The sequence below is a fragment of the Neltuma alba genome, unplaced genomic scaffold (assembly GCF_004799145.2).
Source record: "Neltuma alba isolate B1F8T4 unplaced genomic scaffold, ASM479914v2 tig00010280_pilon, whole genome shotgun sequence".
Classification (NCBI taxonomy): domain Eukaryota; kingdom Viridiplantae; phylum Streptophyta; class Magnoliopsida; order Fabales; family Fabaceae; genus Neltuma; species Neltuma alba.
The window spans coordinates 4,295-76,383 of record NW_021635203.1 but is presented as its reverse complement, the minus strand read 5'-3'; positions in this window follow the sequence as shown (position 1 = coordinate 76,383).

The window sequence follows — 72,089 nt, the reverse complement described above, 5'->3', positions numbered from 1 at the left end:
ATTATTGTAATTTCACTTGCTAGTATTATTAATGCAAACTTTTAACTGGTATAACAACAACATGACATGACAATTTGATAATAATGGTCTTTTGATATTGTGAAGAGGAATGTTAACATTTTCTATTAATTAGTTCAATATTGTAATAATATAGATCTATTTAATATTGTCTAGTTAATCAGAAACACAGTGACAAAAACATTATTTTACATGAGTTGCTTTTCAAATTAGTCATTTGAACATAGAAAATTAACTTCTAACGAATTGCTTATCAGAACTTGTTATTTATCTTACTAAACTTGTCATTCGTCAAAGAAATCTGGAAATTCTGTCATTTGAATACAGAAAATTAACTTCCTATGAATTGCTTATTGGAATTTGTTATTTGCCTTACTAAACTTGTCATTCACCAAAAAAATTTGAAAATTCTGTCATTTGAACGCAAAAAATTAAATTCCTATGAATTGCTTATCAAAACTTGTCATTTGTCTTACTAAACTTATCATTCACCAAAGAATTGTGAATAAGGAGGAGATAAGGTTAGATTTGGGATTTATACTTGCATGTTTAATGTGAATGATTTTTGAGTTACTATCTTGTTAGATTAGATAATGGTTATATTATTTTTGAGATTGATCAAGATGTTTTGAGACTATCTAATAAATATAGTCAATATATTCTAGCTACTAAGTGAAAACATCTTTGTTTCAAAAGAGTATATTCCCCCTCACACCTCATTAGCCCATGCTAGTGTGCGTGATTGGTAGGGATTTAGTTACTGAGATGTTATTTTACTCCCGTTGTTTTACTATTTTTAGGAAACAATTAGTTAGCATGATCTTAAAAGAAGACTCCTGAGGCTCAATAGCCATAACCGATAGTGTAGAGCTTTTAGACCTTACTTTATGCAATCTTTTCGTATATTGCCACGTATTAGAACTGCATTCATTTGGGACTTAGTCTACTCTCTTATATTCTTATATTGTTTGTCTTGATGAAAGTATTACATTTTCTATCTTTTGTTTATTTTATCTGGACACTAGCTTGGAGTGCTGATAGTGGGTCAGAGGCTCTTAGGCTACATGTGATTGAATTATTTATAAATCCACAATGCGATAATGGCAATTTTTGCCAGCTTAGTCATTGTTAATATCGTTTGAGATAGTCAAATCTGAAGTGCTATTATAATTTATCAATCAGGGACATATTGTTTTATAACCATGTTAGCTATGACTAATCTTTCCTAACATGGTTTAGGTGTGAACGTGCTATATGATAGTGTATGCTGATTACAAATGTAAGGTACTTCTTTTTCTAATAATGATAGCCTTAATTGAGGTTGAATGCCTTTCTATCATGGTTAGCCCCTTAAAATGTGATTGCTTCTAAATAACCATGATAGGGCATGTTTATTGGTTTATTCCTTACTATCATGGTAGTTCTAGTTGGGTAAGTTGTGACGTTACACAATAGTCTCATATGGAAAAATAATTGTTCGAGCATGCAGAGGTTCTAAAAACCTTATACTGCTCTAGAAAACTTTTTATTCAAAGATATTTTATTTTTGAGAAAGGTTTGGATTACATTTCCTGCGAAAACTCTTATAATCTCACATGAAAGAGTAATCGTTCGAGCCTATAGAGATTCTAAAAAGGGAAAACCATATTAAAGGTACCTATACTTTCTCTCAATTTTTAATTTGGTACCTATATGTTTTTTCCCTTTAATTAAACATTTAATTTTATCTTTTTAGGAACATTAGCTCTTATAACTTTGTTCTATTGATAGTTTTAATCTCTACATAAGGATTAATGATGTTAATAGAGGAAAAATAAAGATTTAGTTAAGAACAAAAAATACATAGGTACCAAATTGAAAATTGAAAAAAAGTATAAGTACCTCCAATATGGTTTTTTCTTCTAAAAATTTCATACGACTCTAGAAATTTATTTTATTTAAAAGGAAACATTACCACCTTATTTTTACTCATAAAAATTGGCTCAATGTTTCAAAAAAAAATTTGGGATAAAATTTAAAAGAATGTCAAAGCAATTTATCCAATGACTAAAGGACAAGAAACAATTGCTAGATCAACAAATTATGTAATGAATAAAAGTCAAAGTGTAGACATGTACCTCTCATGTCCTTAAACTTGCTCCAAAATATAAGGTGAAGAAGCCAAGTGGTAAAGCGAAGAGATAACAATTTAAAAAAAAAAAATTAAGGTGCCATTCACGTGACACAAGCTTAATACAGCCTGAGATTAAGTTGCAATGTCACGAAAAGGGGGGTGTTGTTTGGAAGATTAAAGAGAACATGAAGTAGAGTGCACGCTCATATTAATTAAGAAATAACAATCATCATAAGAAGAAGGAAATAAGCAAATTAAAAGCTTGAAATTTCTAATCCGTTTTGAATTGTTGCCCAGGTGGAAAATGAATGCCCCACCTTCGGCCATAGAAAAGAGGAAAATGAGTGCCTCTATCTCACTAGAAATGTTCCTTGGCAATGAAAACAAACATCAATGTCTTGCCAAATGAAAAAGTAGGATGATCTCTCTATGCCCTCCCTAACTCCCAAGAAAGGTGTTTTTGGATGATGAGAAAATAAAGAATTAGAATTATGGCTATCTATTTTTCTCTCTTGCCTCTTTTCTCCAAAAACCTCCCCCCTTTATCTAACCTTCGTGCTCCTATAAAATAGGTTCCAGCTAAGATTTTTCAATTATTTTTTAATTTTTAATTTTTAATTTTTTTTATATTTTTCAATTATGACTCATAATATAACTTCCTATTTAAGTATCAAATCATCATCAAATTGTGATTTTTATTTTTATTTTTTCACAATAATGACATCAAAAAATATTTCCAAACTGAGAAACTAATCATCTTAAATGAGGGATTTTAATTATTATTTTTAAATTTACTTTTTTCCTGTTTTAAAGAGTCCAACCTATGTTTCCTAATTTGGCAGTCCTTTAAATTTTTATCTTTTATTTTATTACCATTTATTATAGGGAGAATATTCTTATTTAATTTTTTTTTTGACACATGGTGAACTTCTCAAACTTAACTTCTAAGAAAGAGAAAGAATCAAGGAGAATTTTTCTTTTACTATTATCCTTTTATTTTTTTAATTAATTTTATTTACATTTAATATTTTGGAAAAATGGTGAAATTGCGAAATGGGTTCCTCAATAACAAAAATTGCCTCAGCAGACCCTGTCCTATATTACAAATATTAAATGATGGTGAAATGTTTAAAATGCCCCTGATAAGCAATCTATAGGAATTTAATTTTCTGCATTCAAATGATAGAATTTCCACAATTCTTTGGTGAATGACAGGTTTAGTAAGGCAAATAATAAGTTTTGATAAGCAATTCATTAGAAGTTAATTTTCTACGTTTAAATGACAGAATTTTCACAATTATTTGGAAAATGACAAGCTTAAGGCAAATAACAAATTCTGATAAGTAATTCATTCGAAGTTAAGTTTTTGTATTCAAATGACAAATTTCTACCAACTGACCCCATAGGGTAAGTCTTACTATATGACTGGCCACACTTACTAGCTCACCAGTTGAGTGATATGGACAAGCCAAAGTCCATAGAGCACTCAGTGGACCATAGGTTCCCTTTTGAAGAGCTAGTGGGGTGTTGTTGTCCCTCGAAGAACTAGTGGAACAAGAATAGAGGCCACCCATAGAGCTCCGTATGAGAGCCAATACCATGTGGTAAGTATGTGAATATCAGTAACTCCAATCATCTCCCTCTCCCCATTCGAACTAGATGCATGGAGTTCATTATAACACATTTATATACATAATCAATCAAATTCTAGAATAATATCTCATTGTCATAATCATTAATTTCTAACAACACAAATGATTTTAATCCTTTTCAAAATAGCATCCCCAAGATAATTTATACAAAACATAATATATTTATACAAAAATTGGTTATAAAACCACTCATCAACCTCATACCAAAGTATGTAACAGATAGAAATTTAGTTATTTGGTCTCTTAGCTATCAGTCAAATACAACCAAGGCCCAACCTTGAAAATGTCACAATAGGTTTTATATCTACAAATAAAAAATTAAAATTTTATCTCTATAGTATTAGAGTAAGCTACTCACAAAATCCTAGTCTTTAACTCCTCATCTAAAAGCTTCAACTTTTACTCAGAATTCTAACTCAAAAGGCCTTTTTCTAAGTTTTAGAGTGAGATTATGTATGATTTAGATTCAATTCCTAGATTTTTCTTAACTTAAATATCCTTTAATTATTAGGTTATATTATTAGAATCATCAAATTTATAACGTAGATAGAAAACCCCAATTTATAACTCATGTTCTATCTTTGAAGGATTTAAATAAATAGATTTAATACTAGTTAGGTTATTCTTATTACAAAAGTTAAATCATTGATCTAATTGTTGAATTTAATTTCCTATCTATCAATATTCTATTCTTTAAATTATAGCTTGGTCTAACGGTGAACGAATTTAAAAATACTAATTTACTATTTAGGACTTCATCTACCAAATCTAAAAAAAAAAAAAGTTGAAGATGTACCTAATAACTTGTAACTTAGAGATTGTACTAACGATCCAACCATTGAAATTGATGATTTGGATATCTCAAATGGGCTGACCAAATTTTAGTATGATCCAACGGTTAATGAACTTAAAACTAGTACTTTTCTAAGACTGTCTCAGATATGTGTGAAAATTGTTTCATTACTCCAAACTCCTTCCACCACCTCCTATATATAGGCTCCTTAAGCTCCTTCATTCTAGTAATTAGTCAATGTGAAACTTCTATACTATTCTATACTTATTCATTTCTATAATATCACACACACGATCATGATTAATTCAAAAAAATAATAATTGCCTATATTTAAATTTTCATTAACTTGATACTAAAAGATATTTATTTATAAATTTAATTAAATTCTAGGAATAAAAATGAGGATGTTACAATGTGAATCTCCGCAGAGAGTGCAGTCATTCCAAAATCTATTTCTAGAAATATTTTTGAAATAAAAATATGAGAATTACTTTCGTGTACTTAGAAATACAAACCCCACGATAGAAAAATATCATTTTTTAGGTAACTAACTATTTTCCTAAAAAGAATTAACCAAATGACATGTACTTTTGTCTCTGAATTACGTGGGTTTTGATTCTTCTAAACGGTATGTAGTTTCTAAAGTTTATCCTAGGTCCGGCTTTGTAAATTATTGTTTTTTTTCTTTTTATATCTCTCTTTTTGTAAATAAAAAGCTTTTATGTTACCAAAAAAAGCTTTTATTTCTTTTATTTATTTCTTTTCTATTGTTTTTGGTAATTAAAATATTTTTTTTAACATGCCATGTTATTTTTATGGTTATCTTAAGGTAATCGTTCTCTCGGACAGGTGCTATGAGATGCCTAACACCTTATTCACGTACAATCGACTCCTAATCCCTATTATGTTTTCATAGACCATGCTTTTTAGGTTTTTAAAATTTACTTTTTAAAATTTTGGTGGGACTCCCCTTCTCCTTTTCTTTTACGGAGAGATCAAGATTCGGGTGCACACTTTTTTTTTTTTTTTAACCATCATATATAGGTCTCTCTCTTATCTTAAATGTAAGGGTAAGTTAATAAATTTATTTTGATTTTAAACATAAGACATTATTCTCTTTTTTTTCCTTTATTTATTATATTTTTCCTAATTATTCTTAATGATTGTTTATTTTTAATAGGATAGTTTGCAAGATAATCAATTAAAGGAGTATTTTCAGAAAAATTAACACATTTTTACAAATAACCAACTTACTTAATCATTGAATTTATAGAGATTAAATAATTAACTCTTAACGAGAGGAAGTCAAATCAAATAAAGGTTTTGATGGATGATTAAAATCATGAAGTGTGGTTTATAATAATTTGTCGTCCTCTTGGCTCGTTGGTGGATCCAACTGATGAATAAAATAATAATAAAGTCTTTTAACAAATAATGATTTGTCGTCGATCTTCTTTGTTCGCGTGGTTTCTTTCCTGCTTGCTTTATTGCTTTGCATCTTTGTTGAGCAGTGAATTAATGGCTTCCTTTGTTGGCACAAAAAAGAGAGGGGGGGGGGTCACGGGCATAACGTAACAAGAGGACGAGACATGGATGAATGGTTAGAAAGAAGTATATGTTTGGTTTGGATAAGTCTCTCCCAAAAAGGGCTATGGCCTTGGCCCGCATCATAAACACATCTAATTGTTTTCACAAGTGGACAGGAATGAATCATACAAGAACTATATCGTTGCCCACAACTTCATACACTAGTGATTGGTAATCGGTGACGCAATGGAAGAAAACAAATGAGAATAAAAGGCGTACTGGGAGAACAGCTAAGCAGCAATAAATGCCTCTCAAAAACTTCCTGACATACTGGTATATGGCATGCTCACCACTGGGTTTTAGTGTATTAAAAACTCGACCAGATCAGTTAGGTTAGCTCGGAAAGCGGCAACCCGATAAGTTGTCCGGTCTGATTGACAGCAGTGCTTGGCAAAAATGGAACCCATGGATGAAATGAGGAGGTTTTTCAAAGTAAAAAACATGGATGAAAGAGGAAAAGGATTATTCCAAAGGAGTGCGCTATTCTTTGCCCTTCTTCAAGCAGGAGATAGAGGCCGGAAAGAAGAGGACCGAGTAGTGGAGCAGGGAGAAGAGTGAGATCGATGTTCAAATTGAAAAAAAGAATGAGAAAACAAAACAATAAAGAAGAATCTGACATTACTTGTAACACAATGTCTCTGTCACATCCCGGAAAATTTCATCTGGATATAGAAAATTAAAAATTAGGATAAGGGTCAATATAGGAACTAGACAGGGAGATAAAACAACTTTTGATGTGAAACTCCGATAAGGTCTGAGCTAGCATTTTTATAATTATCGGTTTAGGAAGGGCAAAACGGAAAAATTTGATAAAAATTCTAGAAAATTCCTGAAAAATAGAAAAAGTAAAAACTAGAGGGTTTGGAAATCCGGTTGAGGCCCAAAAGCGAAATTATGGTGAAGATTAATTGTTACAGAATTTCCCGTAAATAGAGGTTTTTCTAAAAAAATATTAGAAAATCATAAGAAAATAATTATTTTAATTAGTTAGAGGTCTCAATAAATTTGGAAAAATATGGATAAATCATCCAAATATTTATTTGAAATTATAAAACTAGTTTTAGGCCTTGAAAGTTCAGGAATTAATTTTAGAGAATTTATTTTCTCGTGGTGATACTGATAAAGGCCTAATCGGAGAAAATTCAAAATAAATATTTAGGGGTGGCAAAAAATTCTGAAAATTTTTAGATCATTTTATCATATTAAAAGGTGAATTATCATCAAGAAAAATGAATTTTTGGAGGTCTAGAAAAATTATAGAATGTTACTAGTGAATAGTAATCGATAAAGTTTCAAATTGGTTTGAGATTTTATTTTGGATTGTGGGCCATCTTTTTGGACCAACCCAAGCCATATGTGGGACCCACATTAAGCCCAATAAGGGCCCAATTTCGTTGCTTGCTCCCTACTCTAAGAATTAATTAAAATAAATGCAAAATTAAGTGATAAATGCTTGGAAAAATCTAGATTATGGCCACTTGCTCAAATCAGACCTCTTCTAGCATTTGATGACTGCCAAATAACTCCCATGAGGTGGAAAATTTTGGCCAAAATAGGGAGAGGGAAGGCAGATCAGATTTTTCTATATATACCCATTTGGAAAATACAAATAAATGTTGGAAAATTAGAAAAATAAGGGAAGACTCTGCCACTGTAACACCAGCTTCATTTGGCCGAAATTCTTAAGTGTTTTAGGCAAGGAATCATTCAACTTACATCAAGAAAACATTAAGGTATGCTTATGCCTTCCTATTTCTAAGTTTCAAGCTTAGTTAGTTGAGGCTTTTGGCTTGAAAATCTAAGGAAAATGCTGCCAAAATTTCACGGGACCATGTGAGATTTAAGAAAGGATAGAAACCCTAAATGCCAAGTGGAATAAGTAAGATTAAGTAGTGTATGGTTTGATTTTTGGAAGAAAATCCACCTAGGGTTATATATGTGTGATTCAACCTAACACTGTTCATGCAGGAACAAATTGTTTTGGCTTGATTTGATGATTCTAATGGGTTTAGAATGTGCTTTTGTGTGGGGATATGTTGTTGGAAAGTGTTTAAAATCATTAGAATTAAAAATAAAATTTTTAAAAATAAATACCCCCTATTCGGCCAGCTACTGTTCATGGGGAAGCAGTTGATTTTTGAAAATATGATTCCATATTTGAATTCCTCATGAAAAATTGTATAGGAATGAGCCATGAGGTTATTGATTCTAAAGGAGGAATCATTTTATTAAAAATCAAAGAAAAGGGGGAGGAAATGTAAGTTAAAGTTTAATGATTGTATTTAAGTTGTTTGGTTATTAATATAGCCTATATTTACGCTTGATTTAATAGGCTTTGTGAGGAGGAGACGAGGAGAATCATCATCCCTTGAAGTGATCAAACTGGACAAGTAGTAAAAGGTAACTTTGAATTATAATTTGATTGTATATCTTGCTTGTTTAAAGTGATTTGTTGTTTGCTTTGATTGAAGAACTTGTGTTGTGATTTTGGTTGGTTGAATAACCTTGGTTTAGGCTTTGGCCAAATTCATTGAATTGTGTTAATGTGGAAGTGTTGATGTTCCTCTCCTAGTGTGAGACTAAGCATGATTTTATGTGACTTGAGGATGTCTTGAAGTTCTATAACACATCACATTGGAACTTGCTTGATTTGCATGATAATTGTAATTCAAATGCTACTGAGATTTCATAGAAATCTCATTCCTCCTATGTTAACTTATGCACCAAATAGGGAATGATTCATCTAATGGCAAGGGCAAGAAAATGGTTTTGGGATGAAGGAGCAATATGGAACTCTTGATATTTTGAAAAGTTGTATAATGCTTTAATGAACTTTATATCAACTTGCAATGGATTTTGGATGGTAATATAATATAAATTATATCCTTATGACATGTCCTAATGTTGAAACATGGATGGTAGAATGCCTAAATGGTATGTAAAAAGAAAAATGGGAGATAAATTCAAGAAAATGGAATTAGGGGATAAAAATACCTTAAAAAAGGCTAAACTTGTGATGCATAAAATAATAAGCAATTGTTGGAATTTGGACCTGAGACTTTGCAGGAAAATTGATATCATTTTTAGCTTTAAATCAAGTGGTAAACCATTAAATTTAGAGTTTTGTGCTAAGAGTTTTGCTCTTCCAAAATTGGGCTAAAATCTTAGAAAATTAAAATTTGACCATATGAACAGTGCATCTTGTCGAATTTTCTGGTGTTTTTCTGAATGGAATTGAGCCCAATGAATATTTTTCTTCTATAGAAATCTTAGCAAGCTTCACGTGAAAATTAGAATCATCTCATTTTGATTTTTCTAAAATTAGTTATAAATTTTCAAATTTGGTCCAATTTCGGATGAACAATGTACGGATAAAATTAAATGTGAAATTTTGAAACCGAAAATTTTCATCCCGAAATATTGGGAAACATGTTATAATAGTTCTAATTGACATATCATAGGGTAATAAAAGAGGTGTTACAGTCTCAATGGTCCATGACCCTATGACACAAGACGTCCCAGCCATTACTCTTTTATTAATTACACATAGGCTTCTCGGAAGAATTAATTCTCATGGAAAAAATCTTAGGACTAAACTGATAAATCCTTAATACTATTTTAGTTCTCCGTGCAGGCGTTCCAATATGGATCTAGATTCCACATTTGAACGGATGAATGAACTTGCAGAAGTTATGGGGGAGAAGAATTTGAAAAGGTTTTTCTTTTCCTTTCTTTCCTCTTCTATTTCTAGAAGATTCGAGTATGATATCTGAAATATTTGATTTTCATTTGTTGATATGTATGTAGGCTATAGCAGTTTATGGGCATGAAATAGATCTTCAGACTCTTATCGTGGATATTCAACCAGATGATCGAGTTAATGAGATAACTATAAGAAAAATATCAGGTTATTTTTGTCCTGAGTTGTCTGGCTGGGACTTGGTGCAAAATGTTTTGATAGTCCTTTGTACCTTACAAATGAATCTACATATTTATTCATATCATTTTATTCTTTTACTTATATATTTGATTTTTTATGGAGCTGTAATTTGTATTCGTCAAAATGTAATACCTTATTACTCCCCAATATATATAATTTTAAGCACCGAACACTCCCCAATATTGCTTCCCTGACGAATTTGTGAGGAAAATTATAGAAGGCTTTCTAGAAACCAGGAAAGACTTCTAGCACCGAAAAAGCTTAATTAAACTCTATGTCATAGTTCATTTGTTGTCACGTGATAGCTTCTGAATAAAATATGAAGTTATGTCCATTTGACTCTTAATTAAACTGTGTGAGGAAAATTACGTTCGTTTAACGTATTAAGGCATAAGAAGTTAGAATATCCATTTGACAGTTACATTTTTTTTTTCTGGGATATACCCATAAAGTGGATCCTTACATGGCAATATCAATGCGTGCGGAAAAGAAAATGAGCAGGAACAATTGATACACACACATATATTTTGCCGAAAATGATATATCTGATGAATCTTGGAAGTGGATAGTCATCTGGTCAAAATTTCCTTTATAGTACTACCTTCAGTCTTAATTATAAAACCTCGTTTGTAACGAGGTCTTATAATTAGAACCGCAACCAGTTCCTTTTAAAAGTTTTAATTATATGATGTTTTGTTATTGTAGTTACTTCATAGAATATCACATGTAATTATAACATGTTACTGCATGTATTTGCTTTCTATTATCAAATATGAATTATACAGCAACCTTCCTTAAGTTCAAGGTGTTGAAAAATCCTTTCATCATGATGACTCTGAAAAATAATACCTTCGGTCTTAGTTATAAAGCTTTATTTATAGTCTACAAACTAGGCTTTATAATTAAGACTAAAGGTAGTAGCTACTTACCATCATAATGACTCTAACAAACTGCATCAGCGAATTTCTTGTTCTATTCTTTCATGCAAATTTCACATGTAAAATTTGGACATTAATATTATTTTAGTATCTGCATGTTTCGGGTATATTACACTTTGCTTTATTTCATTGGTCTTTAATCGTCAATTGAGACCACATTCGAGTTAAAACCCCCACAAGTCACAAAGGGGAGATCAAATATCTACATATTGAGCAAAATCATAAGCAGAGAAGATGCATCCTCATAATAAAATGAAATAAATGTTAAAATGACTCGATTCACAAAATCCAATACTATCAAATCATAGTTATGTACATATGACGCAGCAGTGATGTTTACTTATGATATATTTTGCAACTCTTAGGGGGTGTTTGGCTTTTTTACCAAACCATGGTTTGGCAAAAAATTTGCCAAACACCCCCATTTTTTTTAAAACCAAGGTTTTGGGCAAAACCTTGGTTTTGCCCAACAAAACCTTGGTTCCAGATAAGCAGGCAGGGCGTAGCTTCTGAGGAGGGACAATTATTGGCTACGGAGGGAACAAGCACGGGGGGGGTACTCATTCAGCACGCGGGGGGGTACTCATTCAGCTCAAGGGGTACAATTATTTGGCAAAATAAATCATTTTTTTAAAAACATATTTATTTATTTTATTAATATATACACACTAATTTCTTATTATTTATATTATTTATGCCATATTTATTATGTTGCCAAAATATATATTATTAATAAATTTATTACTTCAAATAAACATATATTATGAAATATATATTATATGTAATTATCATTTAAACTTATGTCCTTTTTAGTAATTTCTACATATCAAAAAGCACTTCTGACAATAATTATCCAAACACTCTCACTTTATCAGAATCACTTTTCCAGAAAATCTATTCTTTCAAAATCTATTCTCTCCAGAATCTATTCTCCAGAAGCTATTCTGTAAACCATGGTTTTGCCTCATCCAAACACCCTTTATGATCAGTGTTTAAAGAAAAGATTAGTTCGTACTATTGATCAACCTGGCAAATTGATTAAGCGACGTATAAATTATAAGTTGTTTATTACAGAAAAGAATATGTAATTTTTTCTTTCATCTTCTCGTGCAATGCACGGGATAATTCAAGATCAATTATGACATGGCTTAAAGATATCTATCAATATTACATCTAATGCTCAAGAACTATGGATCAATATTTTACATCCAATACTTAAGAATTATGGATTTACAAGTGTAACATCTTGTAAATTTTAACCCTGAAGATGAGAGAATTAAAATAGACCAAGGGCCAGTCCGTGTAGAGGGAACATAAATCTCAGGTTTTGAACTGAAACCTGGACAGTGTCTGAACTGATATTTTTGAAATATCAGTTAAAGAAAGAATTGATTGGGAAGTCAGGTTAGAAATTCCCAAAAATTCTCAAAAAATCATATAAAATAGAATTAAGAGTCAAGGAATAGTGTTTGAGGCCCCAGAGGAATTATTGAAAGGAAAATAAATAATATAGAATTTTCTATATTTTCAGAAATTTTTGGTTACATTGAGAAACAGTAAACAAAATTAATTATTTAAAGTATCTAGAGGCCTCAATAATTCTGAAAAAAAATTGACAAATTTCTTAAAGGATTATCATAATTTATAAAAAAATTTCTAACTTCAAATAATGAGAGGTTAGCTTTAATAGTATTTAAAGCAGAATTATCATAGATAAAGTGCCGATTTTTAAAAAAAACTAAAATTTAGAGAATTTCTGAGAGAATTAAATTATGAGAAAAATCATAAAACTTTCCTACACTGAGAGAAGACTAATTGTGCATTGAGATGAATTTTTTGAGATAGTAAAGTGGATAGGATATAGAAAAAATTTATTTGGCATTGTATCAGCACTTTGTGTAGTGTAAGGATACTCAAGGAAGTGAAAATTTTTGCAAAACTTTCCAGACCATTTGGGCCAAAAATCATGCATAAGGAGGCCCATATACAAGAAAAATATTTAAATGGAAAATGAAAATAAAATCAAGTTTCTAGAAGGTCATTAAGAAAAGTTAACCATCGTGATTAAGAAAGTTAACCAAAGTTAAGGTTAAACGATCTTAGCATGACATAAGCAAAGTGACATCATCACCTTGACATCACATAGACAAGTGGCAAGATCAAAAGCTTCCTAACTTAGGATTTATCCATGTGTGATGTAACAAAAAATGGAGGGTTGAAATTTAGCCACCTAACCCTTGTAATTTGTTGAAACTTCAAGGGTTAAGAGTTAATTGGAACACTATAGATACCCCCTCCCACCTCTCAATTTTCGATCAAGAAGAGAAGCCTAAGGGAGACCATTTTGTTGTTGTTATTTAGAGAGAGAACAAGAGATTATAGAGGGAGAAAGTCAACCTAAGTTCAAGAAATCACTGAGGTAAGCTTCTAAACCTTTTGTGAATTTATATGGGCTCTTTGGTGATGTTTTCTTGTTGATTGGATGACCATTTCCTAAGGGGAAATGCTGCCAAAATTTTTAAAAAAAAATTGAAGGAAATTGGCTGAAACATAGATTAAGCACTTAAAAAGGATAGGAATTGGTTGATTATACTTGAGTTTTGAAAAGAAAATCCAACCTCTTGATCTTAAGTAGTGTTTTTGCCAAGGAGAGAATTTGAGGTTAGAGTTGGATTCAATTCAATTTGATGCTTCCAATGTGTTTAATAATAAAATGGCGTGGGCAAACACTAAAAAAAAAAGTTTGGAAGCATTAAAATTAAAAATAAAAATTTTGGAATTAATTTCCTAGGTTTCGGCCAAGTGAAGTTCATTAAGGAGGAATTGGATTTTCATAAATCTAAGTTGATATTTAGATTCTACATAAAAAATTACATAAGAATGGTCCAAGAGAATTAAAGAATCAAAGCTAGAAATAATAACCCAAAAATCAAAGAAAAAGGGGATTAAGGGTTTTGGATGAAATAGTAATGCATGATACCCCATTGTGTTACCAATAGGTGTTGTATCAAAAGAGAAGAAGAATTGCCTAAAAGGAAGAGGTTGAAGGAAAAGGGAAAGTTTGAGAGAGGTAGCTAGCATTTATTTTTAATGTTAATTTGCATTGTGTTTATTGGTATGTGTATGTTATTTGCTATGCCATGATGTGGATGAGATTATTATGTGATGTTATGTTTAACTCCATGCATGAAATGCATTGGCTTATGCAATGTTGAGTATGTTGAATGAGAAACTATGTTGTTCCTTTTCATGGCATGTGCATCAAAGTTAAAGTATGTGATAGCTAGAAACATATAGCATGTGGTACCTTGTTTGTATGACATTTTGAATGTAATGCTATGCTACTAAGATTCCTATGAATCTTACCCCCATATTCTAACAATTCCCTAGGGGCTACTACATCCAAAGCAAAGGGCAAGGAGATGATCAATGTTTGAAGAAATAATTGATGTTATGAAATGTATATGGCTTTGATCCTTTCTTGGATTATGTTGATATTTGTAAATATTCTTTTTGGATGATACTATGCCACATTATGATGCAAGTATATGTCAAAGTATGCTAGTATAGTCAATTATGTGGTTGAATGATGGTATGCTAAGCTAGAGTTAAGCATGAAGAGGCAAAACCAAAAGGGGATAAAAGTCAACCTTTTAGGGACAACTTTGACCAACGTGATTTTGACTATTTGAGTGAGTTAGGTTATGAAATTTTCTATCAAATAAATCTCATTTTTCTCTTTAAAATGGGTGGTAACACACCTGAATTGGATATTTGTGTAAGAAATTATGCCTATCTAAAATTAGGCAAAATACTGAAAAATTAGAAAAATAACCAAATGAATAGTACTTTTTGAAAGTAAAGCTAGGCTCGAATCTGAAGATAATTCGTTCAGAAAATATTTTTCCTTAAAAGATAATCCAAAGACCTTCCAATGGAACCTAGAATCACTCAATTTTGATATTTCTAGAATTAATTATGATTTTTTAAAGTTTAGCCAAAATATGATTTGCTATGAGGGCTGAGCAAGCAACTCGGAACCTGGCAGCCCGCCCGCAATAGGTAGACATTGGGCCGTCTGGACCCGCCTAAAAGAGAAAATAAATGGGTGGGCTCAAATGGGCGGGTTCACAAATTAAATAGGCGGGCCACGAGCACAGGCACAAGCTGCCCATACCAGCCTATTTAAAAAGAAAAAAAGGACAGACCAGATCTGCCTTAGTTGGGGGCTTAGGGCAAACCAAATACAAGCCCGGCCACTTAGTGAAGGCTGTCCAATCTGTCTCAGACTCTCAATGTCTCTCGCCTCTCGATCTCCACTCTCCTGCTCTCCATTCCAAGTCCACCACTCTACTGGCTGCTACTCCTGCCTGCTCACCCTTACGGCCTCACCTAGACACCTACCCCACCTAATTGCTCACTCACGCCTCACCAGTCACCACACTCAGGTACTACACTGGCACTCACAATCATAGCACAGTCTCTTACACTCTCTCACAGAGTCGTCCCTCTCTCTCAGACCTCAGTCCAGCTCTGATCGCACAAACATCGTAACACGAAGCGCTATAGCCCCTCTCCCTCTCCCAGCTCAATCTTTCAATCTCTTGTGCAGCTCCTAACTTAATCTCTCAGTCTCTCACGCAGTTAGTCACACAGGGTCGCCTCTCTTAGCTCGATTTATGATTGTATGGTTTGTGATTGTAAGGACTATGGAGTATGCACTTTGATTAATTATGGTATGGAATATGGACTTTGATTAATTATGGTTAGGTTATTCTATATTTTGATTTTAATGTCTATTAATTTGAACATTCTAGATTGCCTTTTTCTTAAATGGATTCCCTGTAACTTGCATAAACCCGCCCTGTTAAACCAACTCATTTAACAACAGGCTTAAACGAGCTATATACAAGTACGGGCTAGCCCGTACCCATATAACCTTCAACGGGCGGGCCACGGGTTAGGGACTAGGCTACCCAACCCGCCCGTTACTCAGCCTTAGTTGCTATGAATAGTTACCCAAGAACAAAACTTTTCAAAGTTAATTTTTCATACTTTTGGCCATCAAATGTGATTCCATTTTCTTCTAATTAATTGGTTATTTGGTAAAAAGTGAAGGTGTTACAACAAGTGTGATGATTGTTCTTCCAAAAACCCATTTGGACTAAATAAAGTAATTTATTTGAAAGATTAACCATGATACAAAAGAAGAAACCTTAAAATTATAAAACCACTATCATGGTTAAAAGGAATAAACTTATGTCACGAGCAATGTCAATCATTAGCTTGGGCCTTGGACTTCCAAAGTCCAAAAATACCATTAAATCATTAGCCCAAATCAAACTCATATTTTTAAACAGACGAATTGACAAAGTATTTTAATATAAGCTATGGAGCCCATTAGTTAAAAGTCAACATTTTCAAAATAGCGTAATAGACAAAGTCTTAAAGACCTCTGGCCTTCTAACGGCCTCCCATATCAAATAGTAGTAATTAAAAGTATTAGTTTACAATATTAGAGTAGATGAGCCCTATGTAGCAATATATAATAAATCAGCACATAGAACAAAAGCAGGGAGGCTATACAAGCTATAACAGCATACTATACCTCTGGAGCCTTCCCTGATAGACCACCACCTAAACTATCACCTGAAGATAGTAAAAACCACGGTGTGAGACAAAAGTCTCAGTAACCAAGTTTCTCAATCGTCATACATACTAACATGTACTCATGAGATGTCAAGTGGGATAATTATTAATTCTAAAAAAATATAAATATATCAATAGAGATATAAAACATATATATTCAGATAATCTCAATCATCTAAACCTTCACTATGGGGGCTAACACACAAGCCACATATGTCTATCCCTCACTATAGGGGATCAATCAGACATATAAGCCTATCCTTCACTATAGGGGATGAATAAGAAGCCACAAAGGCCTATCCCTTACTATGGGGGACGAAGGAAGCCAACCAATATGCACCAATGGTGGCCTTATCATATGGTAGAACATGACTCAATTTAAAATCCAAATAACAACCAATCATTCAAAATATAATGAGAAATGTCTCAATTTTTTCTCAATATAATTCATAAGATATAAATCATATATTTTTCCAAACGGTTCAGTCACAATTCCAAAAGTCCCATAAGACAAATTTTCATAGCCCAAAAATTATAACATATCTCCTTAAATTTCAAATAACACATCATTATTTCAAAATATCAAAATACCCACAAACAACATATTAGCACATATAACAAGTGGAAAGTGGTTACCTCTCGCCAAAACAATTAAAAAAAATTACCACAAGGTCAATTCTTTGTTGAAGCAATAATTAATCTACACACTTAATATAACTACATATTAATATAAGCTAATTAATTAATTAATTAAGCTTATATATATTAGTTAAATTCATAATTTAATTTAATTTTTATTCTAAATTTCTCACAATTCTCATAACCCAAAATTCAGTATTTTAGAACTAATTTATTATTTACTTTAATAAAAAGAATTTTCTAAAATTTCTAAATATGGAATTATTATGTTCTAAATTCTAAAAATCTCATTTGAAATTTAAACCTCAAAACCTAACAATCAAAAATTCAATAGTACCTCAAATATTTATAAATGGTATAATTATCATATATATATATATATATTTCCATAAATGATAAATTTTTAGCTAAAATAATCATTTTAGAACCTTCAGCTATCCAATAAATAAAACTAAACTGATTAAAATCTCAATAATATGTCAAACAATTCAAATAAATTATTTAACTTAAATTTAGTTAGAAAAAAATGATATATGTCATATATAACAGATTTTTCAACTAAACAAATTACTTTAAACATTAAAAACTAACAAATGGGCAAATCTAAACTGATTAAAATTAACTACTCATTCATCTCTAAATTTCTATGATCATCTATTACCAAAACTCAATACTTACTCTATATATAAGTTTTAAAATTTTCTCTAATTACTAGAGTAATACTACTATTAGGAAGCTTAAAATATATAGGAAATATTCATGAAGAAAGTTTGATAAAAAGAAGTATATTTAGGTAGCTAAATGATCTCCAAAGCTTGTATTACTCTTCAAAATGCTAAAACTTCTCTGCTTCCTCTCGTTCTCTCTTTCTCTGATTCTCGTTCTCTCTCTTTCTCTCTGCACTCTCGATTTTTGCCTCATACTATCTCTTTTATTCTCCATTTTCTGACCACTTCTCTCCCATTTTTCTTCTTGCATTGAATCCTCCTCTCCAAATTTCTTATTCTTTAATGCCCAGCTTTTCCGCCGAATTCGATAGAAAAGTTGACGTCTTTTTTTTAAAAAAATAATAAAGTATTATTATTTTATTATGATAATAAAATATTTTTATTTATTTATTTATTTTTACTTTCTTTTTTTCTTTCACAAATCCTAAAATAAAATCTAGGATATTACAACTCTCCCTACCTATTTAGAATTTTATCCTCAAAATTCAAACAGCCACACATAAAAATTAAAAACAAAAGCAACTCAATGTGCTTACTAAGAAAACAAGTAAGGGTACTCGCAATGCATCTATTCCTTGGTCTTTTAAGTAGCGTTATTGGGACTTATGCCCTTGCAAAAGACCTTAATAAGACATATATGGTCATGTTTCTTAATTGTTTGTCCTTAACATCCAAAATTCACTATGGTTCCACTAGATAGGTGAAATTATCTCGTAACTCGACCTCTTCGGGCTCAATAACATGAGATGGATCCGAATGATACTTCTTTAATTGCGACACATGGAACACGTTGTGTAAACTAAAAGATGTGGCGGCAGCGTAATCCGATATGCAACAAGTCCAATTCGCTCTAAAATCTCATAAGGGCCCATGAATCAAGGTGTAAGCTTGTGGGCTTGATGGATATACTGACACCTGTAACAGGTGAAACCTTCAGAAATACATAATCACCCACTTTAATTTCTAAAGGTCTCCTTCGGTGATTCGCATAACTCTTCTGTCGACTTTGGGCCATCAGCAACCTCTGCTTAATTAGCTCAATCTTTCTAGTTGTGATGCCCACTAAATCTGGGCCAATAACTGTTCTTTCACTTAATTCAGTCCAACAAAGTAGAGATCTACACTTCCTCCTGTATAAAGCCTTATGGCGAATAGCCTTGAGATATCTAAGAAGTTAATTTCAATGCTTAGATTAATGAATTAAACTTTTGTAGTGAGAATAATTTAACTTGAATTAAATCTATTTTTTAAAATATTTGGATATAGAACTTAGGTTATAGATTGAGGGTTTTCTACCTAGGTTATGAATCAATTATAATTGATGATTCTAATGATATAAGTTAGTAATTTAAAGATGACGTAAGCTAAATAAACTTAGGAATTGAATTTATATTTTGGTATTCTTGTTCTTACTCCAAACCTTAGAAAAATTGTACAAGCTAGAATTTACTAACAATTTGAAAATCTCAGAGAGGGAGTTATGGGTTGAAATTTAATATATAACTTACCCATAAGATATTGTAGTAATGTATCTTTTTCATTTGTAGATTTGAAATTTGGTTTGATGACTCGCACTTCAGGGTCTTGATTTTTCACTCGTAAGCACTTATTAGACACTAGGTAACATGAATTCTTACTTGTTTCTCCTACTAGTTCCTCTATGAGGAGTTTTTAATTAAATTGAAACCTTTTTGGAAGTAATATGGAATAGGAAAACTACTTTGAAATTATGAAAAAATTTCTAGAAAATTGGAACTTGCTTGTAGGATTGGTTTGTGAAAAAAAGGAAAAAATTGCTACAACCTTAAGACTGGATAAAAGCCTGATCAATGATTGTTGGATGAAATTATGAAATTGTGGCGTATTGTGTAGTTCGCCACAACAGTAGGTTGTTTATTCACCATGGCAAAGTTTCCAAGCTATTGTTTTATTTGATTGTGTTTTGTTTGTTAGCATGAGTTTTTGGAATGATATGTTTATGCCTTGATTCACTACTACAATGAAGACTTTTTACTTCTACTTTGGATGACTTTTTACTTCTGTTTTGGGGGGACATGAAAAGAAGAGACATAAAAAGTACTCCACTTTTTACTTCTGTTTTGAACAGAGGAGAATAATGGTATTATTTACGTTTATTTTGAACAGAAGTAAAAAATCACTTTTTTACTTCTGCTTTTCCAAAATAGACGTAAATTTACTTCTGTTTTTCCCAAAACAAACATAAATTTACGTTGGTTTTGGAGAAAACAGGAGCAAATTTATGTCTGTTTTGATGTAAAATAGAAGTAAAAAATGTGATTATTTTACTTTTTTTTTAAAAACAGAAGTGAAAAGTTTTCCTATTTACTACTGTTTTCCTAAAACAGATGTGAATGTGCTCGTTTTTTTTTAAAAAAAATTCACTTCCTTAATACCACTTCCCCTACAACCATAATAGCCACAATAACCACTTTCCAACAAGTTGAAATAGTAAGAACCAGTCAATATTTTCAGCCAAGACATATCAAGATCATAATTTCATCAATATATTGACACATTAACTGACTAGTCAAAAAGAAGAACAAATTGCAAAAGTCAAAATTGATAACCTATTATCTCTACATAAACTTGATCAATCCCTAGACCACTATTCTTGAAGTAGTTGCTGTGCCAAAAGGTCTCGAATGAAGTCAATATCATCAATAGTATATGAGCAGTCATTATCAAAAATTTGTAAATTGACAAATGAACAAATTTAAACATATGAAGAAAATAAAATAAGGAACAATTCAATTTAAAAATTCAACAACTATTACAAAACTAAAATTATATTTACTTACCTCATCAAAATTTGTAGTACATCCACTCTTAATAATTTCAAACATGCAATGGATAATGTAATATCCACACTCTGTTGACCCTCATTGCTTAGCACACTGCAAATCACAAGGAAATGATAATCTAAATTCATATATAAAATAACTGCCATCAATGAAAGAACTTCAATTCAAAGTACTCATGTTGGGATAGACCCAAGTTGTTGGGCTATTTTTGCCAGAACGCTTCCCACGGGTTATATAATAAGTCTTTAAAACCCTATAAGCAAGTGAAAGTGCAAGTTAAATAATTTATAGTGAAAACAAAATTATTGATCTACATTAAGGTACTTATGTGTTGAAAACGCCCCTCATCTTAGTGCTTGGACGACGACCCAAGGGATCAAACCAGTAGATGACATTGTCGATGGGACAAGAAACACACAAACTCCAATGACGACTGCATCATGGAGTAAGATTTATACATTATTGGATATCACAATAATTCTTAGCAATTTAAGTATGTATAAATAAATATATTAAGCTACTTGCCCTTCAATAATTGGCGCCAAATAACAAGGTAATTTAGTGTCTCCAATCATATTGCCCGCATATCTGATTCTCCTATCTAGTGGGTTGTACTTCTTCTGGACACTTGCAAGGCATAAATGTTCATACAAATTTCTCTTATCCGTTGATGACATGCATTTGTTATGGAAGAAATTATCATTGAATTAAAATAAGGTAATTATTAGTATGTGCAAAGTAAGAAATTAGAAGTTTAAGTTAGAAATGAAAAATAAACTTACATGATTGCTAATTAAACCCATGCTATGTCCAACTCCTTCAAAGATAAGAACTCCCTAATATCTTTGTTGTCAAGTCCAAAGAAATATAATATTTTTTCACCCACAATCCCTACAGGCATCTTTATGTTGATCTTGTTAATTGTTTTATATTCCTCATATAATTGTGCCAAGCAGGAATATCTATTAACATCTTTCTGGTCCTAATGAAACATCAAATAAACATAATAAGTATTATGTTAAAAAAAATTCACACAATATAGCATGACATTTTCTTACTATCACAGGTATTATCTCCTCATCAACAAGGTATCTAGGCCAAAGAATGAAAGTTCCAATTGCCTGACCTAATTTCACAACTTCAGCAGTCGGGAATGGCACATCTATACCTGCCTCTTTCTCTCAAACAACTATAACTATAACCCTCACTTGGTCCTCTTGAATTTCTTGGTGATGGATGGTGCTCCCTTGATTGTAGAGGAGAGCGTCAGCAACAACAAGCATCCTTGGGACCTTTAAACGAAGACAACAAGGTTGTCTAACGTCTGGCGTGGGACTACTAGGATTATGCTCTCCCAATGCCCCTAGTGGGACTACTAGGATCATGCTCCCCCATGTCCTTATTGAAAAACCAAAATTAGATAAATAATTAAATTATAATGCAATGTATTAACATAAATAATATCAAGTACATTGCAATGAAATGAATGAAAGAAAATTACATTACTTAATCTGACTTTATGCATTGTCCCATATCCCTTCACAATGATCATCTCTTGCAGCATATTCATCATTATCTACCAATTCTACTTCACTTGGTCTAGGCGGATTTGAAGCAAAAGGTGGTGTCTTATCAAGATTCATGGTTAGATCACTATCCTTCTGCTTTTTACTTTGAAGGACAATAGACAATTTTTTATTTGTTGGATCAGTAATATAAAATACTTGTTTTGCCTAGCTTGCTAAAATAAAGGGCTCATCTGCATAACCAACCCTGCCAAGATCAACTAACGTAAATCTAAATTGTTGATCTATTTCAATACCATTGTTGTTGACCCATTTACATTTGAAAATAGGAATCTTGAAATTGGTGTAGTTTACCTCCCATATCTCTTCAATAACTCCATAATAAGCAATAGATGCCAATTTGGGGTTTTTATCTTTCGAACTCAAAAAATGCATCACTTCAGCAACCACTATTACCCCACTATTCTGCACAGTAGTTTTGTCATCTTGAGCTTTTATGTAGAAGGAATATCTATTTATGTCGTATCCACTCCAGGTGATGACTTCAAAATAAGGACCCCAAGCTAACCATTTTATTGTATTAGACACATTGGCCTCTCTTAAAACTTTTTCATTGAACCATGTTATAAATGTTTTATTATGCTCATTAGCTATCTACATATCATTTTTCTTTGGATACTTTTCTTTTAAACTTTTTTTGTGATCATCTAAATACGAATGTACTTCTTCTATATTATTCAATATGTATAAGTGCACTTGTAACACCTCTTCACGACCCATACTCTTTACCTTCAGCCCCCTTATTCCTTTACTTGTACTCTTTTCATGCTGAGATGGTGTCTTAGCTACAAATAGATATGTTTTGCAAAATTCCATAGCCTCTTCCGCTACATACCTTTCAACAATTGATGTTTCAAGTCGATAAGGATTCTTGGAATAGTCTTTTAAGACTTTCATGTATCTCTCAAGTGGATACATCCATGTTAGAAAAACAAGGCCACAAAGCCTTATCTCCTCACTAAATGAATGATAAAATGCACCATGATATCAAAAAAATACTTGAGGAAAGTGCATTTCTAGTTGAGATAAAATAACATAACCATCATTTTCCAATTCATCCAATTTCTCTATGTTAATGACTTTGCTACAAATAGCATTGAAGAAGATACATAATCTAGTTATAGTACTCCTCACATCATCTCTTATTGTGTCTCGAATAGCCATTGGTAATAGTTGTTGCATCAGTACATGATAATCATGAGACTTTATTCCCACTAACTTTAAATCGTGCATTGAGACAAGCCTTCTCATATTAGAAGAATACCCCTGGGGCACCTTAATGTCATGCAAACACTGACACAAGCTTGTTTTTTTGACTTTAGACAATGTGTTGGCCGCTGGTTCCAATAAGCCCGCTTACCACCCTCTCTCAATTATGGATGTAAGCACTCTCGTATTCCAATTTCAGCCAGATCAAGTCTTGCATTAATTCTATCTTTAGTTTTTCTAGGTATGCATAAAAGAGTACCGATAAGACTATCATCAAGACTGTGCCAATATGGAAGATCAAAGAAAATAGACCTCTTCTTCTATATGTTTTTCTCACTTGCAGCTTTTTGAGTCTTACCGAAGATGACATTGATTTGTTCTACTCGCTGGTAAACTTCCTCTCCAGTTAATGCCTTTGGAGCCTTGCCATGTTCTGGTGAGCCATTAAAATTTTTTTTTAATCTCTGATATGGGTGAAGCCGATGAAGAAACCTCCTGTGACTGAGGTAAACTATCTTCCTTTCATGCTTAAGTTGGTGGAAGTATGTGTCTACTTCACATGTATGACATGCTTTATGTCCCTTCACACTGTATCCTGATAGATTTCCATATGCAGAAAAGTTATTTATCATTGTAAAGATCATTGCACGCAACTTAAAGGACTCTTGCTTGTATGCATCAAACACATCCACACCTTCTTCCCATAACATCTTCAAGTCTTCAATTAAAGGTGTCAAGTAGATATCGATATTGTTTATTGGTTGTTTCGGTCCTAAAATCATCATAGAAAGCATCATGTACTTGCACTTCATACATAACCAGGGAGGTAGGTTGAAAATTACCAATAGTACTGGCCATGCACTATATGTGCTATTCAGAGTACCATAAGGGTTGGTTCCATCTATACAAAGCCCAAGCCGAAGATTTCTTAGTTCAAGACCAAATTCTTGAAACATTTCATGTATTTTCTGCCATTGAGAAGAATCAGCAGGGTACCAAAGATATTTTCTATCTGATATTCTCTCATCAAAATGCCATCTTAACTTCTTTGCTTTTGTTGTATTAACAAATAAGTGCTTAAATCGTGGTATTATCGGAAGATACCATAATGCCTTCAAAGGTTGCCCTTTACTTGTCTCATCAGCATCATAGTTACCAGCACAATCCATGTTCTTTTTCACTTTATATCGTGAAGTTTTACATTTTGAGCACTCACGTAGACCAACATACTCTTTTCTATATAATACACAGTCATTAGGACAAACGTGTATCTTTTCATAGCTCATACCCATCGGAGACAAAATTTTCTTTGCCTCATACACACGATTTGGAAGAACATTATCAATTGGCAGTATATCACTAATCAATTGAAGCAACTCTGTGAAACTTTTGTCAGTCTACCTATTATTTGCTTTTAAACTGAACAATTTCAATACAACTGTCAATTGTGTATACTTAGAACACCCAGGGTACAAAGGCATCTCTGCATCACTCTTCAAGTTATCATTTGCATGTGATCGCGTAAAGAACTCTACCCTTACATCACGAATCATATCACTCATTCTATCATTTACGTCATCCATAACTTCCTCTTCTTCGAGTATTGATCTTGTTCCTACTTCACCATGCCATATCCATCTTGTATATCGAAGATTTATACCATCAAAAAGCAGGTGCTCCCTAATGTCATCAACACTTATTCGACTCTCATTTAAACACTTGACATAGGGGCAAAAATACGTTCTGTTATTGCTAGGAGCATTCTTTTTAGCAAATTCAATAAATCGTTCTACTCCATTCTCATATTCATTACTTGTTCTTAAAGCATTCATCCAACTATGATCCATTCTGTTACTACCTAAGGAATTTTGAACAATTTAATTCTATTCAGCACAGTCCCAATAAACATTAAGCAAATTCAAAACTAATGATATCAATTGAATCCGATTCATTCCAATTACAACATAAAACATCTCATACTTATAATAACTATATCATCATGCCAATTCCTAAAATTTAAAAAGACATAAAAATTACTTTTACAAGTAGTGGAGATTTTACATATAATATAACAAAAATCGAAAGATTATGAGAACAAAGCTTTCCATTGACAACTAATTAATCCATCATCCAATTAATAAACATCCACTTTTTAAAGCTTCCTCTTGAATGTCATCAACATTCTAATTCAATACATATAGGAAAATTTTCTCTTAGACGTTTTGACAAACACTTTTTATGTATTAATTTTCAAATAAGTTAGTTAATAAGGATTTCAATCTTCAAATTCATTACCCAATCAATATAAACAAATTTCAACCTATCTAAATGCAATTTTTTTTATTAATAATTTAATGTATACCCAATCCTTCATCTAAATTCAATACATGTAGGAAACTATCTAAATGCAATCTCTCTTGGGCATTTTGACAAACACCTTGTATGCATTATTTTTCTAACAAGTATTAACAAGGCTTGAAATCTTTGAATTTCCTATCCAATCAATATATACAAATTTAAAACTATCTAAACACAATTCTTCAATAAAAATTTAACCAGTAACCTTAGAAACCAACTCAAAATTTCTCAACTTACACAAACCCACGTACAACACATTAAACCCACAATGTATGGAGTTCTAGCTTACCTTTATTGCAGATCGAGAGTTCTGGATTGCCTTCGAATTAGAGAGTATCACAGCCTGGAGAGAGGAGAAGGACGATGAGCTGCTACTGCATGTGAACTTCACTGCTTCAGCCTTGTTAATCGACGGCGACGAGCTTCAGCATGATGGAAATGAAGCTGCAAAAGGACAGCAATGTGGAGGGAGGGCTGCGCTAGCTGCAGAACGACTTGGGAGAGCTAAAATGAGAGGGAGAGTTTCAGAGCTCATGGCTACTGCAGGTAGAAGATGGAAATGAGAGGGAGAGAGCAAAAAATCAGTTCTCGTGCGTTGGTGACTTAGTTTCAATTCGCGACAGTACTAATGATTTGGGGGGTGTTTGGATAGAAACCAAACCATGGTTTCAGAAGTGCTTTTACAATTTACAAAGTATGTGGAGGAATTTGCCTCGTTTTGCGGAAAAGTGCTTCTGAAACCATGGTTTGGAGGTTGCCAAACACCCCCTTGATATGGCTAGGGGCAAATTTTTTTGCAATGGGAGCCACCTTCATGTTTGTTTATGCCAAAACAGACAACAAGGTGGCTCCTTTCTTGTCTGTTTAAATAAAACAGACGTGAAGTCACGTCTGTTTTTGCTAAACAGACATTACTTTACATTTAGTTTGGCTAAATAGACATGAAGTTACGTCTGTTTCGTCTAAACAGACGTAACTTAACATCTGGTTTACGTAAACAGACACGAAGACTATATATTTCTCTTTTGTTTTTTAGAACAGACATAAATGAGGGAGGTAAATAACACATTTTCTTATAATGATTACCTGAGAATACTATTGTATGATATGGTATTAATTATTTGATATCATTGAGGTATGTTTTGAATCTCATATGATACATGTTTTTGAGATACCTTGTGAGAATTGAGAAATGCCATGGCTATGATCAATTAGTTTAACACTTGGAGGAGTTATGGTGGGGGAAATTGATATACATATATTACCATATGGGTTGTCTCCATAGCATACACTATGTCTGCATCACATATATGGGAAGTTTGTGAGAGTCACTGGTCACATGATTAGTGTAACATCCTAAATTGTAGGCCTAAAAGTATAAGAAACAGCCTAAAATAAGTAGACTACTAGACTCCTTTTGGTAGGAATCCTATAAATTCTTTGAAAGGATAGAAAGATTCTTAGGGACCAAATTGTAAAGTAAAAGTTGCCGATATGGCATAATATTGCAAGATTGATGGAGGAATGACCTATTTTGAATGAATTTGATTTTGAATATTGCAAGAGTTAATATTGATTTTGAACAATTTTCCCCCTATTTTCCTCCCATTTTGGCGCTATTTTCATATAAGGGTAATGATGGAATATTAGCTTTTGCTAAAGAGCAAAATTGGAAAGAAATAAAGAGACATATTTGAGTTGGCTTCCAAGGTAATTCAAAACACATGGTAAATTAGAGAGAAACACATGGCAAGATCATTAGACACTTGACAAGATCATGAAGTGTATGGTTTAATCAAGAGACATGTGGCAAGGTAATTTAGTAATGGTAACTTAAATTAACCCTAAGGTAAAGCAGTAAATAAGCCTTTATAAATACCCCTTTCCCCCTCCCATTTATGCGTTTGGATGGCTAAGAGAGACTTGAGAAAAAGGAACATGAAATTGAAGAGCAAAGGAAGGAGAAGAAAAAAACCATGCAAGATCAAACTTTAAAGACAAGGTACGGCTGTAGTTCTTAATACAGTTTAAGTTGCTCTTTGTCTCGTTGAGCTTGACTATGGTTTTTGTTTAGTTTTAGCTTGACTATGGTGCTGTTCAAATATGTTTAAGTTATGAAAAAGATTGATTAATGTTAGAATCATGTTTAAAGGCTAGAAAGGAATAAGAATCAAGTGGTTTTGTGATGAAATTGGAATAAATCCAACTTCCCCATAACTTTTTGAATATTTTGCCCAGACCTAGGAATGAAGTTAGGGTTGGATTTTGATAACTTTGATGCTTCTAATGTATTTAGAATGAAGAATTGTGTAGAGTAAAGGTAAGAAAGACAGTTTGGAAGCATTAGAAATGAAAATAAAATTTTAGAACCCTAAACTCTAATATCTCGACCAAGTGGAGTTCATAAGGAAGAAGTGAATTTTATTTAATTTAAGCTTTGAAATGGATTTTACCTAAAAAAGCACAGGGGAATAGCATGTGCAATTAATTTTAGAAATGTTAGAATTAAAGCTCAAAAGTTAAGGTTATAGGGTTAAGTATAAAGAGAGCTATGTTTGAAATGTTATTTGTTTCTATGGCTCTAATGAATGAAGGGAAATGATGTGTCGATATATTTAAGGCCATGAGACATCAAGGAAGATAAATGGAATGGTTTATCAAGCAACTTCAAAGGTTAGTTGCAAAGGGAGCAAGAGAAAGAATGTGACAAGATAGCAAACTTTACCCTACTCTTATGTGCTTAGTATTTACTTAAGCATATAACATGCTTGTCATGTTTATATGATTTATGAACTCATACATTGTGTATGTGATAGTATTTGAAGCATGCAATAAGCCTATGTGTCTTTTGATTTATGCGCGATAGTTTCTAAACATGTCATTATGTCATGAAAATGTTAAGTATACAAGCATCTTATGAATGCCAAGTTATGCAATGTATGTTTGGGTGGTAGTTGTTTTCTACCAAGATTCTCTAGAATCTCACCCTTCCTCAACCAACCATAATAGATATTATGCTTATAAAAGAGGAATGCAAGATGAGGATTAAAACAAAGAAGAGAAGCATTTGAGAAATGTATTATGTTTACATAACTCTCCTTATACAAGATAATTGTATGAACATGCCTATTAATTATATGTAATGATAAATGATGATGTTACAATGCATAGATGAGTATGATAAAGCATAAGAATTATTTATGAAATATTGGAATGGTTATATGTATGTAAAGAAATGTTTATTACATGTTAATTCAAAGTCAACTGGTGAACATTCCAATATGAAGTGAAGAATTCGAGATAGAGTAAAAGAAAAGGAAATGAACAAGTATATAACATCCTAATTTTTATTCCTAGAATTTAAATACTTAGGATGATTATTTTATGGAAAATATAATTTTATCTTATAATTTTTTGAGTAAGGAATACTCAAATAAAACATATTTATTGATAAAAATAAAAGAGGTTATAAGATGATATTCATATTAGGTTTAAAAAAACAAAGAAAGAGATAGTTAGAATTGGAATGATTTATTAAAAAAAGAAAAGGAAAGGAGAAAAGGGGTAAATCTGCAAGATTGGGCCTAAGGCCCCATTAGGGTTGTGTGTGTGTGTGTGTGTGTGTAGAATGCCTTCCACAATCAGAAGAAGTTGGGATGGAGAGCATAAACATGGTGCTCATTCCTACTGGTAAAAACTCTGCTTCCATTCCTCTGTCTGCTAAGGAAGAAGATTTACTCATAAGAACCTCTAAAAAAAATTAAGAATGGAGCTACTGAAAGAGGTAAAAGTTCAAGATTGGATCAATGGCCAAAGCTTAGAACTGCGACTGCTGCTAGGGAAAGAACTGGTTTGACATTCACTGAGACTTTGAAAGGTGTTAATCACCAAGATGAACAATCAAAAGATGAAGCGGATAAGAATGATGATTAATCAGATGATAGTATGTCTAAGAACTCTCTATCTGAAACTAAAACTGAGAAGAAGGAGCCTCTGGTTCGAATAAGGGAAGATCCAAAAAAGAACTTTCCTACATTCCATTTTTCTGGTAGATTAAAAAAGAGATTATATAGGGCTTGGAAAAAGGCAGTCATTGTAAAGCTTTTAGACTGAATCATTAGTTATAAAGCTCTAGAAGCCAGACTTCAAGCTCTATGGGCCAAAAAAAAAAAGAGTGATCAATTTGATGAATATTGGACATAGCTATTTTGTAGTTAATCCAACAGGGAAGACTATTTCAATGCTTTAACAAGAGGAACTTGGATGACTTATGATCATTATTTAACAGTGAGGTCTCTCTGGAGTTGTTTAACAGTGGGAACCGAAATTTAATCCATCAAGAGCCATTATATATAAGGTAGTTGTTTGGGTGTATCTGCCTAGAGTCTCTCTGGAGTACTATGATGAGGAAGTGCTAACGATCATTGGCAACAAGATAGGAAAGACTATTAAGGTCGATGTCAATACTTCTTCTCATCTCAGAGGTCATTATGCTCGAATATGTGTCTTAGTTGATTTGACTAAACAGCTGATGTCTGGGTTTTCCCTTGATGATGGGGACTACTATTCAGAATACGAAGGGCCTCATTCTCTTTGCTTAAACTACGGAGTGTATGGACACCACTGTGAAATGTGCCATTGAAAAAACTAGTTAGAGAGTAGAATAGTGATGACCAAAATAGTAGTAGACACGATGGACAAGGTTTACAAACAGCAGGGATGGAAATTGATGCTAACGGAGGTAATGATCAAGAAATCTGGAGAGTTGTACAACAGCCCTGACGGTAAAGGAAAGGAAAGGAAAAGCAGGGGAGACTCTTTGGCAACCAAGCTCAAGGATGAGATTTGACATGTTAGCTAACGTGGAAACTCATCAAATTAACTTAACAAAAGAAATTGAAGAAAATGCGATACTTGCAATGTTAAACTTGTAGAATGTACAATTTGCTCATGCTAGCACTACCTCTGTACGTTTTATGGGTGGAAAAAGGACTGCACAGAGTAGAAGGAAAGCCAAGCAAAATGGTGGTGTTACTAAGGTGGTCCTAGAGAAGGTGGCTGAACGTGCTATTGAATGAGTAGAACAAGGGAAGAGAGAGAAAAGGTCTCACGATATGTTTGTGAACCATAGGAGATCAAACGAGATTTTGATGTTGACACTAGAAGATAATGAAGAAGGGAATTCGAACCAAAGGAATAATTTTGATGATGGTAACAGTTTTCCTTCCCAGGGGGTAGGAGGAAAACCCATGGACTGTAGTGCTGATGATTCTTCCTTCCCCCATGACCTAGGTGAAGACTTAGAGATGGATAAAGGGCCTCAGGTTGAGGAAACTGGACCGAGTTTAGTTAGCCTAAATCTAGTAGAATATGAGAATACTACTCCAAGTGAAAGATCTGTGGTGTCCGAAACATAGTTCCCCTCTCAGTGTTAATTGGGCCTTGTCTTAGCTCTTTCAAGCCTTTTCTTTATGGATCAAATTTTATATTGGAACATTAGAGGGGCTTATGGTAAAAGCCTCAACAAAAACTTAAAGGCTATTTTTAGTGGGTCAACTCCTTCAGTCCTTATTTTATCTGAAATGAAATGTGATAGAGAATTTAAGTTGCGCTATCTTCTTTTATTGGGCTTTGATAACCTCTCTACAGTTCCTAGTGCTAGGCATTCTGGTGGCTTGGCCATGGCTTGGAGAAGTGATCATGTTCGAATCTTTGTGTTGTCTAGTAACAGATAATTTATGCATGTTCGCTGTGATTTTGAGGGGCTTCCTAGTTTTCTCTTGACTGCTATTTATGCAATCCCCAACTCAAATTTTTGGTAGGCCCTTTGGAATGATTTGAAAGATTTATCTACTAGTATCTCATAACCATGGGTTGTTTATGGAGATTTTAATGATATTGTTGATGCTACTGAAAAGGTGGGAGGTCAAATGGCAAATCAAAATAGAATCAAGTGGTTCAATGATCGGATAATAGAATGTTGTTTGACTGATTTGAATTTTAAAGGTCCTAAATTTACTTGGAAAGGACCTAAGATGATAGGTTGTGCAAGGATGTTTGAACGTAGATCGAGGTTTGGGGAATACTTAATTCATGGCCTCCTTCAATAATTATTTGGTCAAGGTATACCCTCGTACATCTTTCTCTGACCATAATCCTTTGTCTCTATTTTTAGATGCTGCAAGTATGGCCTTTAGAGGTATTAAACCTTTTAGGTTTGAAGCAATGTGGATTGAGCATGAAAATTTCCCGAAATTTGTTGAAAATTCTTGGACGAAAAATGATGATATTAATGCAAGCTTAACTCGCTTTAGAGACTCGATTATTGTTTGGAACAGGGAAGCCTTTGGTCTTGTGGAAAAGGAAAAGAGAAATATTCTAGCTAGACTCAAAGATATTCAGCAATCTCAAGCCTATCTGTTTTCTACCTTTTTCTCTAAGCTCGAACTAGAACTCCAAGAAGAATTGGAGTATATTTTGAAGTTGGAAGAAGTCAAGTGGTTTCAAAAAGCTCGGTCAAACTGGATAACAAAAGGGGATAGGAATACCGGCTATTATCACCTTAAGACTCATGGAAGAAGGAAGTGGAATAGAATTGCTTCTCTAAAAAATGACCAGGGTGTGTGGCTACATGATGATGCTGTCACATCCAGCATTATGGTAATTAGAAATAAGAAATATTCTCAAAATATTGAGGATTAAAAATGATAAGGAGAAGTAGAAGAATTTTGGTGGAAAATAATTACCATAATTTTCCAAGCCAATTATAGGAATTTGACTAATTAAGGAAAATTGGTCAAATGTAATTAAGGAAAAATATTTCCAAGCCTTGAAAAATTAAGAAAAAATGAGGATAATATCCTTTGAGAGTTATATGAAATTATAATGTTGGTTTTATGATCAAATTACCCTTAGAGAAATTACAAGAAAATTTAAGGGTGATTTAGGCTAATTAAGGGATTTTATTCGGAAAATTCCAAATAAATATTTTTAGGGAGAATAAAATTCTAGGAAAATTTCTATGAGACCCCAAGGAATTATATGAGATTATGGAATTAAAGAAAGACTCTCAAGTATCCAAGATTTTTTCCAAATACTTGTGAAAAGTGGGAAAAATCTCTAAAGAGGAGGAAATTAATTTTCCTTTTTATTTAATTATTGGGAAATTAATTTTGAGGCAAAGAGGGCAATTTGGGAAGATAAAAATGAGGAGAATAAATTAAGGATCTGACAAAAAATAATTACTGTCACACCTTACTTATATAATATCTTAGCATTCATTTAGAACCATTCCAGACCACTTTGGATGGTTTTAAACTTAAAAATTTCAATTTGGACGTTAATTTTCGGAAAATTACTATTCACTTTCCAGTTTTCAAATTACAGGTCCAATTTTGAAAAACCATAACTAATTCTAGAAAAATCGTATGGAGGTGTTTCAAAATTCTACGGAAAGCTCTTTCAATGCTCTTTAAAGAAAAATATTCAACTGAACTCATCCTCACTGAAAACATACAGTTTATTCGATTAAAATTACTATTCATTTGGTAAAATCTGGACTCTCCAAATTCTGCGCCTTAACTTTGAAAACTCATATCTCTTTGTATACACATCCAAATGAGGTGATTTACCACTCATTTTGAAGCTTGGGATGTGAACTATAAGTCTGAAAAATCTCGTGATTTAACTCATTCATTTGATAGGTCAAACGAAAGTTTGAAACTAACTGCTCCATGACCTACGTTTTATCCCTTAATATCTCCTTACTTTAATTCTTTTTATTTCTTTGACATACATAACATGGCCTTAATCTTTCTCGTTCATACTCATATACTTTCATTCATGCCATAAACATCCTAAGCATATACATTGAATTGATGGCATTCATAACATAATTTACAGCATAGGAGAATTATACATTGAATATTCATATCAATCATTTGCATTAATAATTCTCCACTTCTTCTCCTTGCTTCTCATGCCATTAGTGCCCATCATTGATTGACCTAAATGGTTGGTTAGGGAGGGGGTGAGATTCGGGGGAATCTCAGTAGCAAACATTACCACATACATGCACAAGATGGATGCTAGTGTATGGTATGTAGTTTTTCATAAACTTAAGTTAACTGGTGACATGCCATCATGCTTTATCCTTGATATAAAAATGCATGGCCATGGGAACATATTAAAAACAGCATTTCCAGCAACAATTATCATGTCACAACATCATTCAAACAACAAATACAAACCAACACATAAGCATACCATGTCAAGCACATAAAGGGTAAGTTCACTACCTTGCACTTCAAGCTTTCCTCTTACTTTTCCTTTGACTCCCTTGACTTTCCAACCATGTGGGCATTCGGTCAACATCACTAAACATCCTCTTGGATGTTCCAAAGGTCTTAAACATAACCATAATGATCACACAATCCATTAGGACCATTAGATTACATAAAGTTCAAGACTAGCTTTCTTGAACCTCAACCCTTTCTCTTAGTCTTAGGCTTTTCTTTCTAACTTTTCTAATATAAATCTTATCATTTTACATCCTTATGATATATTTCCTATCAATTAGGACCACTTTAGATGGCTTTAGATTTAAGAATATCAAATCTGGAAATTTTTGTTTGCTGTACTGTTCACGCAAAATCTCCAGAATTTTTGTTCAACTTTGAAAATTCATAATTAAATCTATAAAAATCCAAATTGAGTGCTTCCAAGTCTCACTGAAATATTATTAAGTTAAATTTAAAGGAAAAATAGTTTTAGGAACCAATTCTACGCCTAACAGTACCAGAATTGTACGGAACTCGACACCCTTCCAAAAGCTTAACACTGTTTCTAGATTTCAAACCCTAACTTTGAAAAATTACCATAAATCGTACACATATCCAAATGAAGTGTTCTATCCATAGATTTAAATCTCACAGAGTGTACTTTAAGCATGCCAAATTTTAGAACTAGATATAAACAGTAACTAATTCGAAAAAGCCATCAAATCAGCACGTAATTCTTCCAATTTCCACATAGATCCACTTGGATCTACCATACTTTGAGGTGTTCTAGCAAGATCTAACAACCAAACTCCCTTCCCCACTCATCAACCATTTCGACCAGCCATCAAAAGGGAGAGAAGACAGATTTTTCAACCTTAAAAGAGAAGGAAAACAAGACAAGAACACATCTAGAACCAAGATCTCACCTTGAATCCTTGATTGATGACCAAAGTTGATAGCTTTTCCTTGGTTCTCCTTCAAAACCCTCTCTTTTCCCTCTTCCTCTCACTTGGACGAAATTCCATCAGCAATTAAGGGGAGAAGAAGCTCATTAATGTGTACAAAATATCCCACCAACCATCATTAATGTTATGCCAAGTGTCATTAGCCTACTTAATCTTAATCCTCTCTCTTAATTAACTTAAATCATAATGTAATTAAATTTCAAAGTCAAGATCCTCTCCATTGGTAGCTTGACACTTGGAAAGCTTTAATTACCATCCATTAAAGGCTTGACAAGCGGCGACTTGTGGCCCAAGTAAAGTGCAAGACTCTGATTAACACTTTATCGGTGCACTTTTACTCCGAGTTTAACTTCTTTTCTATAATTACAGTGCTCTGGCATCTGTAATTATTTTCTGTCAGATCCATAAATTCTCTTTAATTCTAGAGAGTATCTATGAATTTTCTTAGCCCATGACACTTCCTTTAAGCCTTACATAAAATTCATTTACTAAAATACCCCTTTATCGGCAAAACCGGCTCTTTAATTTCTTAAAGCCACTCTACTGGCCTTTTGGTTACGGGACTAATTTTATAAATTAGTACAACCTTTCAATCATTTAACCTCATTTTTGTATACACTTTTGAGGTCTCTTGCTATTTCAAATAATTACCTCAAACGGTATACTTTTTACCGGTCACAACCTCATAAATTCCATTTAAACTGCCTCAGGGGTATTTTCATCTTTTCTCTTCATAGAAGAGTCTTAGAATATTATTTCCCATTTTTTGGGATTTTCTTGGAATTTTCTGTATACTCTTCCATTTTTTGCCCTTGCTGGTCATAACTTTTTGAATTTACGGTTTTACCCCTGCTTAAGCCTAACCTCATAGAACCATCTCTTTGAGGTTTCTAACTTACCCATTGGCCTGTATCTAGCCTCTTTTCTCTTTTTGGGCCTTCGAGACTTTACTGGAGCCTCTAACCTTAATTATACTCGAGCCCTTGAAAACTTTTACTTTGCAGTTTAGTCCCTGAAACTGCTTTAACTTCCTTTCTCGTCTTTGGGACTTCTGCTCACAGGGGTCTGGTAACCTATTTAATTTAGGCTATTTTTGGAACTTCTAGGCCTAAAAGTCTGGATGTTACAATTACAGAGGTCAAACTACTGTAATTATAGGAAGGAAGTTAAACTCAGAGCCAAAGTATATTGATAAAGCAAGACTAGTGTCTTGCAAATCAAATGGATCACATTGAGCCATGTGTCAAGCCCTCAAGGGAGAGGATTTGAACTTGCCAAGTGTCACTCCTCAAATGGAGAGGATCTTGACTTTTGGTAATTAAATTCATTTGGATTTTGTTAATTAAGAAAGAGAAAGCAAGATTAAAGAGGGTAATGACACTTGGATTCTCATTAAAGATGGTGGTTGGGATATTTTGGCTCATTAAACAAGCTCATCTTCCCCCATTTTCAAATGTGTATTTCGGCCAAGGAGACCCAAGAGAGAGAAGAGAGAGTTTTGAGGGAGAAGCAAGGAAAAGCAAGCACCTTTGACCATACAACCAAGGATTCAAGGTTAGTTCTTGATTTTAGATGGGTTCTTGCTTTGTTTTCTTTCTTTCTATGGTTGAAAATCTGTTTCTTCTCTCCTTTGGAAGTTGGCCGAACTGGTTATCTTGAGGGGAAGGAAGTTTTTGTTGGAAATTGTGCCATAGGGGCCAATCATTGTGTTATGAACATTGTTAATTTATGAATTTCTTAATTATGTTATCATATTATTTGCATGTTTACTGTGATGACTATCCTTGGATAACTCATGATTTATCCTAAATGTCCCTGGTCGGTCATCTATGTGGGAGCAGAGATGAAATAAGACCAGTATGACTTTAAAGATATACAGAGATATAAATCAAAATCATAGGCACATGTAAGAGTACAAGGTGTTGGAACCAACCCGCTATGAGAGAGCTGCATGGATTAAGTCATAAGCTTCTCTCATATACAAACCATGTCATTGTGCCCTTTGACCTGAGATCATCATGGATTCCTACATGAGAAACGCTTAGCTTTGACCTAGTCAAAAGTCACTTTTGACCGAGTGATCATAAAGACTATGTTCAGGCTTAGTGGTTTTTCATGCGGAGGAATGTGAATGGTCAAGATGGAATTTGTCCCTCACATTCGTAGAGAGATATTACTGGGCTCCTCGATGAGTGAGTCTGAGAAATGTATGGCCATACTATAATGGAAAGGTAGTTCCGTTTCTATACTCAGACTACTCAGGGATCGAGAAAGTAACGGTCATGAATAGGAGGATGACGTTCTCCATGCCTCATCCATGACCAAAATGTCGTGTGACAAAAGGGACGTGATATGGTTGTATGAAAGGTTACATCGTTCAACGATCCTCATATGATTTGGGTAGTCGTGATGTCTTGCTAGAGACCGTTTACGACTTGTGAGTCATTATAGTTAATGGCCCACTGCCAACTTCATATGGGCCTACAGGGTCACACAAAATAGCCCAACACGAGCTATGATGTCCAAATTCATTGAATCTAAGATATGCCCAGATTTAATGAATAATATAGGGTGGACGTATATATATATATATTCGTATATATATACATATTATATAAATATAAGAGATGTTAATTATTAGATTTAATTTATAAGGATAAATTAGATCTATATCACTTTTAAATTTGAAATTTAAATGGATATGATATCTTAGATTTAATTTATTAGGATAAATTAAATCTATATATCAATTTTAAATTGATAAGAAATATATATCTCTTAGATTTAATTTATTAGGATAAATTAAATCTATATCAATTTTAAATTGATAAGATATAATATAATATCTCAAATTTGATTTATGAGAATAAATCAAATATAATTTCGTCATATCTTTATTTTGAATTAAATAAATAGGTGAATTAAATCTGTGGGACGGATTTAATATAAACCATATTTATTTAATTGTTTTCTTATCTGATTACGCAATATTTGATATTGTATTAATTTCGGAATTAATTTAGGATTAATTTTGAAATCAAATATCCTTCATAATACCTATAGCATCCTATATATTTGATATTAGGAGCTAGGGTTTTGGGTGTGAGAGTGCAAAAGCTTGTAGATAAGAGACGGCCAGTAAATAGAGAAGGGAGGACGGATTCTTCGAAAATAAACCCTAGAAGGACAAGAGGAGCTAGCATGTTGTTTGTGATTGGAACGTTGTTCGTGTGGATACCGGTAGAGGAAGCTGATCTGAGTTGTCGACTTCGAGCGATAAAAGAGGCTAGCAGAGGCATCCTGAACGGCGGAATCCCCGAGCCACCAAGAAATCGAACATCAAAGGTAATACTTCTTACTACTTGACTTAAACACAATCGGTAGATCCGGGCAAGGGATTGAAAATTTTAAAGTTATTTTCTGTTGCGAGTCTTTCAATTCCCTTCAGTTTTGTTGATCACACTTGCCAAGACACATCAAAACATGTTAGTTCCTAGTGCTTGCAAGTGGCTATAGGTTGTTTTGAAGCATTTTTCTTGGTTGTTTCTTTGGATGTTCATTTCGGCCAAGATTATGACTTAACCCTAGGATGAGTTTTTCAATGTTTTAAGGCTTCCATGATGCTTAAAATGAGAAATGGTGTAAGGTAAACCAAAAGGAATAAGTGTTGGAAGCATTAAAACAAAGTTGTAATTTTTGGTTCAAGTACCCCTAGTGGTTCGGTCAAGGGTAGCTGAAAGGAGGAGTTTTATTTTCATAGATCTAAGCACATATTTGGAATCCACATGAAAAACCATGTAGGAATAAGTCAAGAAGAAATTTTTAGGGTTAAAAGGAAACAAGTTCAAAAATAGTGAACAGAGGTGGAAGCTTTAAGGAGCAAGAGTCATTTTTTATTTGTGTTCTTGCTTTTTCTTCATTGGTTAATGATTCTTGCTACCATTTTTGATGGATTGCATTGCTAGGGTTTGATATTTGTGAAGGGAAAGAAGAGAAAGAAAGAAAGCTCAAGCTTTTGGAGCAAGGTAGCAAGTTGAACCTAACTACTAACATTGACTTTGCATTATTGATTATTGCATGATTAATTGCTATTATGTGGATGGACTTTCTTGATTGTGATGTGGCTGCTCTTTGCACTTTCTTACTTTGGCCTTTGCATGATCGAGTTTGCCAAATGATAAGCATGCTAGTTCACCAATAGTAGTTAATATAATTATGCATGTTGATGATGCTTGTTGATGATATAGTTGGTTAATTTGCTATTGGGATTTCAAAGAAATCTCATTCCCCAAATGCAATCTAACATTTTAAGGCCTGAATCCTCTAAGGGAAAGCTGCATATTGAAGGTTAAATTTGTGGTGTCTTGCCACAAAAATTCGTGAATCTTTTTGGCTATGTATATATTATACTAACAGTGCTGTAAACACACTGATACTGCCAAATTCATATGACTTTTTGATTAAGTTCCTGAACGTGTTTAATCATGAAATTTTGTATGATTATAGATAACTTCTCGAGCTTCAATTTGATAGCTGACACGTTAAAAATGGCCAAGTATATGATTTTTAATGATTTTTCAAAGTTAAAGGTTAGAATCTGGGAAAAAGGGTTTTTGGCAAATGGACAGTGTTACCTTTCACAAAAATCTGATGCTTTTTCTTGAAGAATTGGATTATAAGATTATTTTTCCTTGAAAAAAAACTTAAATATCTTTAAATAGAATTTTGAACCACCTCATTTTGATTTTTGTGGAATAAGTTATGAATTTTCGAAGTTGGGCTAGAGAAACTGGATTTTTACCCGATGAATAGTAAAAAACCGAAATTTAGCGTTTTTCAGATAAAAAGTGAGCCCAAGACCATCCAATGTGGTCTAAAATGGTTTTAGATGGAACCTAAGTTGATAAAATAGTAAGGTGTGATAGATGCTGCACTCAAATCTCTGATTGTGTGTTATTTTAAAGACTTGTATTCTGTGGATGCTACTTGTTACACCTTACTTCTAGAACGACTTAGAGTTCATTTGGAAACATTTTAGACCACATTGGATGGTCTTGAACTCAAAAATTTCATTTACGACATTACTTTTCAGAAATTCACTATTCATTTAGTAAATTCCAGATTTCTAATACAACTTCAAAAAATCATAACTTAATCTAGAAAAATTGGAATGGAGTGATTTAAAATTCTGTGGAAAGCTCTTTGAATGCTCTTTCAAGAAAAAAAAAATCTTGTAAACCAATTCCTTATGAGAAAATGTCATGCTTTTAGGAAAGTGACCACTGTCATTTTGGCAAAAACCCTTTTTTCCAGATTTAGAAACTTAATTTTGAAAATTCACCAAAAATCGCACAGTTGTCCATTTTTAATGTGATACCTATCAAAGTGAAGTCCAAGATGTGATCTTTAAGCATGGAAAATTTTGTGATAAAATTCATTCAGGATCTTAATCAAAACACTACTCAAAGTTGACGGCCTCCTTAGGGTTACAGCATCACAACATTCATACTTATACATAACCAAAATATAATTGTTCTCATGATTCACCACCACATTTATCCTTGAATTTGTAGCTTCTCTTTGGATGATTCAGGGCCTAAATGTTGGATTATTTTGGGAGGGTGAGATTTGAATGAAATCCCAGTAACAAGAATAATCAACCACAACATGAACATACATCATCATTAAAGCATTACAAACCTCAGCCACTATGGGAGAACTAATTATCTTATAAATAGGCAACCTCAACATGCAAGGCCATGACAAAAAATACAAGTAGCTAGAGCCGGGAAAACGGACCGACCCTTTTAGGCCTTGAAATTATGAGGGCCGGGCTTAATATTTTTCTCTTAAAATGAGAAATAAGCCCTGAAGGGCTGACCCTGGAGGGCCGAGGGCTTAAAAGGGCCGGCCCTAGAGGGCCGCGGGCCAGCCCTTTTAAGCCCTTTTATAATTTTTTTATTTTTCAAATTTTTTATATAATATTAATGTTATTAATTTTTTACATTGTTAATAATATTTTAAATATTTAGTTATTATTATCATTTTAAAATTAAATTTAGTTTTAGACAATAATTTATTCAATTAAATTTTTAAAAATGGGTTAATTTAGACTTTAATAATGATTTGATTTATATTATATGTGTTGATATTTTTAAACTATAAATATATATTTGATAATAGAATATTTTTATACTTATATAACTTGTAATTCTATAATTTGAATTAGAAATTCATGAGTTTCAACAACAATGTTTCTCACATTAAAGTAAAATAATAGTTAGATTGCAAAATTTAAAAATAAAATTCTTATAAAGAAAACTTAATATTTTTGTTACGAAAGAAAAGCATACTTATGAAGAAAAATAATTAATTATAGTGATGATGAAGTTTCAAAAGATTAATGATAGTGTTTATTTATTGCACAATTGCATTATAGATAAAACTTTTAGATGTTGTTATCTTGTTAATGAATGTTTTAGATGTTCTTAGATGTTGATGAATATTTATATATGATAATATTTTATATTTGTAACTTAATTTTATTCATATTTATGTCTTTTATTAATAATTTCATTGGTTTATTTTTATATTTTTATAAAAAAATATGATAAATATAAAAAATAGTATTTTTTCTTAAACGGGCCAAAAGCTCGCGGGCCGGCCCTGGCCCTGTAGTTTAAGGGCCGGGCCTAGCAAATTGGGATATTTTTAAAATTTCAGCCCTGGAGGGCCGGCCCTTTTAAGCCCGCCAGCCCTGAAGGGCCGGCCCTGATTCCCGGCTCTACAAGTAGCAACCACATCACAATCATCATAGTTCAACTACATGATTGTGATAAAATTCAATCAGGATCTTAATCAAAACACTACTCAAAGTTGACGGCCTCCTTAGGGTTATATCATCACAATATTCATACTTATATATAACCAAAATATAATTGTTCTCATGATTCACCGCCACATTTACCCTTGAATTTATAGCTTCCCTTTGAATGATTCAGGCCTTAAATGTGGATTATTTTGGGAGGGTGAGATTTCAATAAAATCCCAGTAGCAAGAATAATCAACTACAACATCAACATTACAAACCTTAGCTACCATAAGAGAACTAATCATTTTATAAATAGGCAACCTCAACATACAAGGCCATGACAAAAAATGCAAGGAGTGACCACATCACAATCATCATAGTTCAACCACATGATTGTGATAAAATTCATTCAGGATCTTAATCAAAACACTGCTCAAAGTTAACGGCCTCCTTAAGGTTACAGCATCACAACATTCATACTTATACATTACCAAAAATATAATTGTTCTCATGATTCACCACCATATTTACCCTTGAATTTGTAGCTTCTCTTTAGATGATTCAGGCCCTAAATGTTAGATTACTCTGGGAGGGTGAGATTTTAATGAAATCCCAGTTACAAGAATAATCAACCATAACATCAACATGCATCATCATTAAAGCATTACAAACCTAAGCTACCATAGGAGAACTAATCATCTTATAAATAGGCAACTTCAACATGCAAGGCCATGACAAAAAATACAAGGAGCAACCACATCACAATCATCAAAGTTCAACCACATGATAGCAAGCATTCATGCCACAATAAACAATGCAAGGTTAACATTAGTAGTTAATTAAATCTTACTACCTTGATCCAAAATCTTTTTTATTCTTTGATCCTCTTCCTTTCCTCCACAAATATCAAACCCTAACATCATAATCCATAAAAGGAGTAGCAACATTACAACCAAACCATACAAAAATCAATAGCAAAACTCAAGTAACTCCATTATCCTTTAAAGCTTCAATCTTTGTTCCTTAATTTTAGAGCTTTGTTTTCTTAACCCTAAAAAATCCTTTCTTCGATTATCCCTACATGGTTTTTCATGTAGAATCCAAATATAGGCTTGGATTTATAAAAACAAATCTCCTTCCTTAAGGTTTGTTTTCTAAAAATCACAACTTTGATTCTAATGCTTCTAACACTTGTTCTTTAGGTTTACTCTACACCATTTTCCATTTTAAATACAATGGAAGCTTCAATACATTGAAAAACTCATGCCAGGGTAGAGTCCTCATCTTGGCCAAACTGAACCTCTAGTAACCTATCACACCTTACTATTATATTGACTTAGGTTCCTTCAAAAATCATTTTAGACCACATTAGATGGTCTTGGGCTTACTTTTTTTTCTATAAAAATGCTAATTTTCGGATTTTTACTGTTCATCAGGTAAAAATCCATTTTTTATAGCCCAACTTCAAAAATTCATAACTTATTCTACAAAAATTCAATTGGGGTGATTCAAAATTCTACTTAAAGCTCTTTAAGTCCTATTTCAAGGAAAAATAATCTCATTGTCCAATTCCTTATGAGAAAGCATCAGGTTCTTGAGAAAAGCAACACTGTCCATTTGCCAAAAACCCTGATTCCCAGATTCTGACCATTAACTTTGAAAAATCATTATAAATCGTATACTAGGACATTTTTAATGTATTAGCTATAAAATTGAAGTTCAAGATGTTATCTTTCATCATGCCAAATTTCATGACTAAAAGCGTTTGGGAGCATAATGAAAAATTCGCATGAACCAGTCAGTGTCAGTGTGCTTCCAGCACTGTTAGTTTAATATTTACATAACCAAAATGAGCTCACGAATTTTTGTGGCTAAACCCCACAAATTAGCCTTCAATCTGTAGCTTTCCCTTGGAGGATTTAGGTCCTAAAATGTTACATTATTTTTGGGGGATGAGATTTTTGAAAATCCCAGTAGCAAATTAACCAACTATAACACCAAGCAAGCATCATTATTATGCATGATCATATTAGCTACTATTGGTGAACTAACATACTTATCATTTGGCAAACTCAAACATGCAAAGGCCAAAGCAAGATACTATAAAGAGCAGCCACATAACAATCAAGAAAGATCAACCACAATAATAGTAATTAACCATACAATAATCAACAATGCTAGTTAGTGGTAGTAGCTAGGTTTAACTTACTACCTTGATCCAAAAGTCTTAGCTTTTCTTCCTTCTCCTCTTTCCCTTGACAAATATCAAACCCTAACCATATAATCCATCAACAAAGGCAGCCATAATCATTATCCAACCATGAAAAGCAAGAACATACATCAAAATGATTTTTGAACCATAAAGTTCCCTCCTTTGCTCACTATTTTTGAACTTGGTTCTCTTTAACCCTAAAAATCACTCCTTAACTCAACACTACATAGTTTTTCATGTAGATTTCAAATATATGCTTAGATCTAGGAAAATAAAATTGCTTCTTCCAGCCACACTTTGACTGAACCACCAGAGGGTTTAAACCAAAAATCACAACTTTGCTTTAAAGCTTCCAACACTTGTTCCCTTTAGTTTACCCTACACCATTCCTCATTTTAAGCATCAAGGAAGCCTTAAAACAATGAAAAACTCATCCTAGGGTTCATTTCCTCACTTGGCTGAAATGGAAGCTCAAGAAAACAACCATGAAAAATGCTTTAAAACAACTTAAACTCACTTACAAACACTAGGATCTAGCTTGTGTTGTTGTGTCTTAGCAAGTGTGATTCGGTCCACATTAAGAGAGGGCGGGAGACAGATTTTTAACCATAAAAGAGAAAGAAACCAAAGCAAGAACACTTCTAGGACCAAGATCTAACCTTGAAACCTTGCTTGGATGATCAAAGGTGCTTGCTTTTTCTTGTTTTTCTCTCAAACTCTCTCTTTTTCTCTTATTTTCTCCCTTGGACGAAATGAGCATCTGAAAATGGGGAGAGAAGAGCTTGATTAATGCTTCAAAATATCCCAACCACCTTCTTTAATGATAGTCCAAATGTCATTACTCTACTAAGTCTTGATTCCTCTTTCCTAATTAACATAATTCCAAATGAAATTAATTACTAAAGTCAAGATCCTCTCCATTTATGGAATGACACTTGGCTAATTCAAATCTTCTCCTTCAAGAGCTTGACACATGGCTCAATAGGATCCCTTGGATTTTCAAGACACCAATCTTGCTTTATCAGTATACTTTAGGCTCTGAGTTTAATTTCTTTTCTATAATTACAGTAGCTTAGCCTCTGTAATTATTTTCTGTCAGATCCTTAATTTATTCTCCTCATTATTATCTTTCTAAATTTCCCTCTTTGTCTCAAAATTAATTTCCTAATATTTAAATAAAAAGGAAAATTAATTTCCTTCTCTTTAGGGATTTTTCCGCTTTTTATCATTATTTGGAAAAATCTTGGATACTTGAGGGTCTTCATTTAATTCCATAATTCCTTATAATTCCTTGGGATCTCATAGGAATTTTCTTGGAATTTTATCCCCTTAAAAATATTTATTTGGAATTTTCCAAATAAAATCCCTTAATTAGCCCAAATCACCCTATAATTCTCTCATAATTTCTCTAAAGGTAATTTGGTCATAAAACCAACTTTATAATTTCATATAACCCTCAAAGGATATTATCCCTATTTTTCCTTAATTTTCCAAGGCTCGAAAATATTTTTCCTTATTTACATTTGATCAATTTTCCTTAATTAGTCAATTTCCTATAATTGGCTTGGAAAATTACTGTAATTATTTTCCACCAAAATCCTTTGACTTTTCCTTATCATTTTTAATCCTCAATAATTTGAGAATATTTCTTATCTCTAATTATCATAATGCTAGATGTGACATAACCCAACCATGAAAAACTTCTAAACAACAACTTAAACCACTTGAAACAACCATGTTCTAACAAGATTTAACAGCAAAACTTCCTTCCCCTAACCATTAACCATTTTGGCCAGCAACCAGAAGAGGCAAGAATGGAAATTTCAACTGTCAAACTTCAAGAAAAACAACCAAGAACTACTATGAAACAACTTACTAACCTTGGATCTTAACTTAGTGGATCAAAGTAGCTTGCTTTTCCTTGATCACTCTTCAAGAACTCCTTTTGCTCTTCTTTCTCTCATTTGGCCGAAATGAGGGAGTCTTGAAAGGGGCAGGAGCGTGTTGATTTAAGGCCAAATATCCCAACTACCTTCATTTAATGTTATGGCATGTGTCACCTCCCTACTTAATCTTGAACTTCTCTCTTACTTACTTAAATCCAAATGTAATTAATTTCCCAAAGTTAACATCCTCTCCAATCAATGCCTAACACTTGGCAACTTTAAATACTCTCCATTGGTAGCTTGACAAGTGGCAAATTGTGAGCCAAGTAAAGTGCAAGACTCTTACTTCTTGCTTTATTGATGCACCTTTGCTCTGGATTTAATTTCTTTTCTATAATTACAGTACTCTGGCCTTTGTAATTATTTTCTATCAAATCCATAATTTATTATTCTCATTTTTCTCTTCCCAAAATGTCCTCTTTGGCTCAAACTCGAATTCCCGTTAATTATATAAAAAGGAAAATTATTTTCCTTCTTAGTATTGATTTTTTCACTTTTCAAAAGAATTAGAAAAAAAATCTTGAGTATTTAAGGGTCTTCTTTTTATCCCATAATCTCTTATAATTTCTTGGGATATCATAGGAATTTTTTTTAGAATTTTATTCTCCTTCCAAATATTTATTTGGAATTTTCCAAATACAAGGCCTCAAATTAGCCTAAATCACCCTTAAATTCCTTTGTAATTTTGCTAAGGGAAATTTGGTCATAAAACCAATTATACATCCTCATATAATTCTAAAGGAACATTACCCTTATTATTTCTAAATTTTTTGAGGCTTGGAAATATTTTTTCATAATTATTTTTGACCAATTTTTCTTAATTAGTCAAACTTTCATAATTGACTTGGAAAATCATAATAATTATTTTTCACCATAATTCTTCTATTTCTCCTTATCCTTTTTAGCTTTTAAATGTTTAGGAATACCCTTATTCTTAATTAAAATATTACTGATGTGACATTTCTCCCCCTAAATAAATTTCATCCTTGAAATTTAAAGTGTACCTTAATGGAAAAGTTCAGGATATTTTTCTTTTGTTTTAGTCTCCACCTCCCATGTAGCTTCCTCAAATGGGAGACATGGAAGACATCCTGAATTTGACTCAAATTTAGGGAAAGGGCCAACTTATAAGGTATTGGTCCAGTCTTGGACAAAATTTAAAGACGATCTAATGTACTTCAGACTCAATTTCTTAGTCTTTAGGGATTGACGAGCTCCCATTGTTGGTGACACTTTTAGAAAAACATGATCACCAACCTCAAATTCTAACAGTTTTCTTCTAGTATCTACATAGCTCTTCTGTCTACTTTGAACTGTTAGGAGACTTTGTTGAATAACTTTCAGTCTGATCTACTATATCAGGACCATAAATACTTCTTTTATTGAGCTATGTCCAGCATAAGGGAGATCTATATTTCCTCCCATAAAATGCTTCGTATGGCACCATTCGGATACTTGAATGGAAACTGTTATTGTAGGTGAATTTGGCTAACAGTAAGTACATATCCTAGTTACTGTCAAAATCAAGTATATATGCTCATAGCATATCTTGTAAGGTCTGAATCGTTCTTTCCATCTACCCATTTGTTCAGGGATGATAGGCTGTACTGAACCTGCGAGTAGCATCCATTTCTTTCTGTAAGGACCTCCAAAACTTTGAAGTAAATCTTGGGTCTTGGTCCGAAGTAATACTACTAGGGACACTATGTAGCCTAATAATTTTCTTAACTTTATGTTCCATTTTTATTGGACTTAGTGCATTCTTGCCAAAAATGGCTAACGTTTCTAGTTTTTGCACACTCCTACATTACTTTCTAAGGGTCACCTATCATCGGGCTACTCTTACTTGGGCACGCTTAACTGAACAATGCTAACAGGAATTTGAGGCACTGATTCTGATGGGCTTAAACCTTGGTACTTCGCTATCTTAGACCCTTCTTGTTCTTTTTGGTCAGGTCTTTCAGCTTACATTCTTGATTCTAGCCTCATCTTAAGGATCTGCTCGTCAATACTCAATCTGTCTTTACATCACATGGGGTTCTTCTTATATCTAGAGCTAGCTTGAATGTCTCTTTTTTAGGTCTTATGCCTCTAATTCTTCTAACTTTGGCTTTTCTCTGTTAATCAGAAGGAAATTGAGCCCAGCCTAATAAATGATAGGGTTATCTGGAAGGAAGTCATGGGTACTCTCTCAGTACTGGTTTACAATCGAAGGAGGTTTCCCTATCTCCAACTCATCCTTGGTCCTTATCTTCCCAAATAGGTACTATACTTTTACTTTTACGGCTCAGCCACTTCTTTTAGGCTCAATCGACCGCGACCTTGGGAGCTACTACGCTCTACCACAATCCTTTTTAGGATTCACTATAACCCTAGAATACTATTGTTAGTATGAGCTACATTAAGATCTCTAAGAGAATGTAGACCATAAGACTAGGTAAAGTCACCTCCACTCAATTGGTCACCTAACTGATAATTCCCCAAAACTGTTCCAAAAACCAATATCATTCTCTTAGGCCTCACATCAATTCCCCAGGCCACCTATTTGTCTCTTTAGGTGCCTAAGCCAATCTGTATTAGGAGATCTCTTACTCCTCTAGTTGCTCTTACTGTCTCTGAACTATTTTAGAGTGGTACAGAGAGAGGACTTATGCAACTTCTTTTTCCTCTACTTCAATTTTCAGTATGAGCATACTCTAACATACAAAATACCTGACATTTCAATGCAAGGAGTGGAAGCTCTTACCGATTGCTATGTCCGTGTGTGCCAGTCAGACGTCTTATCCCTATAAGAGCGAGCCTCTCTTTCTGTTCGTAGCTAATTCTGGAAGTCATAGGGAGAGGACTTATAAGGTTCTTGTTCTTTCTGCTAGCTCTAGTACTCTACTAAGGTCAGGGACATTTAACCTTAGCTTTGTTCTTAGCTAGTCATGCTTCCATTGGGTGAAGTCAACTCCACTTGCCTTGCCTTGGCTGCTTCCTTTTTTCTACTTGGACAAGGTATCTTGCTCCATCTAGAGTAGTGTCAATTCTGACTCGGAGGGCTAATCTCCTAATTTCTCTAGGAAGACTCCTGGCCAAGACCTTATCCCCTGAAATAGGGTGCCTCTCAACCTAATCCCAAGTAACTAAGTGTCTCTTAATATTATTCCAACCTCTTAAGCTAGTTCCCTGCACAGCTATCTATCTCGTTCTCTTCTTCTTAATTCTTAAGAAATTTTACTAGGGCTATCTATCTTGAATTTACCAACTCCAAGTTCCTATTTATCTATTTCGGGACTTGAGATAGCTATTCTATCATGGTGCCCCAGCCCTAACAAGGCTGTAAGAGTTTGTCCAGCTTAGGCAGCCACTACACCTTCTTAGTGGTGTATAGACTCAACCCCTAACTGTCTTGTTCAACTCCTTATCTTTGCTCTACCTCTTGAGGGGAATCTGATAACTCTAAAAGTGGCTACCTCTCTCTTTCTAATCTTTACTAATCTTACTCTTTGCAACCTCTAAGAGTCATTGTGTCTCGTGGAGATACCACCTCAACATCTGAGAATTATTATGTTTGTTCGTCATGACCAGAATCCTTGTTTGCAGTGATAAAACTTACCACCTCCTCTAGAAATCACTTATGTATTCATTTGTTGCCATAAATTCCCTTGGTTCAATGTGACAAAACACACTTTTCTCTTAACCTCTGCTAGTCCTAGCTAGCTTCATTCATCGTAGCGTGGGCTTTTGTTATAAAGTTCAACTTAACTTTCGGATTTAACTCCATTTCTCTTGGGGGTAGGATCAGGGTTTTGTTCTTACAATCCAGCAAGATGTTATGGGGCAACAACCAATTTAATTTAATTACCACATCAATTTCATGGAAGGCATACATATCAAATCTAAGGCAGTACAACAGTGTTCATAGCAAACTATACAGTTTAAACACACATTAGATGTAACTACCCTAGAGTGTGTTGGTGTGGACACATATATGCCTTAAAGCATTGTGTTCATAACCAAGCCAAGTCTTTTAATATAGACATACGAGGTAAAAGAATGACTAGCACTTGAATCAAACATTACAATCACTGAGGAGTTGTTAATAATGATTGTACCTTGGATCGTTTTCGAAGACTTCCGAGCTTCTTCCCCTGTGAGGGCAAACACTTGTCCTTGGGTGTACGGCCTTGACTTTTTCACATTTCACGAGTATTCCCTTGAAAAGCATCTGGGCTTGCCACAAGTATAGAAAATGTTATCTTTGGCCATGCATGATCTATCACCGTGATTCTTATCGCAGGTTGGGCATTCCTTGTCATTTGGGGGCTTACCTTCCTTCTTATTCTTTCAGTTGTCCCATTGCCTCTTTCTCTTCTTGCTGGCATTTGAAGAGGTGTCATCCTGATCTCCCTTCTCTGACTTGGGAGTACTTGAGACTTTACTGGAGCCTCTAGCTTTGATTATACTTGAGCTCCTGAAAACTTTTACTTTACAGTTTAGTCATTGAAACTGCTTTGACTTTCTTTCTCATCTTTGGGACTTCTGCTTAAAAGAGGCTTAGTAGCCTACCTTCTTTAGGCTACTCCCAGGTCTCTTAGGCCTAAAAATTGAGATATGACAATTCTCCCTCTCTTTTAAAAATTTCATCTTCAAAATTTTAGGGCTAAACCTCTAGCTTGACTATCACTGAGAGGTTACCCGAGGAGAATGTCTCTTTCTTTTTCCCTATTTAGCATGCCTGAATATATCCTAATTAGGGCTTATAACTCTAAAATCTTAAACGGTCTTACGTACTTTAGTATCAACTTTTCTACTTTAATGATTTTGCTTATTATCAGCATAACTTTTTGTCTGCTCTGAGTCGTAAGCAATTTCTGCATAAATAGCTATATTTGCTCAGAGGTTCGGTCGATTACATCTAGACCTCAAATTCCCTTTTTGTAAGTTCTATCCAGCAAATCAGGAATCTACACTTTCTCCCATGCAGAGCTTCGAACAGGACCATTTGAATGCTGGAATGATAGCTACCACTGTGACCCAACTCTGCCCATGCCAGATACTCATTCCAATTTCCTTTAAAATCCAAAACATATGCCCTCAACATGTGTTCTAGGGTTTGGATCGTTCGCTTTGTTTGCCTATCCAGTTGCATTAATCAACCATATTTAGACTTAACTTAGTTCTCATGGCTTCTTACATCTTTCTTCCAAAATCTGAGCATAAACTTTGGGTCTCTATCGAGTACGATGTCCTTTGGTAGCTCATGAAGTCTAACGACGTCCTTAACGTATAACCTTGCTAACTCATCCTTTTTTTGAGCTCTCTCAATCCGATCAATCAACAAGACCCTCATTCCTGCTTCTTCTACTTCATCAGATGTCAACTGCATCTGATAGATAGGACCCCGATCCTTTATATCTTTTAACAATTCACCCTCTTTAATCATCAGGGTTGCCACCTACACTACCTTCCTACTCAAGGCATCGACCACTCTATTAGCCTTTCCCAGATAATACTTGATCCGGTAGCCATAGTCCTTGAGTAGCTCCATTCATCTTCTCTATGTCATATTCAGCTCTTTCTGATCTTGCAGGTACTTGAGACTCTTATAATAGCAGAACAGTTCTATGGTTGCCCCGTGCAAACAATGCCTCCATATCTTGAAGGCATAAATGATCTCTGCTAGCTCCAGGTCATGTGTGGGGTAATTCTCCTTAGGAGACTTTCGCTGTCGTGAGGCATAGGTGACAACTCTACCTTACTACACTAGTACACATCTCAATCCCTATTTACTTACATCTATGCACACTAGATATGGTAGTGTCAGATCAGGGATCACTAGTACTAGAGCGAAGGTCAGCCTTTGCTTCATCTCTTGAAAGCTCGCCTCACACTTACTGTCCCACACAAACTGCTGACTCTTCCTGGTAAGCTTGGTTAGCAGTTGGGCAAACCCAGAAAAGTTCTGTATAAATCTCCTATAGTAACCTGCCAGTCCTGAAAACTTCTTATCCCTGTCACCGTCTTGGGCTGTTCCCAGTTGCATACCGCTTCAACTATATTGGGATCCAAGGCCACACCTTCTTACTTAACTACGTAGACTAGGAATCTAACTTCATTTAACCAAAACTCACCCTTAGTAAGCTTGGCGTGGAGCTGTTTCTCTTTTAGTGTACTTAGAGTAGTCCTCAACTGCTACTCATGTTCCTCTCGAGATTCAGAGTGCACAAGAATGTCATTGATAAAGACTATGACAAACTGATCTAAGTACGAGCGAAAATCTGGTTCATATAATCCATGAAAGTAGCAAGGGCATTCGTTAACCATCGGCATCGCTAAGAACTCATTTTGTCTGTATTGGGTCCAAAAACAATCTCCGTAACATCCTTAACCTTTATCCTTAGCTGGTGGTATCTTGACCGCAAATTAATCTTTGAGAATACTGTAGTTCCAACTAGCTAGTCTAGCAAATCATCGATCTGTGGTAGGAAAACTTATTCTTTACTGTCACTTTATTCAAGTCCTAGTAGTCTATGCTTAACCTTAGACTACTATCCTTCTTCTTACTGAAGAGTATTGAAGCACCTACGAGAGATATGTTAGGTCTAATGAATCTCTTTTCTAATAGCTCCCCTAACCATTTCCTTAACTCCACCATCTCATTGGGAGTCATTTGGTGAGGTGCTTTTGATATTATCTTCATAGACCTTACTCAATCCTTTTTGTCAACTTCGAACTATCTTTGTGTCACATCTAGTAATATAGTAATTAGAAATAAGGAATATTCCTAAATAATTAAGGGCAAAAAATGATAAGGAGAAATAGAAAAATTTTGATGGAAAATAATTATTATGATTTTCCAAGCCAATTTTGAAAATTTGACTAATTAAGAAAAATTAGTCAAATATAATTATGAAAAAATATTTTCAAGCCTTAGAAAATTAAGAAAAAATAAGGATGATATCCTTTGAGAATTATATGAGATTATAAAATTACCCTTAGAGAAATTATAAAGGAATTTAAGGGTAATTTATGCCAATTTAAGGGATTTTATTTGGAAAATTCCAAATAAATATTTTTAAGGAGAATAAAATTCCAAGAAAATTTCTATGATACCCCAAGGGATTATAAGAGATTGTAGAATTAAAAGAAGACCCTCAAGTATCTAAGATTTTTCCTAGTTCCTTTGAAAAGTGGAAAAATCACTAAAGAAAAAGAAATTAGTTTTTCCTTTTATTTAATTATTGGGAAATTAATTTTGAGACAAAGAGGGCAATTTGGAAAGATAAAAATGAGGAGAATAAATTATGGATATGATAGAAAATAATTACAGAGGCTACAGTACTGTAATTATAGAAAAGAAATCAAACCCGGAGTCAACATGCACCAATAAAGTAAGCCTAGAGTCTTGCAATTCAAATGGCTCACATTTAACCATGTGTCAAGCCCCTAATGGAGAGTATTTGAACTTGCCAAGTGTCACTCCTCGAATGAAGAGGATTTTGACTTTTGGTAATTAATTTCATTTGGATTTAGTTAATTATAAAAGAGAAAGCAAGATTAAAAGGGGTAATGACACTTGGGTTTTCATTTATGATGGTGGTTGGGATATTTTGGTTCATTAAACAAGCACTCCTCCCCCTAATTTCATATCTCTAATTCAGCCAAGTGAGAGGAAGAGAGAAAAGAAAGTTTGAAGGAGAAACAAGGGAAAAGCTACCAACTTTGATCACTCAACCAAGGATTCAAGGTTAGTTTTTACTCTTAAGTTGTTCTTTACCTTGTTTGCTCGAGTTGTGTGGTTGGAAATTCTATTTCTTCTCCTTATTGGGTGCTGGCCGAACTGATTATTATGTGGGGGAAGAATTTTAGGTGGTCAAACTTGTTAAGACACTTCAAAGCATGATAGATTCTAGTGGTTACAAGTGGTTGTGAGTTAATTTTGAAGTGTTTTTGTGGTTGTGTGTCATAAGGACCATTTTGGCCAAGGTAGTAAATAGACCCTAGGATGAGTTTTTCAATGTTTTAATGCTTCCATTGTGCTCAAAATGAAAAATAGTGAAGGATAAACCTAAAGAACAAGCGTTGGAAGCATTAAAATCAAAGTTGTAATTTTTGATTAAGGAACCCTATGGATTCGGTCAAGAGAAAATTAAAAGGAGGAATTTTATTTTCTTAAATCTAAGCATATATTTAGAATCTACATGAAAAGCCATGTAGGAATGAGTCAAGAAGGAATTTTTAGGGTTTATGGAAAATAAAGTTCAAAAATGAAAGAACAAAGATGAAAGCTTTAAGGAACAAGAGTTATGTTTAAGTTGTGTTCTTGTTTTTACTTGGTTTGGTTGATGATTCTTGCCGCCCTTTTTGGTGGATTGCCATGATAGGATTTGACATTTGTGAAGGAAAAGAAGAGAAACAAAGAAAGCTCAAGCCTTTGGAGCAAGGTAGCAAGTTGAACCTAACTACTAACATTAACTTAGCATGGTTAATTATTGCATGATTAATTGCTATTATGTGGATGAACTTTCTTGATTGTGATGTGGTTGCTCTTTGCACTTTCTTGCTTTGGCCTTTGCATGATTGAGTTTTCCAAATGCTAAGCATGCTAGTTCACCAATAGTAGTTAATGTAGTTATGCATAATTAATCATGCTTGTTGATGATATAGTTGGTTAATTTGCTATTAGGATTTCAATGAAATCTCATCCCCCAAATGCAATCTAACATTTTAGGGCCTGAAACTTCCAAGGGCAAGCTTCAGATTGAAGGTTAAATTATGATGCCTAACCATAAAAATTCGTGGACTTTTGGGTTATGTAAATATTATGCTGGGCAGTGCTGTAAACCTACTGACACCGCTAACTTTAGGTGACATTTTGATTAAGTTCATAAATTATTTTAATTGTGAAATTTGGTATGATTGTAGATCACATTCTGAGCTTTATTTTGATAGCTAACACGTTAAAAATGGCTAACTACACAATTTTTAATGATTTTTCAAAGTTAAAGTTTAGAATCTGGAAAAAGGGTTTTTGCCAAATGGACAGAGGTAACTTTCACAAAAACCTGACACTTTTTCAAATGGAATTGGTTCACAAGATTTTGTTTTGTTAAAGAGCATTCAAAGATATTTTTATAGAATTTTGAACCACTCCATTTTGATTTTTCTAGATTAAGTTATTAATTTTTGAAGTTGGGCCAGAAAACTGGATTTTTACCCAATGAATAGTAAAAATCCGAAAATCAGCGTTTTTATGAAAAGATTAAGCTCAAGACCATCTAATGTGGTCTAAAATGGTTTTAATTAAATCCTAAGTCGATACAATAGCAAGGTGTAACACTTTGCTTGCCTTAACTTTGTCTTCCATCTTGCTGAACTTAGTGCACTCTTACAAAAAATGGCTAACATTTTTGGCCTTTGCACTTTCTTACGTTACTTCCCAGGGTCACCCTTCCTTGGGCTACTTTTGCCTGAGCACACTTAACTGAATAGTGCTAATGGGAATCTGAGGCATTGATGCTAATAGGCTTAAACCCTGGTACTTTGCTATCTTAGACCTTTTTGGTTCTATCTTTAGTCGGGTCTTTCCAGCTTGTATCCTTGACTCTAGCCTCTTCTTAAGGATCTGCCTGTCAATACTCAATCTGTCATTGCATCATAAGGCGTACTCCTGTGTTTGGAGCTAGCCTGAATACCTCTTGTTCAGGTCTTACAGCTCTAAATTTTCTAACTTTGGCTTTACTCTATTAATCGAAAGAAAATTGAGCTCAACCTAATTAATGATAAGGTTATCTGGAAGGAAGTCATGGGTACACTCTCTGTGCTGGTTTACCACTAAGGGAGGTTTCTGTATCTTAAATTCATCCTTGGTTTTCATCTTCCTAAAGAGGTACTGTACTCTTACTCTTATGGCTCAGCCATTTTCCTTTAGTCTTGGTCTACTGCGACCTCGGGAGCTACTGCGCTCTACCGTAAGCCTCTTCAAGATCCATGGTGACCCTAGAATACTAACATCTATTTGACCAATATTAGGATCTCTAGAGACTTTGACCATAGGGTTGAATAACAAAATAAGTCACCTCCACTTAGTTGGTAACTTGACTGATCATTCTCCAAGACTATTCCAATAGCCAATATCATTCTCTTAAGCCTCATTCAATTCTCCAGGCCACCTATCTGCTTGTTGAGGTGCCTAAGCCAATCTACCTTAGGAGTTCTCTTACTCCTCTAGCTGCTCTTATCGTCTTTAGCTACTTTAGAATGGTACAGGGAGAGGACTTATGTAACTTCTCTTTCCCAGTATGAGCATACTCTAACATGCAGAATGCTTGGCATTCTAATGCAAGGAGTGCAAGCTCTTACTGGTTGCTATGTCTGTAGCATGTCAACCAAACATCTTATCCCTAAAAAAGGAGCCTCTGATCCAATTTGCAGCTGATTCTGGAAGTCATAGGGAGAGGACTTATGAGGTTTTCTTCTTTCTACTTGCCCTTCTCTGTTAAGCTCAAGGACATTTGACCTTAGCTTTGTTCTTGGCTAGTCATGCTTCCATTGGGATGAAGTCAACTCCACTTGCCTTGCCTCAGCTGCTCCCTTTTCCTGCTCGGATAGGGTATTTGCCTCCATCTAGAGTGGTACCAATTCTATCTCAGAGGACTAGTTTCCCACTTTCTCTAGGAAGACTCATAGCCAAGACCATATCCCTTGTGAAGGGTGCCTTTCAACCTAACCCCAAGTGACTGAGTATCTCTTAACATTATCAGGAACATGACAACCTCATTAAGCTAGTTCCCTACACAGCTATCTATCTCTTTCTCATCTCTTTCTCTTCTTCTTGATCCCTAAGAATTCCACTAGGGCTATTCATCTTGAGTTTTTCTATCTCAAAGTTCCTATTTATCTATTCCAGGACTTAAGATGGCTACTCTATCATAGTCCCCTAACTCTAGTGAGGCTGGAAGAGTTTGTCCAGCTTAGGTGGCCACTACACCCTCTTAGCGGTGTACAGACTCAACCCCTAACTATCTTGTTCAACTCCTTATCATTATTCTTCCTCTTGAGGGGGAATCTGATAGCTCTTAAATAGTGGCTACCACTCTCTCTAATCTCTATCATTCTTACTCTCAGTGACCTCATCATCGATCAAGTCTTGCCGAGATACCACCTCAACGTCTAAGAGTCACTATATCTATTTGTCACGACCAGAATTCTTGTTCGCCACTATAAAAGTCACCACTTCCTCTAGTAATCACTTTTGTATTCGTTTATTGCCACTAATGCCCTTGGTTCATTGTGATGAAACATACTTTCTCTTAACCTCTACTAGTCTTATTTAGTTTCGTTCATCACAACATTGTTCGCTGCCTAAAGGACTTCTATGTCCCTAATCTTACTGTGATCCCTAAACAAGTCAGCTACTTCCTTTCAGCCAATTGAGGAAGAGTCTGGCTCAGGTCTCTAGGCCATTAGTACTTTTGGTTTCTTCTATCCTCAGGGATCACTGGCAGGCGAAAAGTTATCTTCAACTCTTTCTAGCTTTTTATATCTTTTTAAGAATCAGAGATAGCTACTTTGATCATGCTGTCTTAACCTTATATTAAGGCTACACTAACTGTATCTACTTAGGCTGCCACTCGACCCTTTCTGCTACGGTTCAGACTCATACCTCTATCTGACTTATAAGCCATTATCCTTTCTTTATCTAGAGGAGAAATCCCTTTATCTTTAAATAGTGGCGACCTTCCTTAGCTTATGATTTTTTATCATCATTTATTTGTTCCTTTCTAAATGAGAACTGAAACATCACCTCTTTAGTTATCCTCAATACTTATTTTTCCTAGAGCGTTCACCTCCAATCAATAACCTTAGTTGGATCTTAGCTAGTATTCCATTACTAGCTCTAACCTGAACTAGGCTTTTCTAAATCCTTGTAGATAGTTCCTTTTTCCTATGCCAGAACCTCTGCTCTGATATAAAAAATATCACACCTTACTTATATCATATCTTAGAATCCATTTAGAGCCATTTCGGACCACTTTGGATGGTCCTGAGCTCAAAAATTCCATAAAAACGCTAATTTTTGGATTTTTCCTGTTAACTGTACATTTTTCGGATTTCAGGTCTAACTTTGAAAAATCATAACTAATTCTAAAAAAATTATATGAAGGTGGTCCAAAATTCTACGAGAAGCTCTTTCAATGCTCTTTAAGGGAAAAATATCCAATCAGACTTATCTTTGGCCAATTCGTACAGTTTAATCAATAAATATTACTGTTGATTTGGTAAAATCTAGAACTTTTAGATTCAATACCTCAAATTTGAAAATTCATATCTCCTTGTGTACACATCCAATTGAGGTGATATACCTCTTATTTTAAAGCTTGGGATGTGTACCATAAGTCTGCCAAATTTTGTAGCTTAACTCATTCATTTCATTGGTCAAACTAGAGCGTAAAGCTAACTACTCCAGAACCTACGTTTTATCCCTTAACTACTCTTTACTTTGATTTTTTTTATTTCTTCGGCATACATAAGTTGGGTTTGATCTTTCCCATTCATGTTCATACACTTTCATTCATGTCATAAATATTCTAAACACATACATCGCATTGATGGCATCCATAAACATAATTTACAACATGATAGCATACAATATGGAGGTCATGAAGCCCAAGTAGCACTCATCCAATTAGAGGCCCAACAAGCCCTCCAGAGTATTCAGGAAATTTATAACTCAAGAATGCTTACATGGAGGAGGACATGGATCATTTCTTAGATGATGACATGGACACGTGCGGAGCTTGATGTGACATATGGAAGGCCACCCCGAAAGCCACCATGGCATGTGAGTTGTTGGAGTATAAATACTTGGACCTTGAGCAAGACAAGAGCACGTGTTCTAAGAGCCCAAAAGGAGCATTTGAAGCCAATTCTCATGTTATTAAAGGCCCAACACAATTATATGTGCCTGGAGGAATCCATTAGAGCTATAATCTTTTAAATTGGGGCCCAAATGCATTTTGTTATGGACCATGGGAGTTTCAGAACGTGATTCAAATATATTCAAGCCTAAATGGATGCCTAAAAGGCCCATGCATGCTTATGGACGTGAATAGTAATTATGAAGATCCATTTGGAAGGTCCAAGAATATTCAAGAAGGCGTCTTTATGTATTAGTTATGGTTTAATTTCGTTTTTTTAAGTTTTTATTTTTGTTTGCAATAAATAAGGCCTTTTGGTCAAAGATTGCATAAGAATATTTTAGGTTAGTTTCCTATTTTTAGGTAGAAGCCTTTTTCTTCAAGAAAAGGTAATTTCCTATTTCCTTTAGCCTTAATTGGTGCCAACCAAGATAGTCAATCATCATTAAGGCACATTTATGGCATTTATGACCTAGGGTTTTTTGATTCTAGATTGTTCTTTTGCTGCCTATATAAGGCTACGTTTTTTGTAATTGAAAATCAGATTTGAATGAATGAATTTTAGAGAATTTTATTTCTCTTGAGTGAGCTTTGCTTGCCGCCTCGTATTCTCGTGGGAATACTCAACTGTATCAAGGACTGATCATCCTTGTGGTGTCTCCATGGCTAGGGTTGTAAGAGACAGGTTCTCTTAAGGTCCTACCTTCGATCATTTGTCTAGTTTCCTAACTTGTTTCTAGCCGATCCGTATCCGTACCTTATATCACAACATAGGAGAATTGGACATTGAACATTAACCTCATTCATTAACATCAAATTCTCCACTTTCTTCTCTTTGTTTCTCATGTCATTGTTGCCCATTATTGATTGACCTAGATGGTTAGTTAGGGATGGGTGAGATTTGAGAGAATCTCAGTAGCAAACATTACTATATACATGCACAAGATGGATGCTAGTGTATGGTATGTAGTTTTCCATAAACTTACGTTAACTAGTGACATGCCATCATGCTTTATGCTTGGTATAAAAATGTATGATCATGGAAATGTCACACCCTGATAATTTTATTCTAGTTGATGAATGATTTGTGACTGACTAAGGCCAAGTAGTATAGTAGACTGGTAGAGGATCCAGGCTATGAGGAAAAATCAGGATAGGGACATAACGGTCATTTCTGAAAAGATCAGTTAAGAAAGGGCAGTATTGGAAATAATGTCCAAATTTCCTGAAAATTCCCAGAAAATCATGAAAAATAGAAAGGAGGGTACAGAATAATGTTTGAGGCTTAGAAGATGAATATGAAATTAAAAATAATTTATCAGGAAATTATTTGTAATTATTGGAATTTTTGGTTAATTAAGGAAAATTAGCCAATTTCCATTATTTAAAATATATAGAGGCCTCAAAAATTCAAGGAAAAATATGGATAAATTATGTGACATATTATCCTAATTTATAAAATTATTTCCCACCTTTGGATGTACAAAGGTTAGCTTAAAGGATATTTACTACCGAATTATTATCGGTAGAATAGTGATTTTTGACAGAATAAAATTTAGAAAATTATAGAGGGAGATAGAACTTGAGAAAAATCATGGATTACCCTTGGAATGAGGGGAATTTAATGAGGTGTTGAAATCAGAATTTTGTGACAGTAAATTGGACAGGATTGCTGGAAAATCGGGCCGGAAATACACAAATAATCAGTGGATTGCACTGATTATTGGATGAGTCATATTTTTCCCAATATTAAGAGCAATAATTCGGCCAAAATTAGAAGGAGAGGACAAAGTTGGAATTTTCCACATTGTTCAAGGGCATAAAGGGAAATAAGAGACAAAATAATAAAATAATATTTATTTTCCACATGAAAATCACATGGTGATTAGGTGTCCCTACATGTGTCACTTTCTTATGGTGAGTGCCCTAAGATTTGTCCACGTGTAAAGTAGAAAAAAATGAACGGCCGAGATCGCATCTTTTTCCCGAAGGGCATTTTCGGCATTTTGAAATATCAAGGCCTATAAATACCCCCCTTTCATGAAGAATTCGGCCAAGAGGTGTTTGTTGGGAGAGAATTTTGTGTTCTTGAGTTCTAGGAGAGAGAAAGGAAGAAAGAAGAGAGAGAAAGAGAGACAGCAAGCTTAAACACCTCTAATCGCCGATTAAGCGCTAATTAAGGTATGTTTATCTCCCTAAGTGTTAATTATTTTTAGTTGATTATTTATTTGAGGAAGATTAGGATTAATTGCCTTGATTAATTATGGTTTAGTGATTAACCAAGAAAGCATGATTAATCATGGATTAAGGAAGAATTCCAAGACCTTAATTGAGGATTAAGGCTTGGTCAAACCAAGGTCAAAGGTTTAGGAACGGTATACAGAAATTATAAATTGAAAGATACAAGGGTAGCATTATATTGAGAAAGAATGGTATACTGGATATGGAATTTACCATACCCTTACTATATGGTTGATAGGCAACACTTCTGGAAACCTAGGAGGATCTCCAGCAAAGGAACAAGAAGGAAACGTTAAGCAAGGAATTGAGGTAGCGTGAACTGCAATTATTTTGTTGATCTGCATTTGGTGTATCTGCTATGTGTGTTTATGTGCCATGAGAATGTTATGTACAGATGATGTGAACTCCTTGCAATGTATGCCTTGGCTCTTGCATGATTGAGTTTTAACCATAATGGTTATATGCTCCATGATATGATGACATGGATACAGAATGATTATGGCATGGCATAAAGACTAGAAATGTTATTATACTGCATGTAGTATGACATCTTATGCATGTTGACTTGATGGTTGTATGTTCAATGCTACTGGGATTTCTATGAAATCTCATTCCTCCTATAACATGATATCCTAGGTGCCACTACTGCCAAGGAGAAAGGAAAGGAAATAGTCATGGCTTGAAGAAGTTATGAATTATGTAATGTATTATACGGTTTTGAACTTTTCTCTTTCAAGCCATGTAAGCATACTATGTTCATAAATACATGATATGATACCCTTTTTGGAATGTATATTAATGATAGAGTAGCTTTATAAGTGATTATGGTATGATTATAGTGAAAAACGAAATGCTGTCAAAATTAGTGAAAAAGGGGATAAAAATGGTCTAGATTTGACCAAACTTTGACCAACGAAGACCCTGGTCAAATGGTTGACTTTTTCCCTGAAATTTGGTATGCGAATAGATCTTATTTTTCCCTTTAAAATAAGTGGTAAAGCGTCACAATCGGAGCTCTGTGTAAGAAGTTATGCCTTTCCGAAGTTAGGCAAAAATCCTGGAAAATAGAAAAATGACCAAATGAACAGTACTTTTCGAAATTGAAAACGAATGCGTTTCTGATTAAAGCGGAACCTGAGGTCATTTTTCCTTGATAGATGATGTTAAGAGCTTCGAGTGAGACTTGGAACGACCTCATTTCGATTTTTCTAAAATTAGCTATGATTTTTCAAAGTTATGCCAAGTTTAAGGTTACGGTGAATAGTAATGCGGGAAAAGAAATTTTCAAATTCAGGTTTTTCAACCCGGTAACCTTAGATTGCGCTTCTGAATGTCTTAACTTGGCACAACATAAGGTCGTAAACGTAAGGTGTTACATTTATGGTATCAGAGCACATGGTTCTGGCACATAGAACAAATTTTGATATTTTGTATGCTCTGCATTTTAAGGAAAGCATGTGATAGTGCTTATTAATGAGTTCATTTGATCATTAGGATTACAGAAAAGCTCAGGTAATGGCTGTTTGTAGTGGAAGTGGAAAATCCGGAGAGACCATTAGCAAGGTCATGCCCGGTGAGCAATATCCATGGTGGTATGATGAGACATGGTGGTACGAGGATATTGAGAGGTATGGAGAGCTTAGCACCAAATCCCCAGCTACTCAGGTAGATTACTTCGGTTTCAAGGGGAAGGCTCTAGAGAAAGACATTGCCACTGTTGCCTCTAACGATATAGCTCCAGTTGTTAAGATGCCTACTAAGGATGAAACAGGTCCGAGTAAGATCCCTACACCTGAAATTAAGAAAGAGTTCCAGTACCTTCCTCAGCTAGTTCAAGAGTTCCAGTTTAGAAGCCGTTTTATTAAGCCGTATGAGCACCAGGAAGCTGATGTATACTTAAGGTTCTTAGAGGACATTAAGAGCCTTTATTATTGGGTGACTAGAGAGGACCGTACCTTGGGAGACGAAGATTGGATCCTAGCCCTGTTCCATGTAATCCCCAAGACATGGAAATGGAATGAAGGGATTAATGAGATAGACAATCGCCTACCCAGATGTACTTTCCTGGAGATGGTCGACGCCATAGAGACCTTTGTATGGGCTACTTTTCCATGAGCTGGTCATGGTCAGTGCTAGACTGATGATGTATATAGTGTAAATAGTTTTGGACTGTATATAAGTTAGGCTAACTGCTAAAAACTCTGTGTAACCCTTGTGTTGCTGTACAAATGTTTGTTATATAAATAAGAAGGGTATGTTTATATGATAAATGATTAAAGAGTTCCTTTATTCTCCCATAGTTAGTTAAAGAACAAGCGAAATGGTGAGAACACGGAGAGGAGCAAGAAACACTCCTGAGGAACCACATAGAGATCCTATCCAGCAAGTAATGAATAGGCTGGATGAGCAACAACGAGTCGTACAGCAACTACAAGAGGCACAGTTACGGCAGCAAGAAGAGAGAGACGCCGTTATAGCAGCAGCGGTAGCAGCAGCGATTGCTCAGTTACGACAACCTGAGCAAATGCAAGCTGAAGCGACCCCACAAGTCCAACAGCAAGTACCTGAAGAGCAAGCAGGAGTGGCTGAAAATCAAGAAGATATTCAGCAGTGGATTACGAAATTTTGCAAGCATAATCCGCCAGAGTTCAAGGGTTCATTGGAACCACAAGTAGCTGAAGATTGGATTACCCGACTGGAGAAGATCTTTCGGGTAATGGGATGCTCATCTGAGGTTAAAGCTCAGATGGCAATTTATAAGCTAGAGAAAGAAGCAGATCAGTGGTGGAACAACACTGAGTTGGTACTGCAAGCCAACAACACCCCAATAACATGGGAGGTGTTCAAAGAAAGATTCTATCAGAAGTACTTTCCCCGATCAGCACAGGATAAAATGGAAGCTGAATTCCTAGTGTTACAGCAGGGGAATAATGAAACTTTTGATGACTACTTAGCCAAGCACATTCGGCTGTCCCGTTATTCTGCTTATTTAAAACGTCTCAATGACGAACGGTGGAATACGGAGAAGCTGGTCAGAGGATTAAAGCCAGCATTAAGAGAGGTCGTGGCGCCTCAGCAGATCGAGAGTTTTAACAAGGCAGTAGAAGTCTGCCGCATTACTGAAGCAAGTCAAAATCATCGAGGAATGATGCCGATAGCTTTGAAAGCTGAGAGACCCCCATCGAGGCCGAATCAAGAAGGAACCTCTTATGTTAACAAAAAGAGGAAGAGGCCTGGCTTTGGCAGAAAGATGAGAAGAGGAGGCAGACGACCTGAAGGGTTTGATATCACACGAAGGGCCAAGGAATGTGAGAAGTGTGGCAAGAATCATGGCGACAGGCCATGTTTATTTGGCCAGAACGTGTGCTATAGATGTGGGAGACCAGGACACTTTTCGAAGGAATGCCCACAAGGGGCAGATGGGACGAGACAGCAGACCCAAGGCAGGGTGTTTGCCCTTACACAGGAAGAGGCCTGTAAGTCACCTGACATGATCCAAGGTACGATCACTGTTAATGATTGCCTTGTGTATGCCATGTTTGACTCAGGTGCTAGCCATTCCTTTATATCACATGATTGTGTTGGGCGATTGGGTTTGACTGTTGATACCTTGCCATATGATATTGTTGTTTCTACTCCCACTAGTCCTAAAGTTGTGACTTCTAAAGCATGCCTGAATTGTGTGGTCTGTTATCAGCATTGTTGCACTATCATTGACTTGATATGCATGCCTTTTCGTGATATTGAGGTGATAATTGGTTTGAATTGGTTATCTGCCAATAACATACTTCTAGATTGTGGTAAGAAAACGTTAGTATTACCCTCTAAGGAAGAAATTCCTAGAAAAGAAGTAAGTCTAAATTTTATAACTGAAGCCGAAGCGAGTAGATGCTTACGGCACGGATGTCAAGGATATATTGTATTCTTCTCAATTCGAGCAGAGGCAGAAGAAGGAATTGAAGAAATACCGATAGTGAAAGACTTCCCAGAGGTATTTCCAACAGAGATCAGTGGACTTCCGCCAGAGCGAGAAGTGGAGTTCACGATTGATCTTGTACCAGGGACAAAACCAATATCCAAAGCTCCATATCGAATGGCTCCCAACGAAATGGTTGAGCTAAAGAGACAAATTGAGGAGCTGTTGGAGAAGGGTTTTATAAGACCAAGTGTATCTCCCTGGGGTGCTCCAGTACTCTTTGTGAAAAAGAAAGACGGTAGTCTAAGGCTATGCATTGACTATCGAGAGCTAAACAAGGTGACGATAAAGAATAAATACCCTCTGCCGCGAATTGATGATCTGTTAGACCAACTGGCAGGAGCAACGGTGTTTTCCAAGATCGATCTACGATCGGGATATCATCAGCTGCGGATAAAGACAGAAGATGTTTCGAAGACTGCATTTAGGACCCGATACGGACACTATGAGTTCTTAGTGATGCCGTTTGGATTGACAAATGCACCTGCTATTTTCATGGACTACATGAACCGGATTTTTAGACCATACTTAGATCTGTTTGTAGTAGTTTTTATTGATGACATACTAGTGTACTCCAAAACTCAAGAAGAGCATGAGCAGCACTTGAGAATTGTGCTGAGTACACTGAAGGAGAAACAACTCTACGCCAAGCTCAGTAAATGTGAGTTTTGGTTAAAGGAAGTTAAATTCCTAGGCCATGTGATTAACCATGAAGGTGTGGCCGTAGATCCCAGTAAAGTTGAATCAGTACTGAACTGGGAGCAGCCTAAGACAGTGACAGAAATACGAAGTTTCTTAGGGCTGGCAGGTTACTATAGGAGATTTATCCAGGACTTTTCTAGAATTGCCCAAGCGCTGACAAAGCTAACCAGGAAGAACCAGCAGTTTTTGTGGGACGAGAAATGTGAGGCAAGTTTTCAAGAGCTGAAGCGAAGGCTAACCTCTACCCCAGTACTAGTTATCCCCGATCCAACACTACCATATGTAGTGTACACAGATGCTAGCAAACAGGGATTGGGATGTGTACTGATGCAGCAGGGAAGAGTTGTTGCCTACGCCTCGCGCCAATTAAAACCTCACGAAGAAAATTACCCCACTCATGACCTGGAGCTTGCAGCGATAGTGTATGCCTTGAAGATATGGAGGCATTATTTGTATGGGGCAACTATAGAATTGTTCTGTGATCACAAGAGTCTCAAGTACCTGCATGACCAGAAAGAACTTAACATGAGACAGAGGAGATGGATGGAGTTGTTGAAAGATTATGACTATCAGATCAAGTATCATCCGGGAAAAGCCAATGTAGTGGCTGATGCTTTGAGCAGAAAAGTAGTGCAAGTAGCTACCCTCATGATCAAAGAGGGTGATCTGTTAGAAGATATAAGAGATTGGGGTCCTATTTATCACATGCAGTTAACAGCAGATGATGTGGCTAATGAGCCATTAGTACAGAGAACAACTGTTGATGTGATAAGACAAATTAAAGAAGCTCAAAGAGGAGATCCGTTAGCAAAGACCCTTCGAGCTAAAGTCTTGAGCAATGAGGCAAAAGATTTCGAGATCTCAACAGAGGGAGTAATAGAATTCAGAGGAAGATCGTATGTTCCTCCTGTAGATGATCTCAGGAAGCAAATCCTAGATGAGGCACATAAAAGCAAATATACGATTCATCCAGGAATGACCAAGATGTATCAAGACATCAAGTCATTATTTTGGTGGCCTGGTATGAAACGAGATGTCACGGAGTATGTGACAAAGTGCCTTACATGCCAAAAGGTGAAGACGGAACATCAGAAGCCGTCAGGATTGTTACAACCCCTTAGTATTCCTGAATGGAAGTGGGATAGTATCTCTATGGACTTCATAGTAGGATTACCTCGTACGTCGTCAGGATACGATGCAATATGGGTCATAGTTGATAGACTGACGAAGTCGGCCCATTTCTTGGCGATTAATGTTAAATATTCGCCAGAGAAGTTAGCGAGGTTATACATTAAAGAGATCGTAAGATTACATGGGGTTCCAGAGTACATTGTATCTGATAGGGATCCAAGATTCATGTCGAGATTCTGGAAAGCAGTGCAAGAAGCCATGGGCACGGTACTGAGTTTCAGTACAGCTTATCATCCGCAAACGGACGGACAAACAGAACGAACGATACAGACACTAGAAGATATGCTGAGAGCGTGCGTTTTGGATTTCAAAGGGAACTGGGATGAATATCTGCCTTTGGCAGAATTCGCGTACAACAACAGTTACCATTCCAGTATCCAGATGGCACCATACGAGGCATTGTACGGAAGAAAGTGTAGATCCCCGCTTTGTTGGACAGAACTCGGAGAGAGAAAAAGTTTGGGGTCCAGATATAGTAGATCGTACCTCTGAACAGATTAAACAGATCAAACAGAGGTTACTCACGGCTCAAAGCAGACAGAAGAGCTACGCCGACAGTAGGAGAAAGCCGTTAGAGTTCGAGGTTGGAGACCATGTATTCCTGAAGGTATCTCCAACTACCGGAGTAGGACGATCTATTAAGGCGAGAAAGCTGACGCCTAAATATGTGGGACCATTCCAAATACTCTCAAAGGTAGGACCTGTAGCCTATCGACTGGCCTTACCCCCGAACTTAAGTCAGTTGCACAACGTCTTCCATGTTTCCCAGTTGAAGAAGTACAATCCGGATCCAGAACATGTGCTAGAATATGATCAGATTGAGCTAAAGAACAATCTGACATTTGAAGTAAGACCAGAACGCATAGTGGATCGGAAAGTCAAGCAGCTGAGGAACAAAGGAATCCCTTTGGTCAAAGTGATTTGGAAAGATCTAAATCAAGAAGAGGCCACGTGGGAAAAGGAGGACGAGATGAGGAGCAAGTATCCAGAGCTCTTCACATAAGGTATGTGTTAAAATTTCGAGGACGAAATTTATTTTTAGGGGGGAAGAAATGTCACACCCTGATAATTTTATTCTAACTGATGAATGATTTGTGACTGACTAAGGCCAAGTAGTATAGTAGACTGGTAGAGGATCCAGGCTATGAGGAAAAATCAGGATAGGGACATAACGGTCATTTCTGAAAAGATCAGTTAAGAAAGGGCAGTATTGGAAATAATGTCCAAATTTCCTGAAAATTCCCAGAAAATCATGAAAAATAGAAAGGAGGGTACAGAATAATGTTTGAGGCTTAGAAGATGAATATGAGATTAAAAATAATTTATCAGGAAATTATTTGTAATTATTGGAATTTTTGGTTAATTAAGGAAAATTAGCCAATTTCCATTATTTAAATATATAGAGGCCTCAAAAATTCAAGGAAAAATATGGATAAATTATGTGACATATTATCCTAATTTATAAAATTATTTCCCACCTTTGGATGTACAAAGGTTAGCTTAAAGGATATTTATTACCGAATTATTATCGGTAGAATAGTGATTTTTGACAGAATAAAATTTAGAAAATTATAGAGGGAGATAGAACTTGAGAAAAATCATGGATTACCCTTGGAATGAGGGGAATTTAATGAGGTGTTGAAATCGGAATTTTGTGACAGTAAATTGGACAGGATTGCTGGAAAATCGGGCCGGAAATACACAAATAATCAGTGGATTGCACTGATTATTGGATGAGTCATATTTTTCCAATATTAAGAGCAATAATTCGGCCAAAATTAGAAGGGAGGACAAAGTTGGAATTTTCCACATTGTTCAAGGGCATAAAGGGAAATAAGAGACAAAATAATAAAAATATTTATTTTCCACATGAAAATCACATGGTGATTAGGTGTCCCTACATGTGTCACTTTCTTATGGTGAGTGCCCTAAGATTTGTCCACGTGTAAAGTAGAAAAAATGAACGGCCGAGATCGCATCTTTTTCCCGAAGGGCATTTTCGGCATTTTGAAATATCAAGGCCTATAAATACCCCCCTTTCATGAAGAATTCGGCCAAGAGGTGTTTGTTGGGAGAGATTTTGTGTTCTTGAGTTCTAGGAGAGAGAAAGGAGAAAGAAGAAAGAAGAGAGAGAAAGGAGACAGCAAGCTTAAACCTCTAATCGCCGATTAAGCGCTAATTAAGGTATGTTATAGCCCTAAGTGTTAATTATTTTTAGTTTGATTATTTATTTGAGGAAGATTAGGATTAATTGCCTTGATTAATTTATGGTAGTGATGAACCAAGAAAGCAGGATTAATCAGAGGGATTAATTAAGGATGAATTCCAAGACCTTAATTGAGGATTAAGGCTTAGGTCAAACAAGGTCAAAGGTTTTAGGAACGGTTATACAGGAAATTATAAATTGAAAGATACAAGGGTAGCATTATATTGAGAAAGAATGGTATACTGGATATGGAATTTACCATACCCTTACTGTATGGTTGATAGGCAACTCTTCTGGAAACCTAGGAGGATCTCCAGCAAGGGATCAAGGAGGAAACGTTAAGCAAGGAATTGAGGTAGCGTGAACTGCAATTATTTTGTTGATCTGCATTTGGTGTATCTGCTATGTGTGTTTATGTGCCATGAGAATGTTATGTACAGATGATGTGAACTCCTTGCAATGTATGCCTTGGCTCTTGCATGATTGAGTTTTGACCAGAATGATTATATGCTCCATGATATGATGACATGGATACAGAATGATTATGGCATGGCATAAAGACTAGAAATGTTTATACTGCATGTAGCATGACATCTTATGCATGTTGACTTGATGGTTGTATGTTCAATGCTACTGGGATTTCTATGAAATCTCATTCTCCTATAACATGATATCCTAGGTGCCACTACTGCTAAGGAGAAAGGAAAGGAAATAGTCATGGCTTGAAGAAGTTATGAATTATGTAATGTATTATACGGTTTTGAACTTTTCTCTTTCAAGCCATGTAAGCATACTATGTTCATAAATACATGATATGATACCTTTTTGGAATGTATATTAATGATAGAGTAGCTTTATAAGTGATTATGGTATGATTATAGTGAAAAACGAAATGCTGTCAAAATTAGTGAAAAAGGGGATAAAAATGGTCTAGATTTGACCAAACTTTGACCAACGAAGACCCTGGTCAAATGGTTGACTTTTTCCCTGAAATTTGGTATGCGAATAGATCTTATTTTTCCCTTTAAAAAGTGGTAAAGCGTCACAATCGGAGCTCTGTGTAAGAAGTTATGCCTTTCCGAAGTTAGGCAAAAATCCTGGAAAATAGAAAAATGACCAAATGAACAGTACTTTTCGAAATTGAAAACGAATGCGTTTCTGATTAAAGCGGAACCTGAGGTCATTTTTCCTTGATAGATGATGTTAAGAGCTTCGAGTGAGACTTGGAACGACCTCATTTCGATTTTTCTAAAATTAGTTATGATTTTTCAAAGTTATGCCAAGTTTAAGGTTACGGTGAATAGTAATGCGGGAAAAGAAATTTTCAAATTCAGGTTTTTCAACCCGGTAACCTTAGATTGCGCTTCCGAATGTCTTAACTTGGCACAACATAAGGTCGTAAACGTAAGGTGTTACATTTATGGTATCAGAGCACATGGTTCTGGCACACAGAACAAATTTTGATATTTTGTATGCTCTGCATTTTAAGGAAAGCATGTGATAGTGCTTATTAATGAGTTCATTTGGTCATTAGGATTACAGAAAAGCTCAGGTAATGGCTGTTTGTAGTGGAAGTGGAAAATCCGGAGAGACCATCAGCAAGGTCATGCCCGGTGAGCGATATCCATGGTGGTATATGATGAGACATGGTGGTACGAGGACATTGAGAGGTATGGAGAGCTTAGCACTAAATCCCCAGCTACTCAGGTAGATTACTTCGGTTTCAAGGGGAAGGCTCTAGAGAAAGACATTGCCACTGTTGCCTCTAATGATATAGCTCCAGTTGTTAAGATGCCTACTAAGGATGAAGCAGGTCCGAGTAAGATCCCTACACCTGAAATTAAGAAAGAGTTCCAGTACCTTCCTCAGCTAGTTCAAGAGTTCCAGTTTAGAAGCCGTTTATTAAGCCGTATGAGCACCAGGAAGCTGATGTATACTTAAGGTTCTTAGAGGACATTAAGAGCCTTTATTATTGGGTGACTAGAGAGGACCGTACCTTGGGAGACGAAGATTGGATCCTAGCCCTGTTCCATGTAATCCCCAAGACATGGAAATGGAATGAAGGGATTAATGAGATAGACAATCGCCTACCCAGATGTACTTTCCTGGAGATGGTCGACGCCATAGAGACCTTTGTATGGGCTACTTTTCCATGAGCTGGTCATGGTCAGTGCTAGACTGATGATGTATATAGTGTAAATAGTTTTGGACTGTATATAAGTTAGGCTAACTGCTAAAAACTCTGTGTAACCCTTGTGTTGCTGTACAAATGTTTGTTATATAAATAAGAAGGGTATGTTTATATGATAAATGATTAAAGAGTTCCTTTATTCTCCCATAGTTAGTTAAAGAACAAGCGAAATGGTGAGAACACGGAGAGGAGCAAGAAACACTCCTGAGGAACCACATAGAGATCCTATCCAGCAAGTAATGAATAGGCTGGATGAGCAACAACGAGTCGTACAGCAACTACAAGAGGCACAGTTACGGCAGCAAGAAGAGAGAGACGCCGTTATAGCAGCAGCGGTAGCAGCAGAGCGATTGCTCAGTTACGACAACCTGAGCAAATGCAAGCTGAAGCGACCCCACAAGTCCAACAGCAAGTACCTGAAGAGCAAGC